We start from the raw sequence: 57942 nt of genomic DNA on the forward strand, positions 1-57942 counted from the left end.
ACACACACACACACCTACACAGCTGATAGACCCACAATGATTACCATTATACTCATTATCCTCTCTTCTTTATATCCACACGCAGCTCCTAGAACAGACGGGCCGGCGTTAACCTGTTCTCACATTCACACTGGCCTGTTTATGAGCATCTTTAAACTATGTCTATTGCTTCTGGATGCACTAATACTGAAGGGACATTATCACAGCAATGCTGGCTGACTATGAGTAACACGGGAATTAGTCTGCTGGGACAATAAGCTGCTAAGAACAGTAGGCACCTTCCGATGAACTCATTTAGTTCCGAAAATAAATGTTGTTTATGTTTTAAGGCAGCTGTTTCTTTCCTCTTGTTCTCTGCTTAGCTGGTCTGAAAGAGAATGTATAGTCTCAGGCAGAGGTGTACACATTAGCTGTATGTGTTATTGTGGATTTAGTCCATTGAACAATCCTGACTGCAAAAGGAAACAAGTTGGGCAAATATATAGAGACATGCAGGCCCAAGGAAAAGTCATTTGTACAGGAGTTACATTTTGTCCCCCATCCACCCCCCTTCTCCAGAGGACAGGCTAAGTGCTCCAGGCCTCTTGTCTTTTATAGGATTACCAGGGTACCATATTAAATAGAAACATGTCAGAAGGTTGGAGTGGTGGAGGGGGGGAGTGAGACAGGGGCGAGCCAATGTCACTGTATTTCCTATGTTTATTGGGAGTGACACAAACAACCCTCCCCTCCACCTCCTCCCCTCTCTGTATGGATTAGCTGAGAGTAGGGGGAGGTCAGTAGGCATGCGTCTCACTTCTTTTCCTCTGTCTCACACACTCCATTTGTCTCTGTCTCTTTCTATACCCCACCACCCCCATCCACTGCCTCTGCTTCATCCAGCCATCCGTGATTCCCCTCCTCTTTCTCTCTCTCGCTCTGTGTGGAATTTCTCTTTGTCTGTCTGTGTGTGTCCTTCATTTGACATACATAAATCAATCAGTCAATCCAATTTTATTCTGAGTAAAGCCCAACGGACTTGCCTTCGAGCCATTGCCCTGGAAAAGTAACGGAATCCAGTGTCTAATTACGTTCCAAATCATATTGCGATTGTGATTGTGGATTGAATTAAGATATATAATTTAGTTTGATTCTTAGATACAATGCAGCCAATTTGTTGTAAAGAAGTCAAATTAGGAGAAATGAAGCGCAGGTACAAGTTCTTGATGCGATTGTAATAATAAGTGTGTAATCAGCTGTGTTGGTCTCTAAGGCGGGTTGAGGGTCACCCGGCCCAAGCAGGCGGTCTGCATGGGGACTGGCTCACTGGGAAGGGACTGTTGTGGCCTGCTCTGACTGCACACTGGTTTAGACAGCTCATTGCTACTGCCTAAGCACATCAAATCAAATTGTATTTTTCACATGCGCCGAATACAACGGGTGTAAACTTGTGAAATGCTTGCTTCCCAAAATAATAATAAAAGTAGTAATACGAGGAATAAAATACTGTCACGCCCTGACCTTTAATGCCTGTTGTTTCTTGTTGGTTTGGTCAGGGTGTGAATATCTATGTGTAGATCTAGTATGTGTAGATCTATGTTGGCCGGGTGTGGTTCCCAATCAGAGACAGCTGTCGATCGTTGTCTCTGGTTGGAGATCATTCTTAGGCAGCCATGTTGCCTAACTATGTTGTGGGATCTTGTTTCTGTGTGTTTGGCTTGCTTGATGTTAGCCTTTAGAACTTCACGTTACGTTGCTTTTGTTGTTTTGTTCGGTGTTTATTCAATAAACGAACATGTACGCATACCACGCTGCACCTTGGTCCAATCCTGTACTCAACGAACGTGACAGAAGATCCCACCACCAACGGACCAAGCAGCGTGCCGAGGAGGAACAAACACCCTGGACACAGGTGGGGGAAGATGTGGTCTTGGGAGGAGATATTTGCTGGTAAAGGACCCTGGGCGAAGGTAGAAGCCAAGGTAGGAGCGGATCAACGGCGACGCCAACGGTGCCGACCGCTAAGGAAGCCCGAGAGGCAACCCCAAGAAAAAAAATATATTGGGGGGGGCACACGGGGTGGTTGGCTAAGCAGCAGGAGGCTCGGAAAGACCTGCAGATTAGCACTCTGATAGAAGAGGCAACCACCTTATGGGGGCTGATCGCGAAGATAGAGCAGGAGAGCTCCCTTCAAGAGGAGGCGCTGCAGGAGGCCCTTAGGGAGAAGGAGTCAATGGTTGCACAGAGAGAGGAGCTGGCCAGGCAACAAGAGAAGCTGAGAGAGGAATTAATCCTCCAGCAGCAGAGAGCTCAGTCTTTAGAGCAGAGGTTAGCAGAGCCAGCTACCCGCACTCGCTGTAAGGAGCGTGTGTTCATTGTGGAACCAGGTTATACGGAGATACGCACTGTGTCGCCAGTGCGCCTTCACAGCCCAGTGCGTCCTGTGCCAGCGCCCCGCACGTGCCGTGCGAAAGTGGGCATCCAGCCAGGACGGGTTGTGCCAGCTTTATGCTCCAGACCTCCAGTGCGCCTCCACGGTCCAGTATATCCTGCGCCGTTTCTACGCACTGTGTCACCAGTGCGCCTCCCCAGCCCGGTACGGCCCGTACCTGCTCCCCGCACCAAACCAGTGGTGCGTGTCGCCAGCCCGGTACGCCCCGTACCTGCTCCCCGCACCAAACCAGTGGTGCGTGTCTCCAGTCCGGTACGGCCCGTGCCTACTCCCCGCACCAAACCAATGGTGCGTGTCTCCAGTACGGCACGGCCCGTGCCTGTTCCTCGCACCAGACCAGTGGTGCGTGTCCCCAGCCCGGTACGACTGGTGCCAGAGCAGTCCGCTCCACCGGTGCCTAGTCTAGCTCCGGTCAATTGCTACACTCCTGTGCCAGAGCTGTCCGCTCCACAGGTGTCCAGTCCAGATCCGGTCAGCTGCTCCACTCCAGTGCCAGAGCAGTCCGCTCCACCGGTGCCAAGTCCAGCTCCGGTCAGCTGCTCCACTCCAGTGCCAGAGCAGTCCGTTCTACCGGTGCCTAGTCCATCCCCGGTCAGCTGCTCCAGTCCAGAGCCAGAGCAGTCCGCTCCACCGGGGTTCAGCTCCGGTCAGCGGCTCCACTCCAGAACCAGACGTCAACCCCTCTCCAGGGTCGGGGCCTCCCACACCAGGGTCCAGACAGGGCTTGGTGCATCGCGGGGGGATTGCCGGTCCAGGCCCAGACGTCAGCCCCTTTCCAGGGTCGGGGCCTCCCACACCAGGGTCCAGACAGGGCTTGGTGCATTGTGGGAGGACTGAGAGGGGAAGCATCGTGCCGAGGTCCAGACCGGACCAGGGGTGCAACGGGGAAGCAGTAAAGGAGAGGACGTCACGCCCGGAGCCGGAGCCACCACCGAGGCTAGATGCCCACCCGGACCCTCCCCTGTTAAGTTAGGTTTTGCGGCAGGAGTCCGCACCTTTGGGGGTGGGTACTGTCATGCCCTGACCTTTAATGCCTGTTGTTTCTTGTTGGTTTGGTCAGGGTGTGAATATCTATGTGTAGATCTATGTTGGCCGGGTGTGGTTCCCAATCAGAGGCAGCTGTCGATCGTTGTCTCTGATTGGGGGTCATACTTAGGCAGCCATGTTGCCTACCTATGTTGTGGGATCTTGTTTCTGTGTGTTTGGCTTGTTTGATGTTAGCCTTTAGAACTTCACGTTACGTTGCTTTTGTTGTTTTGTTCGGTGTTTATTCAATAAATGAACATGTACGCATACCACGCTGCACCTTGGTCCAATCCTGTACTCAACGAACGTGACAAATACACAAGAATGACACTATATACAGGAAGTACCAGTACCAGATCAATGTGCAGGGGTACAAGGTATTTGAGGTAGATACAGTGGGGGAAAAAAGTATTTAGTCAGCCACCAATTGTGCAAGTTCTCCCACTTAAAAAGATGAGAGAGGCCTGTAATTTTCATCATAGGTACACGTCAACTATGACAGACAGAATGAGGAAAAAAAATCCAGAAAATCACATTGTAGGATTTTTAATGAATTTATTTGCAAATTATGGTGGAAAATAAGTATTTGGTCAATAACAAAAGTTTCTCAATACTTTGTTATATACCCTTTGTTGGCAATGATACATGTCAAACATTTTCTGTAAGTCTTCACAAGGTTTTCACACACTGTTGCTTGTATTTTGGCCCATTCCTCCATGCAGATCTCCTCTAGAGCAGTTTTGTTTTGGGGCTGTTGCTGGGCAACACGGACTTTCAACTCCCTCCAAAGATTTTCTATTGGGTTGAGATCTGGAGACTGGCTAGGCCACTCCAGGACCTTGAAATGCTTCTTACGAAGCCACTCCTTCGTTGCCCGGGCGGTGTATTTGGGATCATTGTCATGCTGAAAGACCCAGCCACGTTTCATCTTCAATGCCCTTGCTGATGGAAGGAGGTTTTCACTCAAAATCTCACGATACATGGCTCCATTCATTCTTTCCTTTACACTGATCAGTCGTCCTGGTCCCTTTGCAGAAAAAATGATGTTGCCACCCCCATGCTTCACAGTAGGTATGGTGTTCTTTGGATGCAACTCAGCATTCTTTGTCCTCCAAACACGTCGAGTTGAGTTTTTACCAAAAAGTTAGATTTTGGTTTCATCTGACATTCTCCCAATCCTCTTCTGGATCATCCAAATGCACTCTAGCAAACTTCAGACGGGCCTGGACATGTACTGGCTTAAGCAGGGGGACACGTCTGCACTGCAGGATTTGAGTCCCTGGCGGCGTAGTGTGTTACTGATGGTAGGCTTTGTTACTTTGGTCCCAGCTCTCTGCAGGTCATTCACTAGGTCCCCCTGTGTGGTTCTGGGATTTTTGCTCACCGTTCTTGTGATCATTTTGACCCCACGGGGTGAGATCTTGCGTGGAGCCCCAGATCGAGGGAGATTATCAGTGGTCTTGTATGTCTTCCATTTCCTAATAATTGCTCCCACAGTTGATTTCTTCAAACCAAGCTGCTTACCTATTGCAGATTCAGTCTTCCCAGCCTGGTGCAGGTCTACAATTTTGTTTCTGGTGTCCTTTGACAGCTCTTTGGTCTTGGCCATAGTGGAGTTTGGAGTGTGACTGTTTGAGGTTGTGGACAGGTGTCTTTTATACTGATAACAAGTTCAAACATGTGCCATTAATACAGGTAACGAGTGGAGGACAGAGGAGCCTCTTAAAGAAGAAGTTACAGGTCTGTGAGAGCCAGAAATCTTGCTTGTTTGTAGGTGACCAAATACTTATTTTCCACCATAATTTGCAAATAAATTCATTAAAAATCCTTCAATGTGATTTTCTGGATTTTTTTTTCTCATTTTGTCTGTCATAGTTGACATGTACCTATGATGAAAATTACAGGCCTCTCTCATCTTTTTAAGTGGGAGAACTTGCACAATTGGTGGCTGACTAAATACTTTTTTTCCCCACTGTATGTACATGAAGGCAGGTTAAAGTGACTAGGTATCAGGATATACACTGAGTATACCAAACATTAGGAACACTTCCCTAATATTGAATTGCTCCCCCTTTTGCCCTCAGAACAGCCTCAATTCAAGGCATGGACTCTATAAGGTGTCTAAAGTGTTCCACAAGGATGCTGGCCCATGTCGACTCCAATGCTTCCCACAGTTGTGTCAACTTGGCTGGATGTCCTTTGGGTTAGTCGAGGTAATATGTACATGTAGGTAGAGTTAAAGTGACAATGCATAGATAATAAACAGAGAGTGGCAGCAGCGTAAAAGAGGTGGTGGGTGGGGGACAATGCAAATAGTCCGGGTAGCCATTTGATTAGCTGTTCAGGAGTCATATGGCTTGGGGGTAGAAGGTGTTAAGAAGCATTTTGGACCTAGACTTGGCGCTCCGGTACCGCTTGCCGTGCGGTAGCAGAGAGAACAGTCTATGACTAGGGTGGCTGGAGTCTTTGACAATTTCTAGGGCCTTCCCCTAACACCGCCTGGTATAGAGGTCCTGGATGGCAGGAAGCTTGGCCCCAGTGATGTACTGGGCCATACGCACTACCCTCTGTAGTGCCTTGCGGTCGGAGGCCGAGCAGTTGCCATACCAGGCAGTGATACAACCAGTCAGGATGCTCTCGATGGTGCAGCTGTATAACTTTTTGAGGATCTGAGGACCCATGCCAAATCTTTTCAGTCTCCTGAGGGGGAATAGGCTTTGTCGTGCCCTCTTCATAACTGTCTTGCTGTGTTTGGACCATGATAGTGGACACCAAGGAACTTGAAACTCTCAACCTGCTCCACTACAGCCCCATCGATGAGAAGGGGGGCGTGCTCGGTCCTCCTTTTCCCGTAGTCCACAATCATCTCCTTTGTCTTGATCATGTTTAGGGAGAGGTTGTTATCCTGGCACCACACGGCCAGGTCTCTGACCTTCTCCCTATAGGCTGTCTCATCGTTGTCGGAAAACTTAATGATGGTGTTGGAGTTGTGCCTGGCCATGCAGTCATGGGTGAACAGGGAGTACAGGAGGGGACTGAGCACGCACCCCTGAGGGGCACCCGTGTTGAGGATCAGCGTGGCAGATGTGTTGCTACCTACCCTTACCACCTGTGGGTGGCCCGTCGGGAAGTCCAGGATCCAGTTGCAGAGGAAGGTGTTTAGTCTCAGGGTCCTTAACTTAGTGATGAGCTTTGAGGGCACTATGGTGTTGAATGCTGAGAGGTAGTCAATGAATAGCATTCTCACGTAGGTGTTCCTTTTGTCCAGATGCTCTCGATGGTGCAGCTTTAGAGCTTTTTGACTCTGCAGGTGTATGTGGACCATGTTAAGTCCTTAGCAATGTGGACGCCAAGAAACTTGAAGCTCTCAACCCGCTCCACTACAGCCCTGTCGATGTGGATGGGGGCGTGCTCGCCCCTCTTTCTCCTGTAGTCCATGATCAGCTCCTTGGTCTCACTGACGTTGAGGGAGAGGTTGTTGTCGTGGCACCATCAGGCCTACCACCATTGTGTCGTCAGCAAACTTGATGATGGTGTTGGAGTCGTGGGTGAACAGGGAGTACAGGTGGGGACTAAGCACACACCGCCGAGGGGCCCCCGTGTTGAGGGTCAGCATTGCGGAGGTGTTGTTGCCTACACTCACCACCTGGGGCCGGCCTATCAGGAAGTCCAGGGTCTAGTTGCAGAGGGAGTTGTTCAGTCCCGAGGTCCCCAGCTTGATGAGCTTCGGGGGTACTATGGTGTTGAACACTGAGTTGTAGTCTATGAACACCATTCTTACATACACACACACACACACACACACCTTGTTGTACCTATTTCATGCTTTCTTGGGCCCATCTGGATGATCAACACCACACTGATTTAGTGGCAGCCCCTCTCTCCCCACTCCAGGAGCCCCATTCATTACAAAAGCCAATGCATTAATCCTCACGCTTTCCTTCACGGACAGGGCTGTCGGCTGATCGATACAGCCGGAATAAATCAATTGATGCCACTGCCACACAAACTGACTCTCCCCCTGTCCCTACCCACAACCTTCCCTGTTGTTGTTTCTCTCCCCACCTCAGCTCTCAGGCTGACCTCTCGTCTGCCTCTTTGTCTTCACAGTTGCCCCTTCTGCTCTGACAGCGCCACTGCTTTCAAGATCCTGTACTCACTATTCTCTCCGTGATTCATGTGTTTGCTCTGATTCATGTGATTCATGTCATTACAGAGCATCACATCACATCAAATCCCATGTCATTTCACCATTGCTGTTGTGTTTTTTAAACACTCACTGTGTCTCTGTCTGAGACGAGGTACACATATCACATTCTCTCCACCCATCCTTACCACTTCTTCGGGTGTTGTTGCTCTCTTCTCTTTTGACACTGCCTCTCTCATTTTTCTCTTATTGCTGTCACCTCTTCTGCAGACAATCTAGCTGTGCAGTGAGCTGTGAAAGACTCTCGCTCCTTCACTCACAAACGCATGCACACAAATATACGCACACGCAAACACATACACTGATATGTATATACAGACACTCTTTCTTATGCTGACACTCTCACACACACGCACACACCTGCTCTCCAATTTCATTATATGTCACATAAAATAGTGTTTTTCAGAGGTGACTGAAACAAGAGCAATTCTGTAGGTTGATTCAGCAGCATTTGGGGCACCAGGTGATTTTTTAAATTTTTTTCATTTTTATGAATAGTCATGGACATCTATATATATATTTTTACAATATTTCTCTCATGCAGAGCCAAACTGTCATTGCCATTTTCATTAATTTTTCTCTGCCAAGCTATTCAGTGTGTTTTCTAAAGGGCTTGGAAATGCCACAAAAACACATTTAGGATGGGAGCATTTAGACCAGGGTGTCAAACTCATTTAATTGAGGGCTGAGTGTCTGCTGGTTTTTGGTTTTTCCTTTCAATTTGTGTCCAATTAAGACCTACACAACCAGATGAGGGGAGTTCCTAACTAATCAATGACCTTAATTCATCAATGAAGGACAAGGGAGGAGCTAAAACACTAAGACATTCGAACCTCCGAATGAGTTTGACAAGTGATTTAGACTATTGACGTATAGCAACAGGAGACAACCTTGTTCATGGTTTCTGGTTTATGTCCCCCTTGCCCCAGCTTCCCACCCACACACACACACACATACAGTATATCTTACTATGGTCATCATAAATGAATTCCATTTAAAAAAAGAAGAATCCAAGGGTTGTGTCGGCAACACCCAGAAGTGTATGCTGAGCGATGCTGAGCTCATGCTGCCATCAGCCGACATACAGGGGTAACTGCAACTCAGCATGGCACTGCAAAGGATTAATGACAACATAACAAAAGGATCCTACATCACGACATGTGCTTTATAAAAATCCACACTGTTGCTCCATTGAACTGTGATGGCAAGCAGATAGATTAATTCAGTCATGATGATATGATCAGATACTGAATCATAAACTTCCCAAAACATGCACACATAGCCTACAAAACATCCAGTGAAATCAGAAATGTCAGCATTACTTTAATCAAATCAAATTTTTGTTGTCACATGCACCAAATACAACAGGTGTAGACCTTACAGTGAAACGCTTACTTACAAGCCCTTAACCAACAATGCAGTTTTTAGAAAAAATAAGTGTTAAGAAAGTATTTACTGAATAAACTTAAGTGAACAATAAATAAATAAAAATAAATAGATGTGTTCATCAACATGTTGTCCTGAATCTCAATGCTTTGTTGGGAGTTAGGACTGATCATCATGGCGTGAGTGTGGAAAGGGAATGAGATCACCTCAACCCTTACATTAATCATAGGTGTAGGCTACTTGTTTGCCTATTATTGTTAAATCCTTACCATTTGGGGTTCAAGCTCAATATACCGTGTGTCACTATGGATTCGATGTCTACTGTAAAGATTATATATCCCCCGTGAGAAATATTGAATACCTTTTTAATACCCTAACATCCCATGTGAAAAAATATAGAAGTATGATAATATTAGTCGATATGTTATCGTGTAAGTTTACATTCAGATGAATTAATGAAAGAAAATAAATGTTATATTTTATAACACGAATCTAAGATAGTTTATAGGCTACCACTGTGTTCATTGCTATTCATTAATGTATTTAACGTTACATCAATAGGAAAGGAATAACATCACATATATGTAGCTTCCATTCTTTATTATAACCCAGGGCTTTCTAGGGGGAGATTTCTCTCTTAACTCATTTTGTCCTTTCGTTCCTTTTGTCATACCAGGTCCACTGACAGCATATCACACCCAACTGATTATTGGTATAAACAACAGCAAGTGTTTCCCAATATGTACAGAATGTTCTATAAAGGAGATGAACCAAATCGATCCTTCTAGAACGATAATGAATACGGTAACGTTCGTTGATTCGACGTTTGTTGTTGTTTTACTCATCGTACTCAACGCGATCTAGCCTTTGATTTGCTGAACTTTCCTCGATTAACTAAGTTGAACCAATCATACACCAGTGCGCATAAAGTCAGAAATAAATGGGTAAGCACTGGGGTTGCCATGCATGCCAGAAAGCTTAGCGTTTTACAACACAGTTTGGTTATCAATCATCTTTATAAACAATTTTTATATTGATTAATTTTCTAATACACATAGCTATATTTAACAAACCGTACAAACAATACAAAATGTCCTAAAGGAAACTGCCATAAAACATTTTTGTAACCTGCTTGATCTCAGAAATGTGTTATATTTTCTTGAATAGAATCTGGCAACCTAGCTCCATATTGTGCAGGGGCGGTGCTCTCGTCTCACAGTAGTTTCTGGAACCTCATGGTTATACCATGGAGAAGGTGAGTAGTAACTGTCATCAATATTCTGGTCAATAACTATTTGTTCTGCAATATTTACAGTATTGTCGAACCGTTTGTCTATGGTGGTAAACGGGAACGCGTTTGGCCTATTTGAAGATTGACAGAAAGATGTAACTAGTTAGCTATCTCGTTTTACTCAATGCGGACTTCATTGTTACTAGCTCGCCAAGTAACGCTAGCAGTTGGCTAGCTAGCTAACCGGTAATGTTAGCATATTAGCTAGCTAGCTAACAAAATAGCTTTCAATTGTAACGTTGGTTGGCTAATTTAGCCGGCAAATATTTTTGGTCCAGAACAATGTGTATTGGTACTCTAGCCAGCCGATTAGTTAACTACCGGTAGTTAGCTAGTTAATCAGCTAATTACCTAGCTAATATTACATACGCCTGTTCTGTCGATCATCAGAAAAAAGCAAAGTGCAGGCACGAATGACTTCATGTTGTGAAATGGCTAACATTGCTGCAAGCTAACTTATTCACGTTTACTAGCATGGCTATATAGCTAGCTTTTCCAGCTAGCTAGCGTACTGCCTGGTTAACTAAGTAACTAGAGGACATGACTGGCAAGTTAACCAGCTAGTTATTTAACAGTTAACGTTGCAGGACTACAAGTCAGTCAGCAATCAAACTTGCTAACGATCATATAGCAGTAGCTAGTTCAACTCAGTTAACCACCTTCAAAATCTGAGTGGTTAATTTAGCAGCTAGTAGCCTATATGCGTTTAGCTGAAACATGGCTAATGTGCATCATGGTAGAGGATAGGTTCTGCGATATGTAATGTCCTCATGGCATATAGGTTGGGTGATTGGCTTGGGTTTTGTTTAACCTGACAGCTGGCTTCTAACGTTACAGACCTTGGCTGCTTTAGGAATCAGATTGTTGTTTATAGATTAACGATGTTCTATTAAATTGACAAGTAAAGAAAAACGATGTCATGAAAAATACATATATTTAAACAGATTTGGTTACAGTGAATTTATTCAGGTCCTACTCTCCCCTCACAGGTGTCACAGTTGAAAGATCAGGGCAACAAGGCACTGAGTGCAGGGAAGATCGACGAGGCCATACGCTGCTACACTGAAGCGTTGGCCCTCGATCCCTCAAACCATGTCCTCTTCAGCAACCGCTCGGCTGCCCATGCCAAGAAGGGCAACTACGAGAGCGCTCTGGAGGACGCCTGTCAGACCATCAAGATTAAACCTGACTGGGGAAAGGTGAGACGACAGCACATAGAGGGGGGCTTATATTTGCACTAGCTATTGTCAAAAGTGACACGCCTCATCACCATGATTTGTGCTTGCACAGGGCTACTCAAGGAAAGCGGCAGCCCAGGAGTTCCTTGGACGGTTTGAGGATGCCAAATTGACGTACCAAGAGGGATTCAGACAAGAGCCCACTAATCAGCAGCTCAAGGAGGGGCTGCAGAACATAGAAGCCCGGCTGGCAGGTAGAAACATTTGAACCTGTCACACATGATTATAAACAAAACACAATGGGATTTTGTTTGCTCATCATACTTTGTTTTGCCTGTGTTGTGAATGTCACCTCCTCTTGCCTCACCAGAAAAAAAGATGATGAACCCATTTTCCATGCCCAACATGTTTGAGAAGCTGGAGAGTGACTCTCGAACCCATGCCCTGATGAAAGATCCAGAGTACAGAGCGCTTCTGGAGCAGCTCCGGGACAAACCGTCTATGCTTGGCTCGTGAGTATGTTTCTGTGGATGCCACGTGTCTTGTTGCACAGCACCTGTACATTTAGAAATATACTGTATTTTTTCATGCTTTCAGTTTTCAGGCCCCTTCCAAATGCAAAATAAATTCAACACCAAGATCATCTTGTCTGACTGTAGAAATAAGTACCAGAACACAAAATTCCTTTGTAGCTCCTGTAGATTTCCTGTGATCTAATTCAAGTACACTCTTTATCTCGGTCCCTCTACCTGTAGGAAGCTCCAGGATCCTAGAGTAATGACTACCCTGTCGGTCCTGCTGGGGTTAGACTTGGCTGGCATGGATGATGAGGAAGAGCCCACTCCACCCCCACCTCCCAAACCCAAAGAGACTCAGCCACCCCCTCCCAAGGAGGAAGACTTACCTGAGAACAAGAGACAGGTAAATAGATTGCATTATAAGTAATTATATAGTCCTTCACAGTCTTGGACAATGGTAATTTGTGCATGCGTCTCCTCTCAGCACCCAGACCGATTTGCTGGATTTATTGCCCTCTCAGCATGGTCTTTTAACAGCTTAAATGTCACTTGTGCTTCCATAGGCTCTGAAGGAGAAGGAACTGGGCAACGAGGCATACAAGAAGAAAGACTTTGCCACTGCACTGAAACATTATGAAGAAGCCCTCAAGCACGACCCAACCAACATGACATATCTTTCTAACCAAGCAGGTATAGAATCATCACTGTGTACAGACACACACACACATAGACAAATAATATTGTGTAGAACAGAGTCTGGTGCACTCTGTGTGGATAGGCCACTGGGAGAAAACGGATACCGGACTGCGCTCTGGTCAAAGAGTGATGAGACACAGAAGCCCAGTCTAGGAGTTTAATGATGAAACATGTGGTCTGTGTACAGAGGGAAAGAGGATAAAAGAAATAGAAAATTACTACAATGTAAATCCAATAAACAATATTACATTAAACAGTAATGTCAGCAATCTCTATACACAATTTACAATAAGAGAATTAACACAACATAATTACTCAAGAGAATTAACATTAGTTACACCAACTGGTAGGCTAATTACATAATTGTACAAAATGGTAAGAGAACTGGTGAAGAAAGTTACCCCTCTACATACACATTTCTTGTATTTACATATAACAATAGCAACAGGAATATTATAAAAGTGAAATAAGTGTTTGTTCTGACTTACATTTTAGTCAAAAACGAACAAATATCCCTGAAAATGAAAACGGTATGATCTCCATGAAAGCCAAAGGAACTGAGAAATAAGTTAGTTTTTTATACTAACAAGTGGTTGCCATGGTGAATAATCCAATAATAATTGGTAGGACACATGAAAGGAAACAGCAGTGTTTACTGGGATCTCTAAATGAAAATACTGGCAGATCAATAAAATGTCCTTGTAGAGGATTCTAAATTAATATCTAAGGGGCTTTCTAGAATCTTCCGAACTCTCTCAAGGTGCCCTGTTGGACTCCCATTTACAGTTGTCTTAAATATGCTATTAGGAGAGGTGTTAATATTTGATGAGTTAAACTTGTAGTGTTCTGCCATTTAACGAACTGCCAACAGTTGTATTTATCTCTGTAGTCTGTATATGAAAAAATAATAATGTAATGTTTTATCCATGATAGAACTAATTAGCTGTGGGATTAATTGGCTTGATCAGAATCGTATGCGATTAACTGAGTGAATATCTCTACCCCCTAATCCTGGGTACAATTTTCTATTTCCATACGATCAAGGGCAGATAAAACAGCATAACATTTGATCATTTTATGTGGGTCCTCGGCAAGTAATTTTACAGAATAGATTTGTCCTGCTTATAAGAATAATTATTGTCAAAAGGATCTAGAATCTACTCAATCCCTCTCCAAGTGATAACGCTTTTCCTACCATGGAGGTCTTATCTCCCCAGGAAGAGTAGATGCTGCTATAGCAGTAGCTTATTGGGATCCTAATAATAAAATACTATCTCAGCTTACCATCATGCAGACAATATAATATGATTTTTATATGCATGGTTTTTATGATCTGTAAAATCTGGTTTCTAAGGTGTCTGTCTTTTTCCGTGTTCCCATCCCAGCTGTGTTCTTTGAGAAGGCTGAGTATGAGACGTGCAGGGAGCTGTGTGACAAGGCCATCGAGGTAGGCAGAGAGAACCGGGAGGACTACAGACACATTGCCAAGTGAGTTCCTTGTCAAATCACTGAAAACAATTACACATGTGGGTATAAACTGCTGGGAGTCTGAAGGGGGCAATTGCGTACGGTGCGTCCATCAAGGGATGAGGAGAGATTAGGTCTCCTGAACAAGCAGCCAATTAAGTCTTTGTATTCACCATTGCCAGGTCACATTTGGGTAATGGTTGGCTCTGCTACAAACTGTGGAAATTGAATGTCAGAGCATGTCATTCAGGTTTCTAATTTTAAGTGCATTCTCTCTCTGTCTGTCTCTCTCTCAGGGCCTTGTCTAGGATTGGCAACTCGTACTTCAAGCAGGAGAAATACAAAGAAGCAGTCCAGTTTTACAACAAGAGTCTGACAGAGCATCGCACTCCTGATGTCCTTAAGAAGTGCCAGCAGGTACAGAGTGTTGACCCTATTGAATGAGGGCTGTCAGGGTAGATTATGCTGGGTTCGATAACGACTCTTTAACCAATCTGTTTAATCACTGTCCCTTCACTGTGTCTGCAGGCAGAGAAGGTACTGAAGGAGCAGGAGAAGCTGGCCTACATCAACCCAGAGCAGGCCTTGGAAGAGAAGAACAAGGGCAACGAGTCCTTCCAGAAAGGTGTGTGTCTGTAAAATGGAGGATCTACAATGGTTGAAAGTATTAATTGTTATGTGTCATGCCTATTTGTGCTCTTAGTGGTACGGTTTCTCTAGTTGTTTGCATACCGTTTTAGATTCTGCTAGTGTCAGGATATCTGACATGCTTGTGTTTATCCTCTCTGTTCTACAGGAGACTATCCTTCAGCCATGAGACATTACTCTGAGGCCATCAAGAGGAACCCCAATGACGCCAAGCTCTTCAGCAACAGAGCTGCCTGCTACACAAAGCTACTGGAGTTCCAGCTTGCCCTAAAGGTACAACACACCTCACTACTGTGGTGCCATGCATGTACATGAGCTTCATCCATATTACTAACTAATAAACACCAACGTGATGATATCCACTGTAGTACTTTCAGTCAAAAAGGACTAGGATGTTTTCTGATTTTCTTTCTCTTTTAGGATTGCGAGGACTGTATCAAACTTGATCCTACCTTCAGTACGTATTGACCTTTAAATTTGTATTTTACTCAAGCTCTTGTTAGTCCACCATTTTTTAATTAATTTAGCACATACAGGCCTCCTAGCTTTTCTAATAGCAGGCGTATTTACTTTTTGCTACTACTTGATTTCGGGCATCACAAGACTGATGATGGAATGCATCTTGAAAACGTTAACGCTGACATGTGCAATTGTTTGAACTGTATCAAACCTGGGCCCTTCAAAAGCATAGATCTCACCTCATTTAATTTCTCTCTCCACAGTAAAGGGATACACACGCAAGGCAGCCGCTTTGGAAGCCATGAAAGATTTCTCTAAAGCGATGGTTGTCTACGAGAAGGCTCTGGAGCTTGACTCTACTTCCAAGGTACAGTATGACAGATTTACATTGGAGCACTAGCAGGATCTCCTTTACCAACCCAACTCTAAAAGAAACTGAAAGATATGTTTATTTTGTATGCGGTTTCTATTAAATATTAAGCCATGGCTTATGGTTCTTCTACCTTGTTTTGTTGGTGTCATTGAGCGGACTGAGGCTAACAGTTTAAACCATCTGACTCTGTTCCGGGTGCAGGAGGCCACAGAGGGTATCCAGCGCTGCATGATGAGCCAGCATGTGAGGAACGACGACAGTCCAGAGGACGTGAAGAGGAGGGCCATGGCTGACCCGGAGGTGCAGCAGATCATGAGTGACCCAGCCATGCGCATGATCCTGGAGCAGATGCAGAAGGACCCACAGGCACTCAGCGAGTAAGCAGGCCAGATCTGTGCAGCTACACACATTTCACACACTCGCTATCTACATAGTATACAACACATGCAGCGTAATCACACTGTAATTGGCCAAATGAGCTTGAAATTGAGTTAATTGGTTCTCTCTTTCTCCCTGGACCCTCTCAGTCACCTTAAGAATCCAGGCATTGCTCAGAAGATCCAGAAACTGATAGATGTGGGACTGATAGCCATCCGATGATGAGTGTGGAGAGAACAGGGCCAGACCCCATGAAGAACTGCAAGACCACAGAGGATCAAGATGCCATTCCCTCCAGATATAACACTCGCACCCCCTCTCCCTTCCACCCTCAAAATTATACTGTATGCCATCTTGCCCAAACTTCAACCAACAAAGGGTTTCATTTTCACTTTGTCCAAATTTACGGCCTTAATTAAATTGTACTTCATATGAAACCACAGTCTCTTCCTCATCACAGAACTCTCTGAAACAAATAATTTGATTGGACAAACTTATCTAACACCTATTACAGGAGCAGCAGACCAGGCTAGAGCTTTGGTTGGCACAATGACACTGCATTCCTATCAGCGCTGCAGCTTATAACAAAACAAGTAAAGCTCTAGTTTGTGCCTCTGTTGGTTGTTGAACCATGATGTCAAGGTGCAATATGACTGCTTAATTTTTCACTTCCTTTGCGTATTTTAAAACTGAGATCAGATGGCCAGTCAATATCTGTGTAGGGTGCCTGACTAAGATAATTTCTCCCCTTCTGGACAGGATATCTTTCATAAATTCAGGTCAATGTAGTTGTGCTACTGGTGTACAGGAAACAGGCTTACGAGCTCACATTACTGTGCTTTCCAGATCTTTTGAAATAAATGTTTTGTGGTCATGGAAGTACTGATCTTGGGATCAGCTTTGGATTGAAGCTGTGGAAGTTGAATACTGATTTAACTTTGTAATATCTTCTCTCGTCATTAAACACCTTTGACTGGCAATACAGAGCAGGGAAAAGTATAATCTCTAGTTGGCGCTTGTATTAAAGCTCTTCTGCTTCACATGGCGCACAAAATGGCTGCTAGCCAACAACTGTTTTCTTACGGCCTGCAATGTCGTACCCAAGGATGTTTTGTTTGTCGGGTTCTTACAGTAATGTGGGAGGGTTGTGTTAAGATGTACTGTTCCCTTCAAGCCTATTTTTTCCCATATTTTTTTCATTTCAGCATTTCACTGAGTTCTTCAAGACTCTGGGAGCTAGTAGAATAGACTTGGCAGATTTGAGTCCTGAGATTACACAACCAGCCCATTATCAGAAGTGACACCCACACATATGATGTATATCAAAGAGAAATCCCCAGAAGTGTAATGTACAAGTGAAATTAATCCTGTTCTGCAAAATATATCTGAATGTATTTCTAAGTTCATCCGTGTCTGCTTTTTATTTTCCAACTGGGAAAACCCTTCAAGCATATTCAATTTGTGCTAATCTGCATGGATTTGCGGACTGCTTAATGAAAATACTTCACACTTTCTGAACTGAACAAAAATATGAACGTAACATGCAACAATTTCAGTGATTTTACTGAGTTACAGTTCATATAAGGAAATCAATCAATTTAAGTAAATTCATTAGGCCCTAATCTATGGATTTCACATGACTGGGCAGCCAATCAGAATGAGTTTTTCCCCACAAAAGGGCTTTATTACAGACAGAATTACTCCTCAGTTTCATCGGCTGTCTCAGACGATCCCGCAGGTGAAGAGGCTGGATGTGGAGGTCCTGGGCTGGCGTGGTTACACGTGGTCTGCGGTTGTGAGACCGGTTGGATGTACTGCCAAATTCTCTAAAATGACTTTGGAGGCTGCTTATGATAGAGAAATGTACATTAAGTTCTCTGACAACAGCTCTAGTGGACATTCCTGCAGTCAGCATGCCAATTGCATGCTCCCTCAAAATTGAGACATCTGTGACAAAACTTCACATTTTAGAGTGGCCTTTTATTTTACCCAGCACAAGGTGCACCTATGTAATTATCATGCTGTTTAATCAGCTTCTTGAGATATGCCACACCTGTCAGGTGGATGCATTATCTTGGCAAAGGAGAAATGCATGCTCCCTCAATATTGAGACATCTGTGACAAAACTTCACATTTTAGAGTGGCCTTTTATTTTCCCCAGCACAAGGTGCACCTATGTAATTATCATGCTGTTTAATCAGCTTCTTGATATGCCACACCTGTCAGGTGGATGCATTATCTTGGCAAAGGAGAAATGTTCACTAACAGGGATGTAAACAAATTTGTGCGTAAAATCTGAGATAAATAAGCTTTTTGTGTGTATGGAAAATGTCTGGGATCTTTTATTTCAGCTCATGAAACATGGGACCAACACTTTACATGTTGTGTTTATATTTTTGTTTAGTATAAATGTATGAAAAGTATTTATCCAATGCCCTGAAAACAAACCTTGAATTTATGACAAGACTTGCTATTTTTATGCATCTTAATCTTGATATATTTTCATCTTAATCTCATGATTTGCCTCAAATTAACCACTAGAGGGCATTACTCACCAAGACCTCAGGAGTGTCTCAAACTCACCCTACCTACCCGTTCACAAACTAGCCAAGTTAACTATCTAATAATGATTTTAAAAAATGTGTAGCATACATATTTTAGATGGCAACTAATCAAGTTGTTATAACTATCCCAATACCAATATGTGTTTACAGGTTGATCTTAGTATTTGTATAGCCTATGGAAAATGATTGTCTCACATGTTTGTCAAAACAATAGTTTCTCAGCAACAATATCTGATGGTAGCTCCCCCTTAAAAAAACACATACAGCCCTGATGGCATGTGAAAGCGGAACAGTTATCTCTCTCTCTTGACATTTGCTCACACACAGGATGAGACCACAGCCACTAAGACATTGTGAGAGAGACAGGAGGAAGTGACAGGCAGATTTCACAAGCTGCAAAGACAGGCAGAGGCGGAGGGCACCTGGTGTTTGACTCTGTGAAGAAAATTAGTTTGGGACTACAACTAGGTAAGACATACAGGGTGATGTTGAGGCACAGAACAGTGATAGAATTGTCCACACTGAATAGTGGCTCTGAAAGTAAAGAAAGGGCAGATAGAACATCTTGGATAGGGGTATGGGTGTTGTTGAACAGATGATTGAGAAAGGGGTCATTCATTTACAGGAAGTAATACGGTTTTGGTTTCCTATCCTATAATTACAACATATACATTAATGAGGTTTATGTTGGTGGAGTACATTATTACAATATATTTTAATGTGGGGATTGGCTAAGAGGGTCACGTGCAGAGCAGACAATATTTTTCCTGTAGTTTGATTCACTGTATTACCTGATTTCACACATTTTTGTCTGATCTAATAACCATACACTGTCTATCAATGTTCAGCATTTCACTTGCAATGAAAAAACAATCGTTTTTGCTTTAATTGAAAAGTGTGTTAATAATGGGTGTTTCTATCTTAAATGCAGATGGCTTTATTACCACTATAATACAGCACCTTAAAAATTAGAGTTGATTGTTAGTTCTACGATGTAGCATCAGCTATCACAATTAACACTTGATAATTGAGTGATAATTGTTCACTGTGCTAATGAGTGCTATATTTTCCCTCTGTAAGTATGGCTGCTTGGGATCTGTCTGTGACAGTGGAGGAACTTGGCCCAGAGGCCCCACCCTTCAAAGTTAGCGTGACCTCAGACCTGCATATTGGTGGTGTCATTCTCAAAATTGTGGAGAAGACACGTGAGTTCCCTACCAATGTACACTTCAACTTCCATCCATATTGGTGGTATATTTAAGATAAGAGTATATTTAAGAAATAAGGCCAGAGGGGGTGTGGTATATGGCCAATATACCACGGCTAAGGGCTGTTCTTATGCACGATGCAACGTGGAGGGCCTGGACACATCCCTTAGCTGTGGTATATTGGCCATATATCACAAACCCTGAGGTGCCTTATTGCTATTATAAACTGGTTACCAATGTAATTAGAGCAGTAAAAATAAATGTTTTGTCATACCCGTGGTATACAGTCTGATATACCACCACTGTCAGTTAATCAGCATTCAGGGCTCGAACCACCCAGTTTATAACATCTATTTCATATGCAACCGTGGGGTGTAGAGTAGTAAGTTATTATTCATTCATACTCCACAACATCTGTAAGTCAGACAACAGAACATGAACATTGATTCCAAAACAACATTCAAAATATCTATGCAATGGAAAACAACAGACTGTACTGTATTTGGCTGAGAGTCAAATATGATCACCACTAGGCACCATAGATGTGTTTTAATACATCATTGCCAGACACCTCTCTGTCCACTCCAGAGATAAAGAAGGATTGGTCAGACCATGCCCTGTGGTGGGAGCAGAAGCAGCAGTGGCTGCTCCGGCCATCCTGGACCCTTGAGAAGTATGAAATCCATGCCGACGCTCGCCTGAGCCTCACCCCCCAGCACAAGACCCTGAGACTGGGCCTACCCAACGGGACCACCCTGAGGCTTCAGGCATGCTTCTCTCGTCCAGTCTTCCAAACGGTCATGGGGATCTGTCGTCTGCTGAGTAAGTAAATATATGAGGAAGAGTTCCCACCTAAATAAAGTAAGAGATTCTTCTTATTGTTGCAGATGTTAATCAGCATCCCCTTACACTGCTTCCCTCTGGTCATCCTCAGACCTGCGTCACCCAGAGGAGCTGTCGTTGTTACGGCCAGTGGAGGTGAAGAAAAAGAAAAAAGACAAGGAGGCAGAAGAGGAAGTAGTATATGATCTAACAGGCCTTCAGATCTCATCAGGTAGGTCCAGTCAAATTGGAGGTACACTTCAAATTTCAAAATGTCTGTTCAACATTCCGTACAGTAGCTTTCACTGTACAGTACACACCAAATACTGTGTAACATATCATAACTGCATGTGTAATAACGACAGGTTCAGCTCACACCCTCTCCAATGGCATGCCTGTGCACTTTGCTGACTCACCGCAGACTGAGGCTGTGTATAAGATGTTGTCTGTCAGCCTACCTGCACCTGCTCCTGAGACTATCACCAAGATGCCCCGTCCCACCAGCATTGTGGACAAGGCACAAGTTCACAGCAGGTGAGTGTCTTGTGTGTATGTGCACAGCACACATAGATATGTTTACGTATGTTACTCTGTGCGATAGTGGGTGTGATTAAATGTGTGTTTTATTATTGTATTTAGATGGCTGGATTCGTCTCGTTCTCTGCTCCAACAGGGAGTGCAGGAGCATGACAGGCTGCTGCTACGCTTCAAATACTACTGCTTCCATGACCTGGATCCCAAGGTAGGCCTGAACCACGCTTTCTGAGGGGCTATCAATTATTTCCTTTGTTTACCTCATGGTGGCCGTGAATTGGGCTGTGTGTAATCTGTCACTTTATCTACCTCGTCTCTGTCTCCAGTATGATGCGGTCCGTCTGACCCAGCTGTATGAGCAGGCTCGCTGGGCCATCTTGCTGGAGGATGTTGACTGCACAGAGGAAGAGATGATGCTCTTTGCTGCCCTTCAGGTAAACAACGACTGATTGAAATGTCACCAAAGGTTTTTCCCTGTGTATGACACATTGCTTCCCTTCTCTTTCACAATGTTATACGTTTGTGTATGTGATTTGTGTGTGTACACTATCCTCAGTACCACATTGGTAAGGTGTCTCTGTCAGAGCCCCAGCCGATGACATCATGTCCTGCCATGGATGACCTTGACTCTGCCCTTCAGTGTTTGGAGGTGAAGATGGAAGCGGACGAGAGCAGCACAGTGGACATGCTGGTTAGTCCCTCTGAGTCGGAAAAGGCTATACGGACACTCCTGATATTTAGTTTCAGAATTGGTTAAAATTAGGTTACGGTTAGGGTTAAGGGTTTGATTAAGGTTAGGGTTAAAGGGAAATTCCACTCAAAAACTATATTTTGGTATTTGTTTCATTAGTCCATTGTTGATATAGTCCGAAAATGTTTTGCATGTCAGCAATCAAATACAGCCAGTATGATGCATTTAGCCTGTATGATTCATTTTGCATCATATTTACATTTACATTTTAGTAATTTAGCAGACGCTCTTATCTAGAGCGACTTACAGTTAATGAGTGCATACATTTTTCATACATCATATGATTCAAAATGCATCATACCGGCTGTATCAACAATGGATTAATGAAACACATACCAAAATACAGATTTTGGGTGGAGTTTTCCTTTAAGGTCAGTTTTTGATCTTGGTTAGTTGTTTTGTAGGTCAGCAGTGTCCTTATAGTCTCTCCCCTCTGAATCTCCACTATACTGCACTGGTCTGTAGCTGTGGCCATGGCTGATTTGTAAGGCAGCAGGAAAGAAGTTGAATTGCAACTGCACATGAAAACACAAAATAGACACTTGATTTCATCTCTACACAGGAAACAATGACGGCAGCACCAGAGCTGCATGACTACTTGAAAATCTTCAGGTAATATGGGTTGACAACATAAACCATTGCTGGCTGGCTGAACGCCCTCTGACTCAGATCCATCTTTCTGCCGGTGACAACCTTTTCCTGCCTTGGATTTTAGATTGGATATCGATCACGCAAGATATATGAGACTTTCGGATAGTCTTGATTCGTTTTTTTATGAGACGTACACGTACTCACCCACCCATACACACCCAAGCAAACACACACTCCGATGCAGCCACCGTTATATTGATATGCACACTCACACACACATACAACTAACTGCATACCCTTTCCAATGTTGCAGAAAGACGTTAGCATCCTAGTAGTACTTTGTTTTATCTCACTTTCTCCGACCTAGACCAAAGAGACTGACCCTAAAGGGCTATAAACAGTTCTGGTTCGCGTTCAACAACACATCCATCTCCTACTACAAGAGCAAAGAGGAGAGCCTCAAGGAGCCCATTCAGCAGATGAACCTCAAAGGTAAAATGCACTGACATGCACTGTGGTGAAACTGCACACCTACATGCACATACACTCAGCCCACATTTTCACATACAACCACAACCACACAAGCTGACACCCCTGCAAATATGTGTACATACAACATCCATTCTAGTACATAGAGCATCAGAAAGGACATTCTAAGCAAAATGTTACTTCTGGGTTAATCAATATTATTCTAGATATAATTAGATTTATTCGCTGATGACTTTAATAAGCCAAATGAGTCCAAACTGGCCCCATAAGACACTGCTGTGCTCCTCAGGCTGTGAGGTGGCCCCAGACGTTAGTGTGGCTGGTCAGAAGTTCTGCATCAGGCTGCTGATCCCTGGGGCTGAGGGCATGAACGAAGTCTACCTACGCTGTGAGAATGTAAGGAACTCAACTCTCAGCTCACTCTGTTTAGAGAATTCTTCACATGAATGAGAAGCTATTCGTATCATCCTATGTAACCTGTTCCAAGGAATAGACCCAACTGCTACATATCAATGTACTAAGTCCCACTATGTCATGCTCTGCTATGGTATATTTCCATCTTTCCATACCATGTCCATTCCTCTCCTGTCACTAGGAGCTGCAGTACAGCAGGTGGATGGCAGCTTGCCGTTTAGCCTCCAAAGGGAAGACACTAGCAGACAGCTCTTTCTCTAGTGAGGTGCAGAATATCCAGTCCTTCCTGGCCATGCAGCGAACCACCCCCGGGGCCAATACTGCTCAGACTGATGACAGCATCAACACACACAGCCTTGTATCTCCACGCTACCACAAAAAGTACAAGGCCAAACAGGTAAGAGTCATGGCGATCTGCGGGGGAACTCGCGTAATATTACAGAATGTATAATAATAGAAGCAAACATAACGTTCACACTTGACTAGTGATTCTAACCATCCCTCTGTTCTATCAGCTAACTCCTCGCATCCTGGAAGCATATCAGAATGTGGCCCAGCTCCCACTAACAGATGCCCTCCTCAGGTTTCTTCAAATCTGGCAGGCTCTACCTGACTTTGGGGTGTCTTATTTTGTGGTGAGGTGAGTACTTGTCCTTTTGTCAAATATTTTCCAGCTATCTGCCTTGTCAACATAGCACTAAATCTTAGCTCACTTGAAATTACCCAAATTCTACACATTTCCTGTATAATCACAGGTTTAAGGGATGCCGTAAAGATGAAGTTCTTGGGGTCACCAACAACCGTCTCATCCGCATTGACCTCAGCATAGGAGATGTGGTGAAGACATGGAGATACAACACCATGAGGCAGTGGAATGTCAACTGGGATATTCAACAGGTAAGATGTCTCACTGTCTGCCTAATGTATCTTCATCTATCTGTTACCTGGTCTGTCTACTATATTGTTTCAAATATGTACAAACTAATTATGACTTAAATGTTTATCTGAAGAAGACCTATAAGTGGAATCAATTGTTAAACCTAATTTCTTTATTCCAGATGGCCATTGAGTTCAATGGCAATGTGAACATTGCCTTCAGCTGTGTGACAGCTACCTGCAAGATTGTGCATGAGTACATTGGGGGCTACATCTTCATGGCCACACGCACCAAAGAGCAGGCAGAGGTGTTAAACCAGGAGCTCTTCTTCAAGCTGACTGGTGGTCATGAAGCCATCTAAACATTCATGAATATCTGGATCTCAGAATGCACCTTTATGGTTTTATGGTACATGGACATGCAGTATTAGAACCAATCAAATAGGTTGTCAAGAGTCACCAAGACATTCAATGGGAAAGTGGTCAGTTGAACAAGTTCTACATAGGCTACCATTTCCATGACTCAGAACTGTATTGTTATTACTCAACCATACAATATGTTTTACTGACGTTATAAAAGTCAATTTCGTTTTTAAATGTTTGTGTATTCTTCTATTCAAATGTATTCAATAGGCTACATCGATAATATTAAATGAATGGTATGCAAGAAAATTGCTTATTATTTGCTCTGTTGTTGTTGTGGTTCAAAATAATAAGACGTAAAAGGTGTACATTTATCACCAAGGCATAAAGCCTGATGGATGGATGGAGGCAGGCCATAGAAGTAGTTTGGAGGTGGGGGTGCTGCGATTTTTTTCGTGGCCGACGGGGGAAACTTTTTGCCCTCACTGCAGACGTCTATATCGGTCCACGCATGACTGTAAGTCGCTTTGGATAAAAGCGTCTGCTAAATGGCATATTATTATTATTATTATTATTATTATTATTATTATTATTATTCACCCCTACTTCCTGTGGCTATGAGGCAGGCCTACATTCACAGTCAGTCACAAAGGCTGTTTTAGGCTTATCTCATAGGAAACCACATACAGTGGGGAGAACAAGTATTTGATACACTGCCAATTTTGCAGGTTTTCCTACTTACAAAGCATGTAGAGGTCTGTAATTTTTATCATAGGTACACTTCAACTGTGAGAGACGGAATCTAAAACAAAAATTCAGAAAATCACATTGTATGATTTTTAAGTAATTAATTTGCATTTTATTGCATGACATAAGTATTTGATCACCTACCAACCAGTAAGAATTCCGGCTCTCACAGACCTGTTAGTTTTTCTTTAAGAATCCCTCCTGTTCTCCACTCATTACCTGTATTAACTACACCTGTTTGAACTCGTTACCTGTATAAAAGACACCTGTCCACACACTCAATCAAACAGACTCCAACCTCTCCACAATGGCCAAGACCAGAGAGCTGTGTAAGGACATCAGGGATAAAATTGTAGACCTGTACAAGGCTGGGATGGGCTACAGGACAATAGGCAAGCAGCTTGGTGAGAAGGCAACAACTGTTGGCGCAATTATTAGAAAATGGAAGAAGTTCAAGATGACGGTCAATCACCCTCGGTCTGGGGCTCCATGCAAGATCTCACCTTGTGGGGCATCAATGATCATGAGGAAGGTGAGGGATCAGCCCAGAACTACACGGCAGGACCTGGTCAATGTCCTGAAGAGAGCTGGGACCACAGTCTCAAAGAAAACCATTAGTAACACACTACGCCGTCATGGACTAAAATCCTGCAGCGCACGCAAGGTCCCCCTGCTCAAGCCAGCGCATGTCCAGGCCCGTCTGAAGTTTGCCAATGACCATCTGGATGATCCAGAGGAGGAATGGGAGAAGGTCATGTGGTCTGGTGAGACAAAATTGAGCTTTTTGGTCTAAACTCCACTCGCTTTGTTTGGAGGAAGAAGAAGGATGAGTACAACCCCAAGAACACCATCCCAACCGTGAAGCATGGAGGTGGAAACATCATTCTTTGGGGATGCTTTTCTGCAAAGGGGACAGGACGACTGCACCGTATTGAGGGGAGGATGGATGGGGCCATGTATCGCGAGATCTTGGCCAACAACCTCCTTCCCTCAGTAAGATCATTGAAGATGGGTCGTGGCTGGGTCTTCCAGCATGACAATGACCCGAAACACACAGCCAGGGCAACTAAGGAGTGGCTCCGTAAGACGCATCTCAAGGTCCTGGAGTGGCCTAGCCAGTCTCCATACCTGAACCCAATAGAAAATCTTTGGAGGGAGCTGAAAGTCCGTATTGCCCAGCGACAGCCCCGAAACCTGAAGGATCTGGAGAAGGTCTGTATGGAGGAGTGGGCCAAAATCCCTGCTGCAGTGTGTGCAAACCTGGTCAAGACCTACAGGAAACGTATGATCTCTGTAATTGCAAACAAAGGTTTCTGTACGAAATATTAAGTTCTGCTTTTCTGATGTATCAAATACTTATGTCATGCAATAAAATGCAAATTAATTACTTAAAAATCATACAATGTGATTTTCTGAATTTTTGTTTTAGATTCCGTCTCTCACAGTTGAAGTGTACCTATGATAAAAATTACAGACCTCTACATGCTTTGTAAGTAGGAAAACCTGCAAAATTGGCAGTGTATCAAATACTTGTTCTCCCCACTGTATGTGGTTTCCTATGAGATAAGCCTAAAACAGCCTTTGTGACTGACTGTGAATGTAGGCCTGCCTCATAGCCACAGGAAGTAGGGGTGAATAATAATAATAATAATAATAATAATAATAATAATAATAATAATAATATGCCATTTAGCAGACGCTTTTATCCAAAGCGACTTACAGTCATGCGTGGACCGATATAGACGTCTGCAGTGAGGGCAAAAAGTTTCCCCCGTCGGCCACGAAAAAAATCGCAGCACCCCCACCTCCAAACTACTTCTATGGCCTGCCTCCATCCATCCATCAGGCTTTATGCCTTGGTGATAAATGTACATGTGACACTCTGGCTCCGGGACTTTTGTATTTGAGCCAGGGTGTATTTGTTTTGTTGGGTTTTGTTGTGGGGTTTTGTTGTATAGGGTGTATTCGTTTGGTTGTGTTTTGGGTGAGTAATTGTAGTGTCGTGTGACTCCCAATCGGAGGTAACGAGTGTCAGCTGTCGGCTCGTTATCTCTGATTGGGAGCCATATTTAAACTGTTTGTGTTCTCATGAGGGTTGTGGGTTTTTGTTCCGTTTCGGTCAGTGTACCGTGGACTTCATTGAGTCGTCTTTTGTTTTGTATTACGTGCTTTACTCAAATAAAGTCATGTTTCTTGGACACGCTGCGCCTTGGTCATACTTAGACGACATAGACGACCGTGACAGAAAAACCCACCTTAAAAGGACCAAGCAGCGTGTCAAGCGGCAACAGGACCCAGCTCCAAAGGCTTCCTGGACATGGGAGGAGATTTTGGACGGAAAGGGGTCCTGGACTTGGGAGGAGATCCTGGATGGGATGGATCGCCGTCCATGGAGCGAAACGGTGGAGAGGCGACGGCGAGAGGAGCAACGGCGTCAGCAGGGCCATCGTCGGAAGGACGAGAGGCAACCCCAAAAAGTTTTTGGGGGGGGGCACATGGCTTGGGCGGCTGGGCAGCAGGAGGCTGCCACAGGGCTGACGGAGGCAGAGAAGGGGCGAATTCAAGAGGCAACCAGGTTACGGGGGTCACTGGTCAAAGTAGGGAAAGGAGATGTAGGGGCACGGCGAGTGGTACTGGGGGTGTATTACCAGTCCGGTCCGGCCCGTTCCAGTTCCCGGGGTAGAGCCAGTGGTGTGTGCCTCCAGTACGGTCCGGCCTGTTACGACCCCTCGCACCAAGGATACGGTGCGCTGCGCCAGCCCGGCCCGGCCTGTTCCGGCCACTCGCACCAGGGATACGGTGCGCTTCGCCAGCCCAGCCCGGCCTGTTCCGGCCACTCGCACCAGGGATACGGTGCGCTTCGCCAGCCCAGCCCGGCCTGTTCCGGCCACTCGCACCAGGGATATGGTGCGCTCGCCAGCCCGGCCCGGCCTGTTCCGGCCACTCGCACCAGGGATACGGTGCGCGTCGCCAGCCCTTTCCCACCAGTGCCTACACCACGCACCAAGCCTCCTGTGTGTCCCCCGAGTCCTGTGCGTCCTGTTGCTGCTCTCCGCACTAGGCCTTATGTGCGTCCCCAGGGTCCAGCATGCCCTGTTCCTGCTCTCCGCACTAGGCCTTATGTGCGTCCCCAGGGTCCAGCATGCCCTGTTGCTTCTCCCCGCACTAGCCCTGAGATGCGTGTCCTCAGCCCGGTACCTCCAGTTCCGGCACCACGCACCAGGCCTACGGTGCGCCTCAGACGGCCAGAGTCTGCCGTCTGCCCAACGGGGCCTGAACTGCCCGTCTGCCCTAAGGCGCTTGAACTGGCCGTCTGGACTGAGCCTGCAAAGCCGCCCGTCTGCCATGAGCCTTCAAAGCCGTCCGCCAGACCGGAGCCGCTAGAGCCTTCAGCCAGCCATGAGCAGCCAGATCCGTCAGCCAGCCATGAGCAGCCAGATCCGTCAGCCAGCCATGAGCAGCCAGATCCGTCAGCCAGCCATGAGCAGCCAGATCCGTCAGCCAGCCATGAGCAGCCAGATCCGTCGGCCAGCCATGAGCAGCCAGATCCGTCGGCCAGCCATGAGCAGCCAGATCCGTCGGCCAGCCATGAGCAGCCAGATCCGTCAGCCAGCCATGAGCAGCCAGATCCGTCAGCCAGCCATGAGCAGCCAGATCCGTCAGCCAGCCATGAGCAGCCAGATCCGTCAGCCAGCCATGAGCAGCCAGATCCGTCAGCCAGCCATGAGCAGCCAGATCCGTCAGCCAGCCATGAGCAGCCAGATCTTTCAGCCAGCCATGAGCCGTCCAGCCAGGATCCGCCATTGAGTCCGGTGCTGTCCCTTAGCCCGATGCTGTCCCTTAGCCCGGTGCTGCCCCTTATCCTGGTGCTGCCTCTTAGCCCGGTGCTGCCCCTAAATCCAGGTGGGGTAAGTTGGAGAGTGGTCATGTGGAGGAGGCTAGGGAAGCGGGTGGTGACTAAGGTGGGGTGGGGACCACGACCAGGGCCAGAACCGCCACCGTGGACAGACGCCCACCCAGACCCTCCCCTAGACTGTATGCTGGTGCGCCCGGAGGTCGCACCTTTAGGGGGGGGTACTGTGACACTCTGGCTCCGGGACTTTTGTATTTGAGCCAGGGTGTATTTGTTTTGTTGGGTTTTGTTGTGGGGTTTTGTTGTATAGGGTGTATTCGTTTGGTTGTGTTTTGGGTGAGTAATTGTAGTGTCGTGTGACTCCCAATCGGAGGTAACGAGTGTCAGCTGTCGGCTCGTTATCTCTGATTGGGAGCCATATTTAAACTGTTTGTGTTCTCATGAGGGTTGTGGGTTTTTGTTCCGTTTCGGTCAGTGTACCGTGGACTTCATTGAGTCGTCTTTTGTTTTGTATTACGTGCTTTACTCAAATAAAGTCATGTTTCTTGGACACGCTGCGCCTTGGTCATACTTAGACGACATAGACGACCGTGACAGTACACCTTTTACGTCTTATTATTTTGAACAACAACAACAACAGAGCAAATAATAAGCAATTTTCTTGCATACCATTCATTTAATATTATCGATGCCATAATACTATAGCTGCCATATACTTGTTCTCCCCACTGTAGGTCTCCTGCTACAGTGCATACTGCCTAAATACCTAAAAGAAACTAAAGTATATGGCAGCTATAGTCTTCTGTAGTGCATTTTCTATAGACTGTAGTAGAATAACATTTTGGAAGAAGAGACCGACAGCTGCAGAATTTGTGTTTAGGACTGAATAATTCAGCTTTATTAATTTTTATTAATCGTACATTGAGCTCCAAGATTATTTGTTGTTGTTGTTTTGGCTCTGTACTCCAGCACTTTGGATTTGAAATGATACAATGATTGTGACTGTGCAGACTGTCAGCTTTAATTTCAGGGTATTTTCATCCAAATCGGGTGAACCGTTTAGAAATTAAAGCACTTTCTGTACATAGTCCCCCCATTTTAGGAGACCAAAAGTATTGGGACAAATTCACTTACATGTGTATTAAAGTAGTAAAAAGTTAAGTATTTGGTCCCATATTCATAGCACGCAATGACTACATCAAGCTTGTGACTCTACAAATTTGTTAGATGCATTTGCTGTTTGTTTTGGTTGTGTTTCAGATTATTTTGTGCCCAATAGAAATGAATGGTAAATAATGTATTATGTCATTTTGGAGTCACTTTTATTGTAAATAAGAATATAATATGTTTCTAAACACTTCTACATTAGCAGATAATCCTGAATGAATCGTGAATAATGATGAGTGAGTTCAAATATCCTACCCCAAAGACATGACAGCATTTTATTGTGGTATGGTATTTGTGCGTCTGTATCATTATTCACGATTCATTCAGGATTATCCCTAATCATGGTAGCATCCACATTAATGTAGAAGTGTTTAGAAACATAGAAGTCCCCACAAGAATAGTAAACAAACAAAAATTTGACCAACTGGGGACATTTTGTTTGTCCCCACAAAGTCAAATGCTATTTCTAGGGGGTTTAGTGTTAAGGTTAGAATGAGTGTTAGAATAAGGTTTAGGGTTAGGAGCTAGTTATGTTTTGGGGTCAAGGTTAGGGTTAAGGGAAAATTGGATTTTGAATGGGACTGAATTGTGTGTCCCCACAAGTTTAGTTATACAAGTGTGTGTGTGACTATATCTGTGTGAGTGTGTGCGTGAGTGAGCGCATATGTGCTAAGCTGCTGAGAATCAGTGCAGGTGGTCAGTCCAGATCAAGTGTTCAGCAGTATGATGGCTTGTAGATAAAAACTGTCTCTGAGCCTGTTGGTATCAGACCTCCCACTGGGCAAATATGTAAATTCAACGTTTATTCCACATTGGTTCAACGTAATTTCATTGAAATTACGTGGAAACAATGTTGATTCAACCAGTGTGCGCCCAGTGGGCTAATGCTCTGATACCGACAGTAAGGGAGTGAACAGCTCGGGGCTGTGGTGTGTGGGGTCATTGATAATGCTGCAGGCCTAGTTTTAGTTAAGTCTGGGGGGGCATGGTTCTTCTGGTGTGACTCTGTAGCAAGTACTTAATAGGCTTCTAATGATAACAACTAAGAATGAATGCACAGAGACCATTTATGCCATTTCCCATAGAGAATGATAGTGGCCTCTAGTGGTCAAAATGCCAATTAGCATGGGCAGCGCCATTGAGGGCGTCCACCATTTTAATGTATTCAACTGGGTGGGACTTCCAACGTCATTGGCTGATCCCTCCACGTGACCCTGTTGGCGGGATCATCCAATCGTGAAGAAGGAAATTGACTACTTCAAAATGGAGATTGCCTCAATGGCGCTGCCCATGCTGTCACAGACACTATATAGCTCGCCAGCTTGTAGTCCTAAAACCCGGAAATGAGTTACCTCCGGTTCGTTCAGCCATTCCTATGGTGAAAATGAATTGGGAAATAACAGGGTTTTGGGATAAACGCCGAAAATAAGGTCTGGGGTTAACACAAGCTTAGGAGATGTTATATGTTTTGTTCTATGTGATAATATCCGTCAGTTAACATGACCTTTATGAATTATGATTCAAATAACCTTTTTTTTTTATTAAGTAATGCTTCAAAATTCACAGAAAGTGAAGTTAGCTGATAAAGATGATCTCATAGAACAAAACGTATAAGATCTCCTAAGCTTGTGCTTAACACAGACCTTATTTTCGGCATTTATCAAAAAACGCCATGAATTTCTCCATAGGCTTTGTCTAACGAACCATGGCGGAGTTAGTGCCTACAAAAAGACACCGTTTCTATTTCTCTCTGTAATGGCACAGATACAAAAGATGAGTCCTCTATCTATGTCTATGTCCATTTCCCCATAACTCCTTGCGCGCTTCTACATTCACAGATGACCAAAATGGCGGATTCGTCGGTGGGTACTCGATAATCCCAAATTATTATACAATTACAACGTTTATATGTAGATGTGTGCCCTCGACTTTCATTAATATATATTTTCAATATCTTATCTTTCGACAGGTCGATGTTATCGAGGGCTGTCGGCTCCCTGTTCTCCGAAAAAATCAGGAAAACGAAGACGAGTGGCGTGAGTGTCGTCTCTTGGTTACCGTTAGGGTAGCTAGCGCTACACTAGCTGCATAATAAAACAACTGTCATGGCTGAATGTTTGAAAACACAAGCGCTTAGCTACGGCTAGTGGCTGATTGGGGAAAAAAAGGCACTGGTGGAGTTTTACGGCGATTTAAATTGCTTTCTACTTGTGTGTAAACGCTAGTTTGTTAGTTAGCTACCTACGTATTTTGATACTGTGTATGCTGAAGTTAGCTAGATAAAGTAACATTCACATTTTGTGCGCTGTTCGAATTTCGTATATACTAGCTAGAAAGCGTACTTGGCTATCTAGCTAGCTTCCTACCTAATTTATAAATTGGAACAGCGAATATGCTCATTGCTTGGGTAGGATTAGGTATCGAGATCTGTCATGTCGTGTGATGTTTTCTTTGCAGCCCTGGCCGAAATTCTCAGTGTGAAAGAGATCCCTGGGAGAAAACTCTACTATGTCCACTATATTGACTGTGAGTAGCCTATGCTTCATGTAATTCAGAGTGAATATGAGTGTAATGTTCCGACATTGTCAATAGTGATCTTCACAGGAGAAGCACATGTCCCAGTATGTATAACTGTCAATTTGGGAAACATTTGACTAGATGTCATCTCCGGTGTGTGTATACGTGTTTGTGTCTCTGCTTGTGTTTAAAGTCAACAAGCGTCTGGATGAGTGGGTTACGCCGGAAAGGCTTGACATGAAGAAGCTCCAGTTCCCTAAGAAGGAGGCTAAAACGCCTACTAAGAACGGGCTTCCGGGGTCACGGCCTAGCTCCCCTGAGAGAGAGGTGGTAAGAGCGGCCGGAGCTGGCCCCCAACATCCTCCCAGCAGGCCTCCCCAGCCACAAACCCAGCAGAAGTCTCTACCCACCAAGACTTCTATACCAGACTTTCAAGTGCTACAACAACAAGTTCAGGTTTGGCAGTAGTGTCTTAAGCCCAGTCCTGGGAATTGTACACTGATGCTGACAACTAACATTGTTGTACACTGATGCTGTCTTGATTTGATTATAACCTAGATGTTTTTTTGCAGTTGTGCTTAATACTGAGATTTTGGACAGCTATCTTGGTTAAACCAGTCCACTACACTACAACCTAATTGTAAACGCCACCATTTGGTATATAGTCTTTTGAAGCTATGATCATTTATTGAAATTAGACAAATGAAGAGGATGAAATAATTTATAGACCTTTGTTAAATGAAAATGGCACAATTGGTGCTATATTAATTATTTCAAAGATCTCATAAAATGAAACGTCAAGTGGCTTAATTCAAGATTTCTGTGAAATAACTGTTCTCTGGTCTTGCCTCTGTGAGGAGACAGAAGTGGAATAATAAGGTGCCAGGGGATGTATTTCTTCTGTTTCATGATATATAAATGCATTTACAAATCTTTTAGCTTAAATTTGTTACAAAAAAGCATTTGTACTCAGTATAAAAAAATTAAATGAATGCACTCACTGTAAGTCGCTCTGGATAAGAGCGTCTGCTAAATGACTAAAATGTAAATGTACTCAGAAAATGGTCGTGTTGTCCTTTTATACGGTCATTCCATGTATTTATTTTTATACACTGGCTTATTAAGTCATTCTCAGGCATATGTTGATATTTTCAACTGCTCAAATATATGCTGTCTTGACTGGTTATGCTTCTATTACAATATTTAATGGATAACATGATTAGTTCAGGTGAAAAATGCAACTCAGTACTTGTGGAGGTTTGAGTGTGACTGTCAGTTAATCCCCTTCCTCTCTTCCTTTCTGTTCAAATTCAGAGGAAGAGTCTTGATCTCAACCTTCAGACTGCCACAGCTCCTTCCAGAGGCAAAACCCTGCCCACACCGGTACAGCTTCAACTTACCCATTCTACACAGAGCCATGATTAACAACTGTTCAGTCCACAAAGTCAGAATGGGTTTATAGCTAAATTTGAATAGTAACACCAACCAAATTTAGATGCACTCAAGCTATTTTTGAACTTACAGATGTATAATTCTAAAATCAAGGAGAAACATCTTGCGAATAGATCAGTGGTCCGACTGGTCGATCTCCAACGCATTCCTAGTCGATCACCAAACATTTCTGTAAAAAACCCAACAATTTATTTGTTTCTCACTGATGGCGGTAGGTGCACTTGATTCAGCAGCCCTAGCGCCGGGAAGGCAAAGTGTTCCCATTTTGAACCATTTCATGTGTCTGAAGGTAGAACTCTGCCTACCGGGCAGGCCCAGAGAGCAAATCAAGTGCACCTATAGGTCTACCGCTGGCCAATCAGATAACTCAGATCACCGTGTCTGCACAGTTTCCACGAGCCATAGACTAAAAAGAAGCCTCAAACGCACAGCAAAGTTGATACTGTGAGATTTCAAAACTTTTTTAAAACCATGACTAGAGAGACTCAACGAATACAGCAAAGAGCTGCTGTTTTTGAGTAAGTTCTTGTTTAAGTTGTTATTCAACATTGTCAACACTTATAAGCCATAAAATGTGTGTTCTCCCTCCTTCCACTCACGCTACAACCAGCGCTGCAATGAATGAGTATAGTAAAGTGTTCCGATAAGCTTGCGTTGTTATTATTAGTGGCTTGTCTTTTTTTTATATCGAGGAATATTTAATCTTTCTCTGGTCATAGGAGTAACAACATGAATTGGTGCATGAGGCAGAAATAATGCAGTGTGACTTGAGTTTCGCCATCAGCTGGAAGACCGTGTCCCCTTTTCTCAGCGGAGGGGCGGTGAGTCGGGTGAGAGGCAGCCTCACCTCAGCTCACTCCCTCCCCTCAGACTGACCATCAGATGCAGGCCATCAGTCCCAAAAAAAAAAAAAGGCTAATTATTATGCTCACTCAGCTGTGCCTCACAAGTAATACAACAAGTTATCTATTACCAGTGTTTAAATATAATTTCAAAATGGTCTGGGAAGAACATTGGTAGTGCAATTGAAGCATAGCCAGTATGCAGTGATAATGTATTGGACCTATAGCCTACTGCACTAATATAATTGCTACAGAACTGTTTTTAATTGGTTAATGTTGCATAGGCTTAAATTGTTTTAAGTCATGTTTTTAAAAAAATCTGAGTGGTGATCTGCTTGCATTTTGACTCAGTGATCTTGACTCAGAAAAGGTTTGTGACCACTGGAGTAGATGATAAGTGATATTGTTGACTGGGGGGTTTTGCCCCGGCCCTAGAATATGACTGGTAATGTAAAAGATGACTATAATACCTCGGTTATGCCTGTGGTGTGGTTGGCATTTGAAATAACATCAACATAATCTTAAGAGATTAATTAAATGTCTCTTGAGTGAGATTTTTCTCATGTCTGCCCATGTTTCGCCTCTCATACAGAAGAGGAAAGCAGAGTCTGTGTCCCTGGCAACACAAGTGTCCCCGGCAACCCCCGTGCCATCCTTGCCAGGTTCAGCTGAAGCCTCCCAGGTGTCAGTTTACCCTGCTGTGAGGGACACCAACACCTTCAACCTCAAATCCAACGCCCACGATGACCATGAGCAGCTTACCTCGCTCACCACAGTAAACCAACATTTGATAACCTTGCCCTTCTGTAATGATCAATCTCTAGCCTCCCACTATGACTGTGTCTGTGTTTTGATTTCTTATCTTCTCCCCTTTTCAAATCATCCCAGAATGGTACTGCCCGTCGCCCCATGCCCAATCAGCCAGGCAGGAAGAGGAAGCAGCCCCCCAACTGCGGGGGAACCGATGAGGTATGGAACACTCATTAGTTGCTCTTGTTTCTACTGTTGACCATAATCTCTTCTTCCATCATTCACATTTATAGAGTGACACACTTTAGCATTATACTGGCATCAACAATTAATTCTTATGTTTTTGGAAATTGCATCAGCATCCTTTTAGTTTAAATGCATCAAAAAGAAAACTGATTTTAACACAGGATAAAGCACAATAATATCCAGCTAGGGCCCTTACTACATTAGACTAGTCTGAGCCGGGATACTAGACTAGTGTTGACTAACAGGATCTTACTGTCCTTGACCTATAGGTCTACCTTTCATGGTTATATGGTTTCAGTTAGACAGTAATCTGTATCAGAAGCCTGTTAGCATCAGCACAAGCACATTTTCAACAATGTTACTTGCAGCATTGTGATAATGTGAGGAGGCAAAATTGCATTTTACATAATTATCTGTGTGAACTCAGTAATTATCAACTACTATGAATTATTGCCTTCCCCTTTCTGTATAATGTTAAGATATCCATCCCAAATTAACAAGGAAAGAAAGAACAGGTCAATATAATATATGAAGAAATCTCCCTGTTGACCTTTAATCCCTTAATCGTCCCTCATTGGTATAATTAGTGTAAACGATAATCAATTCCATCCCTCTTAAATCAGTGTCCAAAAGCCCTCTAATCCGCTTGTTTTTTTGTTAGATAATTAAGGTTTTCCAGTATAACAACAGCCCTCGATGTGCCAGTGTCTATCTGCCGACAGGAGAGGTCCGTCTCATTTCTTTCTCATTGCCCTTGTCTCTTTGTTTATGGAATTATTTTAAAGGTTATGGCCTTCGATCAGACCTTTTATTATTTAATATGAGAGCTATTTCTCAGTGTATGGTTTAGTTTTTCTGATTAAACATAGGCAGTTTTTACAGTTGTTTCATTTTAATTTATTGGCTTTTATTTGGACAAGGTTCTAAGACAATGCATCAGATATGGAATACTATTGTTCTCTTCCATTTTGAATCAGGACTCGCAGGACAGCTCCGATGGCATCCCCTCTGCCCCTCGCATGACTGGCAGTCTGGTGTCGGACCGTAGCCATGACGACATTGTCACGCGTATGAAGAACATTGACTGCATTGAACTGGGCCGCCACAGGCTGAAGCCCTGGTACTTCTCCCCCTACCCACAGGAACTGACCACATTGCCTATTCTCTACCTCTGCGAGTTCTGCCTCAAGTACCTCAAGAGCCTCAAGTGTCTGCAGAGGCATCTGGTGAGACGCTACATAAGAATATCTCAATGGAATGAATGTGTGTAACACCAGTACAAGAGACTGTGGAGAGGGTTGCTGTACAGTCATGGTATTGTTTGAGCTACAGAAGACCAGGGGTCAACCGACCAGCTAGGCTGAGCTAAGGGATATAGCTACACTGAGTCTACAAAACATTAACACCTGTTCTTTCCTTGACATAGACCGACCAGGTGAATCCAGGTGAAAGCTATTATCCCTTATTGATGTCACTTGTTAAATAATAATAATATAATATGCCATTTAGCAGACGCTTTTATCCAAAGCGACTTGCAGTCATGTGTGCATACATTTTTACGTATGGGTGGTCCCGGGGATCGAACCCACTACCCTGGCGTTACAAGCGCCATGCTCTACCAATTGAGCTACAGAGGACCACTTCAATCAGTGTAGATGAATGGGAGGAGACGGGTTAAAGAAGGATTTTTAAGCCTTGAGACATGGATTGTGTATGTGTGCCCTTGAGGGTTAATGGGCAAGACAAAAAATGTAAGTGCCTTTAAATGAGGTATGGTAGTAGGAGCCAGGCGCACCGGTTTGTGTCAAGAACTGCAACACTGCTGGGTTTTTCACGCTCAACAGTTTCCCGTGTGTATTGAATTGAGGCTGTTCTGAGGGAAAAGGGGGGCAACTCAATATTAGGAAAGTGTTGTTAATGTTTGGTATACTCAGTGTATATGTCCACTAGGGGCTTGGATACAGAGCCACCTTGTCTATGCATGTGATCCTATATTATTCTCCTGCTCTCATCCAGACCAAGTGTAATCTTCGCCATCCCCCTGGCAATGAGATCTACCGCAAGGGCACCATCTCCTTTTTTGAAATAGATGGCAGAAAAAACAAAGTGAGTAAAGTCCATGATCCTCCCAGCTGTTATTCTAATGAGTTTCATTGAGATTCTCGCTTCACAACTCTTGTTTCTCCCATGTTTGCCAGACATACTCTCAGAACCTGTGTTTACTGGCCAAGTGTTTCCTGGACCACAAGACCCTGTACTATGACACAGACCCCTTCCTCTTCTACATCATGACAGAGTACGACGCCAAGGGCTTCCACATAGTGGGCTACTTCTCCAAGGTACACTGAACTCCCCTTATATCCTGGTATTAGCAGATAAACATCTGTTGCTCACAAATATCAGCAATAATACTATGTAATACTTGCCATCATAACCAACTCCTTAGACATGTTGAAAATACATATGCTTTTTGCAGCTGACTTACTCTTCCTTTCTGTACGCAGGAGAAGGAGTCGACGGAAGATTACAATGTGGCTTGTATCCTCACCTTACCTCCCTACCAGCGGAGAGGCTACGGCAAATTGCTAATTGAGTTCAGTAAGTGACATAACAGACTTTAAAAACATTTAAATATTGGATCTTGGTTTAAATCTGCACAACCATTGTACTTCTACCTGTGTCAAAATGATCTGTGGGAGTGTGTTGAAATGTGGCCATTCGGTATGCGGTAACTAAAGGTCTTGTTTCTGTTGGTTATCAGGTTATGAGCTGTCTAAGGTAGAGGGGAAGACGGGCACACCAGAGAAGCCTTTGTCTGACCTGGGGCTGCTCTCCTACCGCTCCTACTGGTCCCAGACCATCCTGGAGATCCTCATGGACCTCAAGCCTGACAATGGGGAGAGGCCTCAGATCACAATCAAGTACGACTGTCCTGTTATTCTCTCAGCTTGTTCTCTTTTATAGCTCAAGTTGCAGTGATTTCTGTAACCTAATATCACGTGGTCTTGTGTATTTCCAGTGAGATCAGCGAGATCACCAGTGTGAAGAAAGAGGATGTCATATCTACACTTCAGTACCTAAACCTAATTAACTACTATAAGGTGAGAGATACCAGAGTGCAGGGGACAGCACTTCAGCACTGTAATTTTAGCTGTTAAGGGGCAATCTTGATCAGCATATTTGAACCTCTTCTCTCCCTGTGGTTTCTCAGGGCCAATATATTCTGACTCTTTCGGAGGACATAGTGGAGGGGCATGAGAGAGCAATGCAGAAGCGTCACCTGCCCATCGACCCCAAATGCCTTCACTTCACCCCCAAGGACTGGAGCAAGAGGGGCAAGTGGTAGAACCCTGTCTGGTTCTCCTGGCCCCGCTCTCCCTCTCTTACCGCATACTTTCCTGAAGCTCTCGGGAAGGAGAGCACCACAGGTCTCCTCAGAGAGGGAGCTTCATTCAATTTCATCTGACCCTTTTTGTCAAAGATGTAAAAATGAACAACTGTTTATATTCAGCATCCTTTTTTACAATTATGCCCAATCTCCTATTACCCATGTTTCATCTCACTGTTCTGTCTTTGACACAAGTAGATCCATTTGCTTAGTCTCAATAGTAGGAATGGTCATAATTTCGGATAGAGGACGCCTACCCTCTGTTTTATCACCCTCCTGGCACACTCTGTCTTCCACACTCTTGGACTAGTTGGTAGTATGTGCTCATGTTAGTGAACATCACTCTGTTATTGTTTTGGCTGTAATCCTGGATTTTGACTACACATGTCCACAGTTTCATTGATCCAACACACAATGAGAATTACAGATCTAACTGTGCTTGTAATTGTATATACACTATTGCTGTTTTATAAATGATTTTTAAAGTGGTGTTGCATTTCTGTATGTCAAATGTAATGTGGGGATGCTCAGTACAGAAAATAAGCCATGTCGAACTGTTACAAGAATGTAAATGTGGATACCTGTACAGTTCTGTCCTTAAAAAAAAAAAAACTTGAATGTAAATTAACATGTTTGGCACAATATGTGTCATTTAATTTAATGACTATTTACTGTACATTTGTGTGTATAGTTAGGGATTTGTAACAAGTGATTCATACTTTGTTTTTCTGTTGTCGCTAATATTTAGTTATTTCCCTTCATATTTAAGTGCAAATTCAACATTGATTTGTTTTCTCTTTTGTATTATATGAACAGTGCATGGGTTTGTAAGTGGTTTAGAGATAGGGGAATCAGTGATTTTTGGCAACACTGAAAAAGGCTATAAATCTAACAAACAGATTATTGTTATAATAGCCTAAAGAGCGATGGATTTACACATATCTAATAAACCAGGACACTTTTACTGGGTTTCATGACTTTATGAGTTTTCAAAGGATAAAATCTGAGTTGTCATCACTGATCTGGAGAAAGAAATAAGGTTGTTTTCTTTAAGTTTGACACTTATTTCCCTATTCGTGGTCATTCCCCTGAATGTCCTCCTGTGTTGCCTGAAAAGGACGTCAACACAACTGTTTAGGAGCTGAATCAGAAGTCTTATTCCTTGACTGTTTACACATTTCCAGGCAGTTATACAGGCAGCCCAATTCTGATATTTTGCCAAATTAGTTTCAAAAGAGCTGATCTGATTGGTCAAGAGGTCAATTTACTGGCCAAAAGATCAGAATTGGGCTGCCTGTGTAAACGCAGCCGTAGGCAGCAGACATCAATTTATATGTAAGTAAAATGTAGCTATGTTGTACTCTGCTCCAGAAGTTTGTCTACAGAGAGAAATGCTCTCACCTCAAAGAAGGCATCGATGAGGCGCTCCAGAACACAGCCCTGGGAGCGGAACGTCTGCTGGTTCTGATCTATGGCTGCCAGCAGTCTGAGGTAGCTGGTGATCAGCTCTATCTCCCTATGGACCAGTCATGTTGGGGCTCTTGTTAGATTGCGACTACAGCACAGACTACAGTAAAATGGCTTGGCAAAACAGGCTTTTCTGTTAGCATTGTGAACCAAGTTGACAGCTGGCTTTTCTCCTGTTTAGTGTTTGACATAGTTTCTTACCTCTTTCCATACTTATTTTCACTATAGCTCAATTTGAGGGCCTCTTCATAGAACTCCTCATCGGTCTGTGGTTCAATGGGCTGGGGCTCTACAGACAGGTAAAGAGAAGAGGAGACCGGTTCAGTCGTCTTTCTGTTGCCTATTGTTTGTATTTTGCCTCACCCACAAGTACATGTGGTAGCCTTTTGAAAAATGTAGGGCCGACCAACCAACCTAACTTCTTCATTGACTGCATCTCGCTCTCATATACCTCTTGGAACTAAAGTAGAAAAGAATGCAGTGTTATGTTCAGCAAAATCTACTGCAGTATCTGTCTTTCTTGCCTTATTGTTTGTCATGGTCGGAATACCTTTTGGATCTTTGACGCCATCCGTCTCTTGATTGTCATCTGGAAGTTGTCGACAAGGACAGCAATGAATAGACTATGCAGAGAAAATCACAATGTACAATCAACAGGGTGTTTGCTCTTGGAAGAACTTAGTAGGAGTATCATACATGTACTGTATTGTCTTTGTTGCAACATTTTCAAGCCTACTCACTTGAGGAAAGTGAAGTATTCCACCACAATGTACAGGACAAGAAAGATGATAATATGAGGTGCACCTGTCATTCATAAAAAGTTACAAGTCATGACCACAAATAGTTACATCATGTGATGATTGGTGACTGACCATGCATGACACACAGACTGTAGTGTTCCCTCCCTCACCGTTGTCTCGGCTGGTAGAGTAAATGAAAGCCCAGTCATCCAGCGTGAGCAGCTGGAACAGAGTGAAAATTGTCCGAAACATGGTGCCAAAGCGATGCGGGTCAGACTCGTTAAACATCTCTCGGAAAATGACAGCAAACATGAAGAGGAATGTGAACATGAGGATGATGATGGCACCCATGGACTGGAGAGACTGGAGACAGGTGGACACAATGGACTGGAGATTTTGGAGGAAGCTGTCAAGGAAAGAATTACATGTTACTGAACCATGATGAAAGATATTAGATAGGGATGTATTCATATAGTTTATGTACTTGGGGTGTCAGAGTTCATCCACTGAAGTGCTATCAAGGGAAGTCAAACAGAGGGGTGGTCGGTCTGAATAATGAGTTCATGCTGAAAAACACTTGAGGCGTCCTACCGGATGGTACGCAAGACCCGGAACGCTCGGATGGCCCGGACCCCTTTGAAGAGCTTGAGGATGCGGAAGATTGTGGATGCCTGGCCTCCACTGAAGTTCCCTGCAGACTCAATGAGTGGCAGCAGGAAGTCAATGAGGCTCATCGTAATTATGAAAAAGTCTGAGACAGGCAGAGAACAGAGGGAGAAAATAAAAATGAGATGAAACAGTGGGAGACTCGTTGTTGTAAAACATTGGAGAGGGTTTTTTGCGACTGCCCCCAAGCCAATGTAAACAGCTACCTACCCAGGTCATTCCAGGGATTTTTGAAGTAGAGTCGACCCCAGACAAGCAGTTTCAGCACACATTCCGTTAAATAGATCGCCAGAAAAGCAGAATCGAGAGCTGAGAAGAACCACCCTGGCATTGGGAAACAAAACAGATGTCATTAACACACTTCAACCCATGCATGAGAATAGAGAACTTACTAAAAGTAGATTTTAAAGGGTCACAATGTATTTTCCCTGTTTCTCACACCTCCTCTCACAGTCACACTTTCAAATGTCTGGGCCACCAGGGTCCCTGTGTTGAGCACCACCACAAACAGGATGAACTTGTCAAACATGGGGTCTTCTGTGAAGGCCACAATGATCCTGAACAGCTGATGCATCCAGTCCTGCAGGGCACCCCATGCCCTCAGCCAACCTTTCCTAGAGTTCCGCTGCTCCTTGATCCTCCGCTGCTCATCTGAGAGAGAGAGAGAGAGAGAGAGAGAGAGAGAGAGAGAGAGAGAGAGAGAGAGAGAGAGAGAGAGAGAGAGAGACACCACAGGAGGTTGGTGGCACCTTAATTGGGGAGGACTGCCTCGTGGTAATGACTGGAGCGGAATTAGTAGAATGGTTTCAAACACATCAAACATATGGAAACCACATGTTTGACTCTGTTCCATTTATTCCATTGCAGCCATTACAATGAGTATGTCCTCCTATAGCTCCTCCCACCAGCCTCCTCTGGCACACACATAATTAAAGTGGACATTGTGAGTTGTAACTTTTCCGGGACAGTTTGCCCCTATGACGATAGTCGTCAGTATACTGTACTTCACATACCTTTTTGGATGAGTCTCTTCAACATTTCACCATCTAAGGCCTCACATGTTGAGAACACTCGCTTCTTGTGTGGCTGCTTCCCGCCTATGGATGACTTGTGGTGGCTGGTTGAGCCTGCATAATAGATCATGAATGATGATGCTCATAGACATACAAACACACAGAGGTACAGAGAGGTTTGATGACAGTGTGGATTATAAATATTGGATTCTGAAGTCATTCTTCAGAATGGGTGATATGATTTATTAGAATCCCCATTAGCCGACGGGAATGGCGACAGCTAGTCTTACTGGGGTCTGACACATAACGAAAAATACATTATGTGGAGTATGGGTATGGGGAGTCTTGCCCTTTCCAGCCACTGTCTGCCTGTATGATGGTCGATGTTCCATCTTGTACTCCAGGCTAAACACACACACACACCGCAGAGAAGAGTACCAGAAAAGTATAATGAAAACATGTAACATCAAACGTGTAATCTCTTATTGTAACAACCTGTAAAGCTACTGACCACCAAAATGGTCATAGTGGAGAACCTTGAGCACTTTCTGATGGCAGCACAATGATATATTGTATTGTTAGACTTAGAGGAACTTTACTTTTCCAAGGGAACATTACTTCATGCCATCACTACTTTATCTTCACAACAATGACCAGTGTCATTAGCTACAAACACGTCTAATTAAGGCATCTGTCAAATATTCATCAATACAAACAAGTAGCTAAGCATTTACCGTATTGTCTCTGGAAAAATAAAACCTTCTGCATAGAGGAATGGTACAGAATGCCACTGGAATCCATCCGTGCGTCATAAGGACTTCTTTATTCTCGATGCTTCCTTGACCATTCTATTCCATTAATTATATTCTACTCTACTGTGCTATTATGTCTCGTTTTTTTCTGTCTGCATTGTTGGGAAGGGCCCGTAAGTAAGCATTTCACTGTTACTCTACACCTGTTGTTTACGAAGCATGTGACAAATACAATTTGATTTGATTTGAAGAAGAGGGAGCGTTCACCTTTCTGTGTGTGTCAAGCAAACGGCAGCAATTCTTCTTTGTACCACAAGGGCGCGGGATGATACAAGTGTAGTTTACAACAATTGTTTTCAGTTGATGTGAGAGGATCTCTTGCGTCCAAAATGGACTCTTCCTTGGCTTGTTATAACAAACCATTTCAATTTGAACCATTTCAATTTATTTTGGAATAGTGGTAAAAAACAGGGCATACTTATATTTTGTCAGATTTCCAACACATTTTGAAATAGTAATATGGTGACATTTTGAAATGTATCATATCAGATTTTATTGGTCACATACACGTTTAGCAGATGTTAGTGCGGGTGTAGCGAAATGCTTGTGTTTCTACCTCCAACAATACACATAATACACACAATCTAAAAGTAAAAGAATGGAATTAAGAAATATATAAATATTAGGACGAGCAATGTCGGAGAGCCATAGACTAAAATACAGTAGAATAGAATACAGTATATACTTATGATAGGTTGTCATTGTAAATAAGAACGTTCTTAATTTACTTACCTGTATAAATAAAGGTGACATGATTTTTATTTATTTATTGGCTATTCACTACGTTTTATGAAAACAACAACACGTGCGTAATTTCGTAAATAGGCTATAGGCAAAATTGTTATTCTGGATTTTTGTTTTATCCCTAAGAAGTCAAAAACAACATCCTGTCTGTGGAATTTAAGACAGACTTCTGGCAGTCGTGGAGTACCCCCAACAGTATACATTTTTGTTGTAGCCCTGGACACCTAATTCAACTTCTCAATTTATCATCAAGCCGTCAATGAGTTGAATCAGGTGAGTTTGTCCGGGGCAACAACCCAAATGTGTGCTGTTGGGGATACTCGAGGACAGACCTACTGCATGCACCCTTCCCCTGAAGTTGGACCTAATGACCACTGTCAAGGTCGATGCGTAAAGTTGGAAAAATTGATTGTCGGTAGGAACTATTCTACATCAAATGGGGTCATGGAATAGTCCATGTTTTTTAATAGTTTATATACTCTAAATAAAGAGCATACTTTTAGAATTGGTGTTGGAGAAATTATACATGGCATGTATGGAAAGTAGATGTTGCAGAAAATGGATCTAACCTAACAAAAAGTCAAAACACCATTACATATTTTCTATAATAAATACACAATTGCAGAGTAGATTTATACTCCCTTTATTATTTTAGGAAGAAGTTGGCATGATAATATTGTTTCAACGAAAAATATGACACATTAATTTGGTCAGCGGTAATTAGAAGCAATGCGTGATTGCTTTTCTGTCATTACGCACATCATCACAGTCAAAAGCAACATGATTAATACAAATGTGGGAAGATACATAAACAAACAAATACATGATTAAATAAACAAATAAATAAATATCAAATAAATAATTGATTAGATAGATAAATATAACTTTGTAGAAAACAAAACTAATTTACACAAAACTATAGCCTACTATTCAGGAGAAACATTTCTGATTTCACAATTGTTGACAAGAACTCTGTCCAAACATGGAATTCAGTCATAATGCCGAAGCAAACAGTCTGAGGTCATTAAATAGTTTGAGACAAAACGATGACCTGTCTGCTCTCCGTTGGGTGATATTTGTTTATGTGTCCGGTGAGGCCAGGGGAGGAGAAGAAATTATCACCACAAAATCGACACGGAATCACCTCTCCTGTCACCTTTGTGATGCACTCAGTCCCTGCGTATTTGGCGGAGGGCTCGGGTGTTTCTAGGCCGGACTTGAGCGGGCTGATGTGTTGTTGGTCGGAGACTTTGGCCGAAGGAGACTGATTCTGGGGATGACTAGCTGCTTTCCTATTGTGCAAGGCCAAGTGTTTCCTCAGGTACGCTTGTTTTCTGAATTTCTTTGAGCACTGTGGGCAGCTGAACATAATTTCTTCATCAGAGCCCGAGTCTGAGGGTAGCGGGGAGGGTGGGAGCGCCTCTCTGGCTGTTGGTGTGTCAGGTCGGCTCTCCTCTCTCTGTGACAAGACTCTCTCCACTTGAAAACCCTTTGGCTTGTGCCAACGTCTGTGGGAGGCCAGGTTAGCAGGACAACTAAAAACTTTGTCACACTCGTCGCAGCGATATTCGACTCGGACAATGCGAGAGCACTTGTGGAAGGCCAAAGTGAGAGGGTCTGCATACCGCTCCTTGCAAAGCTGACAGATGAATTCTCCAAGCGGACTGCTGGTGTTGGAGCGCTGCTTCACCTCATCCTCTGCCTCCTCTGTAATGCGCAATCCGAGGACGGGAGATGTGGTTACCTCATCCCGGACGCTGGACTTCTTCTCTTGGTTTTGGGAGCTTGAGGACTTGCGCTTTTTATAATTAGTATGGGGAGATTTCGCGTTGGAGGAGGCAGGCCGCTTCATTGCTGCAGATTTAGCATTCCCGCACATGGTGTCCAGTCTGGTGGTCATCTCCGGAAGAGACGGCGACACTGGGGAACCATCAATGGTGAAGCTTCCCAAATTTGCCTCGGGAAAGGTATCTGATGGAGCAGGAGAAAGAAAGCTTAACATTTGATGAGCGGCGTCCACGGGTGTGTATTGATATCCCTCGCTGTCAGGCCGGGTCGGGCTCAGTGAAGGCGCACGGTGAGACTCTGGCATTCCACCGAAAATACCCGGGCTGAGAACTCTGATAAAGTTGTGGCACACCGAGGGCAGTGCATGAGCCGGGGTATTCTCGACCAGCGGAGAACAGTTGGCGTCCAGCGCCAAGTCCTCCTCGCGTATCCTGTATGAAACAGGACCAGCCTTTTTAGAACGTTTTATAAGGAAACCCTTTGGCATGGTGACTGTCAGGAAACACACACGACGCGTTATAATCAACCTCAATAAGTTGTTGCTGTTAAAGTCGAGGCCAGGAAATGGAAAGAGGCGTGCGTAATCGTAATGCGTCCTATTCGCTCTGCGGTACCTGTCCACACTGGCCCTCTGTCGTTTGTCTCGGTCTTTATAAAGGCCCCGAGCGGTCATTGTGCGTCAGTTAGGACGCAGATGGCAGCAGTCCAGCCGTCAATAGAAAGGCCCGGCAACATGATCCACCGGGAGTCTTTGAGGAGCACAGCGGCAGATGTCAGCCTCCCCATTGCCGAGTCCACCCCCCCTGCCCCCAGACCACTTGCCCCGTCCTTGACGATCCCTAGCCATTATGCAGATTACACAGAGCCACACCACACTTATCCAGCCTTTATCCTCCCATGTCCTCTGAGACTCTATTCAACACACACGTGCCGCAGCCGTCCATCCATTCATCAAAACGCACGTTTCAAAAGGAGGGGGATGGGGGTGAGTCAGGCTTGTGCCAGTTTGGGGGTAAAGAGGCAAAGCTCTGCTCAAATTCACCTTAAACATAGGCGTTCAGGGGCATTCAACCCTTTGAACAATTTAATTTAATTGAATGTGATTTCAACATCAAGAGAAGAAAAAGCACAAAAAAAGTAACTCCGTATGTGGAACTCCATTTTACGTTTTGAAAATTCAGTCCCTGGTGTGAAGGGGATCCTAATTATTTTATCATCAACGTTGAAAACAATTCTGCTCCCTAGTTGTGGCAAACATTGAATACCGCCAACGTCAAACGTCTCAACTCAACAATAGAAACAGTCTGTCATGTCATTGTCAGCGAAATTAACAATTTTCATCACACGTCCACAATCTGGCGCAAAAATACATTACATATACAGACCCAACCCCCAACCTTCCAAAATACAGATTATTAGCAGCAGGGCTATCTGAATCAGGGCTGTCTTGTAAAGGCCAACAAAAACGTTTGAAATCGATAAACGGTAACGGTCACAGACCAAACATCTTCCATAGCCTAACTGTAAAGCCATGAAACATGTGACAGGTTTACCTATAAACTAAATGTCAGTGTTTAAAACGTAAACATAAGGCATTTAGATTTGCCAATTAATATGCTCATCTTAAACACAGGCGTTTAGAATGCAAGATTAAACATGATAGTCAGCTTTTCCAGTCACTTTCCAACCAGGAGAACACCTACAGTACCAGTAAAAAGTTTGGACACACCTACTCATTCAAGGGTTTTTCTTTATTTTTACTATTTTCTACATTGTAGAATAATAGTGAAGACATCAAAACTATGAAATAACATATGGAATCATGTAGTAACCCAAAAATATATTTTCTATTTTAGATTCTTCAAAGTAGCCACCCTTTGCCTTGCTGACAGCTTTGCACACTTTTGGAATTCTCTCAACCAGCTTCATGAGGTAGTCACCTGGAATGCATTGCAATTAACAGGTGTGCCTTGTTAAAAGTTAATTTGTGGAATTTATTTCCTTCTTAATGTGTTTGAGCCAATCAGTTGTGTTGTGACAAGGTAGGGGTAGTATACAGAAGATAGCCCTATTTTGTAAAAGACCAAGTCCATATTATGGCAAGAACAGCTCAAATAAGCAAAGAGAAACGACAGTCCATCATTACTTTAAGCCATGAAGGTCAGTCAATCTGGCCTTCATGGTCGAAATGCTGCAAAGAAACCACTACTAAAGGACACCAATAATAATAAGAGACCTGCTTGGGCCAAGAAACACAAGCAACAGATTGAGATTTTTGGTTCCAAACGCTGTGTCTTTGTGAGACGCAGAGTAGGTGAATGGATGATCTCCACATGTGTGGTTCCCACCGTGAAGCATGGAGGAGGAGGTGTGATGGTGTGGTGGTGCTTTGCTGGTGACACTGTCTGTGATTTATTTAGAATTCAAGGCACACTTAACCAGCATGGCTACCACAGCATTCTGCAGCGATACGTCATCCCATCTGGTTTGCGCTTAGTGGGACTATCATTTGTTTTTCAACAGGACAATGACCCAAAACACACCTCCATGCTGTGTAAGGGCTATTTGACCAAGGAGAGTGATGGAGTGCTGCATCAGATGACCTGGCCTCCACAATCACCTGACCTCAACCCAATTGAGATGGTTTGAGATGAGTTGGATCGCAGAGTAAAGGAAAAGCAGCCAACAAGTGCTCAGCATATGTGGGAACTCCTTCAAGACTGTTGGAAAAGCATTCCTCGTGAAGCTGGTTGAGAGAATGCCAAGAGTGTGCAAAGGCAAAGGGTGGATTCTTTGAAGAATCTAAAATCTAAAATATATTTGGATTTGTTTAACACTTTTTTGGTTACTACATGATTCCATATGTGTTATTTCATAGTTTTGATGTCATCACTATTATTCTACAATGTAGAAAATTGTAAAAATAAAGAAAAACCCTTGAATGAGTAGGTGTGTCCAAACTTTTTACTGGTAGTGTATATCTCCTAAGTGTTCAGATTTTATACACTAGTGTTTACTTTCCCATCGTCCTGTTTAGAGTGCATTGTCATTAGAAATGTATGTGACTTTCCATGCCTTTTATTCAGATAAGTGTTAGGAATTTGTCACCTTACCTACACTGAACAAAAATATAAACGCAACATGTAAAGTGTTGGTCCCATGTTTAATGAGCTGAAATAAAAGATCCCAGAAATGTTCCATACACACAAAATTCTTATTTCTCTCAAATGTTGTGCACACATTTGTTTACTTCCCTGTTAGTGCTCATTTCTCCTTTGCCAAGATTATCCATCCACCTGACAGGTGTGGCATATCAAGAAGATGATAAAACAGCATGATCATTATGTAACAGTGTTGCTTCCGTCCCTCTCCTCACCCCTACCTGGGCTTGAACCAGGGACCCTCTGCACACATCGACAACAGTCACCCTCGAAGCACCGTTACCCGTCGCTCCCCAAAAGCTTCTTCAAGGTCTCAGAGCGAGTGACGTCACCAATTGAAACGCTACTAGTGCGCACCGCTAACTAGCTAGCCATTTCACACCGGTTACAATTACACAGGTGCACCTTGTACTGGGGACAATAAAAGGCCACTCTAAAATTTGCAGTTTTGACAGACAACACAATGCCACAGATGTCTCAAGTTTTGAGGGAGCATACAATTGGCATGATGACTGCAGGAATGACCACCAGATCTGTTGCCAGATAATTTAATGTTCATTTCTCTACCATAAGCCTCCTCCAACATAATTTAAGAGAATTTGGCAGTAAGAGAATTTGGCAGTACGTCCAACCGGCTTCACAACCACAGACCACGTGTATGGCGTCGTGTGGGCGAGCGGTTTGCTGATGTCAACATTGTGAGCAGAGTGCCCCATGGTAGCGGTGGGGTTATGGTATGGGCAGGCATAAGCTACGGACAACAAACACAATTGCATTTTATTGATGGAAATTTGAATGCACAGAGATACCGTGACGAGATCCTGAGGCCCATTGTCGTGCCATTTATCTGCTGCCATCACCTCATGTTTCAGCATGATAATGCACGGCCCCATGTCGCAAGGATCTGTACACAATTCCTGGAAGCTGAAAATGTACAAGTTCTTCCATGGCCTGCATACTCACCAGATATGTCACCATTGAGCATGTTTGGGATGCTCTGGATCGACGTGTACGACAGTGTGTTCCAGTTCCCGTCAATATCCAGCAACTTCGCACAGCCATTGAAGAGGAGTGGGACAACATTCCACAGGCCACAATCAACAGCCTGATCAACTCTATGCGCAGAAGAAGTGTCACACTGCATGAGGCAAATGGCGGTCAAACGGCGAAGTCGGCTCAAAACAAAAGTGATGTAATTAAGCATTCTGTTTTTACATGCAAAAGTGATTGCTTTTGATAAAAACTCTTTATTTGCCTTCCCAATGAAAACTAGTTTGAAAATTCAGACATATATTTTATGGAAAAGAGATGTTGTATGTTTCTGGACAGTGGACCATGCTGCCTTGTTGACAACATGACTGAGCGGCACAGATTACTGTTCGATTTGAGAAGGGCGCTCATCCCTCACCGTCTTTGCCCGTTCACATCACGGGCCATAGACCGGTGCCCCGCGGCTCAATATAATCGAATCTGCCCACTGAAAAAGAAATGGGAGGGGCCTCATTATCATATTTCCCAGCATGCTTTGTTGCAGGTTGATTTTTAGAATATTTTGTTTTAATATCTATGTTTCCTCATGCATATTGATTAATTGATAGGTAGTCTTGTTTATTAAGTCCTTCACCATAGCAGTCACTCTGAGTGCAGGTTGCGAGTGATTTGATATTCAAATTCTTGGATATCCTCCCTCTGGCTGGATTCTGATAGGACTTACTAATCACTTCACAAACTTGCAGGTCTGATGTAGCCTATGAACCAGGATTTTCAGACAATGTTGAGGATAACTAGGCCATAACTAAATGTCTAATATGTGGTCATAAAGGATTTACTTCTAATTGCAACACATTCACTTAAGCAGTCACTTTGGTGAAAGCTCCAGCAATAATGCAACAACCATGTATCTGTCACTAACAAACACAGTCATGGGTGGGTATCTCTAACATTCACTCGAAAGGAATGCTGGGAAATAAGCAAATACTGCATTACACCCTACAGTGTTAAAACAACACCCCCAGTGTTTAGCGTTTAAAACCTAAACCCTTTGTGCTGAAAAAAATGTGTTCATGTGTTTAAAAAGTGTTACAGCGAATAAGCATGTTCTGGTGTTTACAATCTAAACACTGTGACAGTGTTTTCATTGAAATTCTAAATGCCTTGACACATTTAAAAAGTGTTACAGAAAAGTGTTAAGTTATGTGTAAACACTTGGTTTTACAATGTAAGGACCTGTATTGTTGGATATAATTTTATTTAATCTAAGCAGTCAGTTGCATTGATTAATGTTTTTTGCCTCTTTTGGGCTTAACCTCAAAATGGTGTGTAGGTTTATGGCATATTGTTGCAATTCTATAAGTTCCTGTATAAAATAGGCCTGTGCATATTGTGTTATTGTGCATTGAAATAAAATACAAATAAATACACATTCTTGTTTTGATAGACATTAGATATTAGGCCTATCAACCTAGACAAAATCATTACCTTTAGCCTGTTGTCTTATACCCTTATTTTTTAACTTGTCAACATTGATTTAAAATAGGCGTCAAATCAAATCAAATCAAATCGCATTTTATTTGTCACATACACGTGTTTAGCAGATGTTATTGCAGGTGTAGCAAAATGCTTGTGCTTCTAGCTCCCACAGTGCATCAGATGATGTTGTTATGAAGAATAAGCATGTCCCACAATAGGAGACACCGATGCTGTCCTCAGCAGCAATCTGGTTTGGTATATGCTCAGGGCGCACACGCACAAACGCAAGGGCGGGCAAACACACACACACACACACACACACACACACACACACACACACACACACACACATCCCCCAGCCGTTGTACGGTGTCTCCCAACCGGTCTGTTGTCTCGGGAGCATTGATTGTTATTGGATTTTTTTTGTTGTCCTTTGGGGATACGAGACAAAAAAAGTTGGAGCGCGAGGAGGATTGCACTATGGAGAGGCGAAGGGCATGTATTTGAATAGGCCTGTGTGTTCGGGGTTGAAGGGGGGACTTTCCCCACATTTTTACTTTCTGCCTTTGTTGGAATTGGACGTTTGAAGCATGTGCCTTTGGAGGCACAAGCCACGCGCCCGCCCTGACCTCTGTGACACCCTATTTGCATAAAGCTGGAGAATTGAATTCGGTCCTATTCTTTGACGTGACCTGCCTGACTCAGACACACAGTTCAGCGGTGGCATAATTAAACGGAATCACAAATGTGGCGCTTTTAAACTAACGGAATACCTATATCTACTGAGGCTTATAAAGAAAAACACGTTTTAAAAAGGCGCCACGCGCAATATAGACTGGTCAACCAGTTCAAACTAATGTCATTAACCTCAAAATCTAATTTGCAGATGTTATCGCAGGTGCAGCGAAATGCTTATGTTTCTAGCTCCAACTGTGCAGTAATATCTAGCAATAAGTTAAATACATCAGAGTACAACTACAATGTTAGCCAACACAATGTTGTTTTGAACATGTAGGCTAATCAAAAAGAGGAATGTTGCATGGGCACTCGGGGTGTTTATGAGCCCTGTCCTACATTTTACATTTGAATTCAGCCTCAGTAGGTAAGGGTAATTATACATTTAAAAAAAAGCAACTTCGATAATTTAATAAGAGCACAATCACAACCAGGCAATGAAATGTGGCTTTCACAGTTTTAGACATGAGTCACGAGGGGATGAGAGCAGCAGCTTTTGAGAAACATAAAGTATGAAAATAATGAATAACCACACGCTTTCAAACACCTCGGAAATGACCATCCTGGTTAGACCTTGGTCTATAACCTATTAAGCGACCGACTATGACTACAATGATATCATCATCATCACATCACGCACATCATTGATGATTCGTCATAGTCTTAGCAATTGCTTGAAAATGTATTTTGAAGAATACTCAATGCCTGGGACTAGATCAGCCTATGGGCTATACAGAGGCACCGCCACCGTAGGCCTACACTGCCTTTGTTCAGCGCACAGCCTGGGCAGGAGGAATTCGGAATGTGTAATCTTGTTGCTACGGGAAAGGATGCAGGAACGCCAGCGATTGGCCCGTGGCGCTCGTGGGCCATGTGCAGTTCGTGCTGTCTTATTTACATACAGCTGTACAGTTTGCTGAGGACATGAATACACAGCCTTCCAACAACAATAGAAGAAACAAAAATGCAGCTACAGCAGCATGACTCTCCAATCCCTTTTCAACCATTCACAGTCAGATTAAATAGGGTAAAGGCAGGGGGTGTAATCTAAAAACGTAAATCGTGATACATTAGAAGGAGGTAGCAGTGATAATACACATGTGTTCTTGACCCCTCTTGTGGAATTCTTAATCTGAATTCCTTCAAAATAGAAATCTTTATTTTTTAAACATGTTTTTGTGTCAATTTATTACAATAAGGCAACAGGTTGCATTATCATGTCGTCCCCCACGAATGATGCAGCGCCCCTTGGGCCAATTGAGATATTGCATGTGACTAACACATTTCAGTTAATTACTACAGCTCCCCCCTTGGGCCAATCAGTGTAATTTTGTAAATGCCGGATCTCTATGGCAAGACGCATCATTCACACGAGTTTCATCGAAATCGGCCCAGTGCTGTCTGAGATATCGCGTGTGACTAATGTACAAAGGAACCTACTGATGGATTGAGAAAGATCCACAGTCACCTCCCGGATTTAATCGTGGGACAAATAAAATGTAGGCTAGGTGTAGGCCTATTCGACTTTCATGTCATTTTTGCAGGTTAGCGTTTTTTGTCATTAATCTTGTTCTGGAGGCAGCTCTGCAGAATGTTCTCTAGCTGGTACAGCCACAAAGTCTTAACATCTGATTTTAAACCTAACCTTAACGCTAACCTTAATGACACTGCTAACCCTAATGCCTAACTCTAACCTTAAATTAAGACCAAAAAGCGATTTTGGGTTTTCTCGAATTTTTACAATATAGCCAATTTTGACTTTGCAGCTGGCCCATCTAGTGGAAATCGCTCAATTATTTTTCACGTCCTAAAATCATATAGGCCTACATCTCACCTCAACCAACCATATTAAACTTTCAGTTAGGCGGGCCTAGGTGGCGCTGTTGTTTTTTTGGTAATTTATTAGGATCCCCTTTAGCTGTTGCAAAAGCCGCAGCTACTCTTCCTGGGGTCCACACAGAACATGACACATGACATAATACAGAACAGCTCAAAGGCAGAACTACATACATTTTAAAACGGCCTAAATATCAATACATACACAAAATATCTAGGTCAAATAGGGGAGAGGCGTTGTGCCGTGAGGTGTTGCTTTATCTGTTTTTGTTCATCTGAAGTGCTGATTGGAATGATCGAAAATTACGCTTTGGTTCGTTTAACCCAAATCGTTGCTTGTGTTTGTTATTTATTAGGTTTAACCAAAGGGGAAAAGTAGGTTGAGTGTTGAAAGAAATAGGTCAAACTTGAAACATAGGTTTGTTAATAATCAAATATATGAAACATTGAATCATATATTTGGTTTCAAAAAATGTTATTTATTTTTTAATTGAAAAAAACTAACAAATTTACTTGGAACTAGCTGAAGTATTTATTTTTAGGTTGATCCATGGGTAATTTCTTAGAGTGTAGGGCTACAGCCTACCCTTATTTCAAATAGGGGACATTATTGCGTCCCATAATACGAGAACATCTCAAAACAATGTAAAACAAACAAACAAACAACAACAATTCGTACACATTATATATTCTTGTTATATTTAGAGAACCTTCTGAGAATAATGATGGCTAATAGTGAATTCAGAAAGTTCTCAAAATGAAACTTCACAAATTGACTTTCCTATTTTTTAAAAACAAATATGTGTTTTTCTGTTAATATATTTCAGGACATATGCTACAAACAAGCAAAAAAACCTAATAAACAATCAAAAACTGAATAATTAGGCAGCAGTACACTTAAAGCTGCAGCCTCGGATTCGAAGAAAAATGTAATGGCCGCTCTGCACTTGTTTTGTTAAACAGCAGAAAAATTTAACCCCTCTCAAATTCATAGACATGGCTATGGATGCAAGGATTGATCATGCATGCATTTTTTTTTTTAAATACAGTGTGTGTGTACAATTAGGTACATTGTTTAAAACAAGCTTATATTTTGGGTTCTGATGGGGTAAGACAGTTGAACTAAGCTCATCAAGCATTATACAAGTTATATTATTCTAGAATCAATGGCTATATATCAGAAGCTCTTTCCTGCAGTCAAATGACTAGTGGCCTCATGGGTGGAAAGTTATTCATATTTGTTCATAATTTCATAATTAATAAACATTCTTCTTTTTTTTATACCAGAAATCCGGTGTTTCTATGTTAAACGGTTTTGTTATATTTCAGTCTTCTGTGCTGTATATAAAGTGTAATATCGGGACGCAAACTCAAAATGTAATACATTTCAACTCTATATCTGACATGGTACAGGTGTCCTCTTTTTGTTAAGCCCATAACCGTGGGTGAGGTGTATATTTTTGATTAAAAGTAGATTTGTTTAAGACTACAAAGAAACACTGTGTGACCCTGATTTAGCCCACTGCAGTAAAAGGTTAATTTAAAAGTAAACAAATGGATGTACCAACCACAGACTGTTCCTATTAGGCTGCAGTATTTTATAGGAAATACTTTACTAGATGTTTGGTGGTGTAGGCTACTACATCCCATGGTCACACTTAAAATTACAGTGTTGTTATAATGGTGTAATTATTCCTATAAGTGCAATGTAACAAGTATTGTTTTTACTCCCTGGGATGTGGACATGAAGCTAGAAGCTAGGCTTAGGGTTAGATTCTATCTGGACCTCGGAAGATCTGCGTTATAGCGCAATTTAAATTTAAAGGTAATCCGAACGAGTGATCATTGCCTTTGCATTTAAATGAAGCTATAGCACAGATTGGGGCCTTAGGGTTAGTATTACGGTTAGGGTTGTCATTGAGGCTAGGGTTAGGGTTGAACTGGGATGTGGACAAGAAGCTAGGGTTAGGGGTTGTGGTTAAGGTTAGGGTTAGGGTTAAACCAGGGTTTGGACATAAAGCTAGGGTTAGAGTTCAGGTTGTCGTTGAGGCTAGTGTTACTTGAACCAGGATGTGGACAGGGTTGAGTTGGCGTGTGTACATTAATCTAGGGTTAGGGTTATAATTTCTATAGCAGTTGTCACTGTTGTTACAATATTCTTACGTTATAAATAACAATTAAAACTTACAATACAATACCATTTCTTTAAGACAGATGAAGCAAGCATACACATTTTCTTCAGGAAATGTACCTTTTCTAGTCATGCACTCTTCTCCCACAAACCTACACATTCTTCAGTGACTCATCATGATACCAACTTAACCTCTGCATGATAAATCTTATTTTTCCTTGACTAGAGAGTTAATGTACATGTTTTATCTTGATAAAAGAGCCCTGGTGTTGTTTCTTGAAACCACATTCTGTAGGCCTATGCATCTCTGGTCATGGTCTTAGCACTCTCAGCGAGTTTTATTAAGCACAACAGCTGGTAAATATTTGCTAAGAAGTCATGGTGACCATCTATCTCTATATTCATAATAAATAGCCTGATGTATTTATGTACCTGTTATTATGAGAAGGAAATGAAACATGTAAATTAAGTATAAGAGAATGTATAAGATGTAAGATATAACAAACACACCTTCTTTTCTCTTTTTGTCCCTTCTGAAAATAACTGGTGCAACGTCTGGGCCCTGGTCACAATGGCATAAGGTTGTCGACGCAGCACTTAACCAATAGATGTCGCTGTAGTACTGACTATTGCTGTGAGCTAGTACTGACAATTTACCGGTACACAGGATGTGCGAGATGACAAAGGATGTGGAAACCTTGTGTCACTGTCAACATGTATTCACATGAAATTGGTAACAACAACCATG

General features: G+C 43.2%; 5 protein-coding genes across 5 annotated transcripts; 3 read left to right on the forward strand and 2 right to left on the reverse strand.

The window, feature by feature from the left end:
- Positions 1-10204: 10204 nt before the first annotated feature.
- Positions 10205-17464, forward strand: stip1 (stress-induced phosphoprotein 1). The gene is made up of 14 exons (XM_041851207.2): positions 10205-10305; positions 11331-11540; positions 11632-11773; positions 11890-12031; positions 12275-12440; positions 12601-12727; positions 14119-14221; positions 14497-14617; positions 14729-14825; positions 14997-15121; positions 15269-15305; positions 15571-15674; positions 15882-16057; positions 16208-17464. The coding sequence occupies exons 1-14, from the start codon at positions 10297-10299 to the stop codon at positions 16278-16280; spliced, it is 1632 nt and encodes a 543-aa protein (XP_041707141.2). The 5' UTR covers positions 10205-10296; the 3' UTR covers positions 16281-17464.
- Positions 17465-18993: 1529 nt separating this feature from the next.
- On the forward strand, positions 18994-24904 carry im:7154036 (fermitin family homolog 3). The gene is made up of 15 exons (XM_041851208.1): positions 18994-19090; positions 19703-19827; positions 20419-20652; positions 20765-20884; positions 21018-21186; positions 21292-21394; positions 21513-21620; positions 21743-21877; positions 22500-22549; positions 22896-23020; positions 23307-23413; positions 23613-23828; positions 23947-24071; positions 24187-24328; positions 24490-24904. Exons 2-15 carry the CDS (start codon positions 19704-19706, stop codon positions 24667-24669), a joined length of 1938 nt encoding a protein of 645 aa, XP_041707142.1. The 5' UTR covers positions 18994-19090; position 19703; the 3' UTR covers positions 24670-24904.
- Positions 24905-32101: 7197 nt separating this feature from the next.
- Positions 32102-40596, forward strand: LOC121541866 (histone acetyltransferase KAT5). The gene is made up of 15 exons (XM_041851210.2): positions 32102-32299; positions 32407-32473; positions 32895-32963; positions 33148-33410; positions 34269-34337; positions 35841-36023; positions 36137-36217; positions 36906-36971; positions 37222-37470; positions 38261-38350; positions 38443-38583; positions 38749-38842; positions 39006-39165; positions 39264-39345; positions 39456-40596. Exons 1-15 carry the CDS (start codon positions 32276-32278, stop codon positions 39588-39590), a joined length of 1773 nt encoding a protein of 590 aa, XP_041707144.1. The 5' UTR covers positions 32102-32275; the 3' UTR covers positions 39591-40596.
- On the reverse strand, positions 40229-44285 carry LOC121541867 (cation channel sperm-associated protein 1). The gene is made up of 13 exons (XM_041851211.1): positions 44253-44285; positions 43868-43923; positions 43519-43632; positions 42947-43156; positions 42716-42829; positions 42431-42590; positions 42010-42245; positions 41840-41903; positions 41650-41722; positions 41514-41559; positions 41301-41388; positions 41034-41148; positions 40229-40741 (listed from the first exon to the last, which is right to left on the reverse strand). Exons 2-13 carry the CDS (start codon positions 43908-43910, stop codon positions 40703-40705), a joined length of 1302 nt encoding a protein of 433 aa, XP_041707145.1. The 5' UTR covers positions 43911-43923; positions 44253-44285; the 3' UTR covers positions 40229-40702.
- Positions 44286-45701: 1416 nt separating this feature from the next.
- On the reverse strand, positions 45702-47521 carry LOC121541215 (insulinoma-associated protein 1a-like). The gene has a single exon (XM_041850186.2). The coding sequence runs from the start codon at positions 47347-47349 to the stop codon at positions 46099-46101; it is 1251 nt and encodes a 416-aa protein (XP_041706120.2). The 5' UTR covers positions 47350-47521; the 3' UTR covers positions 45702-46098.
- Between the last annotated feature and the right edge of the window lie 10421 nt (positions 47522-57942).

The sequence above is a fragment of the Coregonus clupeaformis genome, chromosome 27 (assembly GCF_020615455.1).
Source record: "Coregonus clupeaformis isolate EN_2021a chromosome 27, ASM2061545v1, whole genome shotgun sequence".
Lineage (NCBI taxonomy): Eukaryota > Metazoa > Chordata > Actinopteri > Salmoniformes > Salmonidae > Coregonus > Coregonus clupeaformis.

Bases quoted from the DNA above. Each gene is read 5' to 3' on its own strand.
- LOC121541867 (XM_041851211.1), bottom strand. From the start codon at position 43,910: ATGGAACATCGACCATCATACAGGCAGACAGTGGCTGGAAAGG. The intron at 43,157-43,518 runs GTATGTGAAGTA...TCTCTCTCTCAG, and splicing joins GAAGAGACTCATCCAAAAAG to ATGAGCAGCGGAGGATCAAG. The intron at 40,742-41,033 runs GTGAGAGCATTT...CGTCCTTTTCAG, and splicing joins TCATCGATGCCTTCTTTGAG to GCAACACAGGAGGACATTCA.
- im:7154036 (XM_041851208.1), top strand. From the start codon at position 19,704: ATGGCTGCTTGGGATCTGTCTGTGACAGTGGAGGAACTTGGCCCAGAG. The intron at 21,395-21,512 runs GTAGGCCTGAAC...CTCTGTCTCCAG, and splicing joins TCCATGACCTGGATCCCAAG to TATGATGCGGTCCGTCTGAC. The intron at 24,329-24,489 runs GTAAGATGTCTC...TCTTTATTCCAG, and splicing joins TCAACTGGGATATTCAACAG to ATGGCCATTGAGTTCAATGG.
- LOC121541215 (XM_041850186.2), bottom strand. From the start codon at position 47,349: ATGCCAAAGGGTTTCCTTATAAAACGTTCTAAAAAGGCTGGTCCTGTT.
- LOC121541866 (XM_041851210.2), top strand. From the start codon at position 32,276: ATGACCAAAATGGCGGATTCGTCG. The intron at 32,300-32,406 runs GTGGGTACTCGA...ATCTTTCGACAG, and splicing joins CCAAAATGGCGGATTCGTCG to GTCGATGTTATCGAGGGCTG. The intron at 36,218-36,905 runs GTATGGAACACT...TTTTTTTGTTAG, and splicing joins ACTGCGGGGGAACCGATGAG to ATAATTAAGGTTTTCCAGTA.
- stip1 (XM_041851207.2), top strand. The intron at 11,774-11,889 runs GTAGAAACATTT...TTGCCTCACCAG, and splicing joins CATAGAAGCCCGGCTGGCAG to AAAAAAAGATGATGAACCCA. The intron at 16,058-16,207 runs GTAAGCAGGCCA...GGACCCTCTCAG, and splicing joins GACCCACAGGCACTCAGCGA to TCACCTTAAGAATCCAGGCA.